The sequence below is a fragment of the Sphaeramia orbicularis genome, chromosome 19 (genome assembly GCF_902148855.1).
Source record: "Sphaeramia orbicularis chromosome 19, fSphaOr1.1, whole genome shotgun sequence".
NCBI lineage: Eukaryota > Metazoa > Chordata > Actinopteri > Kurtiformes > Apogonidae > Sphaeramia > Sphaeramia orbicularis.
This window is the reverse complement of record NC_043975.1, coordinates 27,315,914-27,370,464: the sequence shown is the minus strand read 5'-3', so window position 1 is coordinate 27,370,464 and position 54,551 is coordinate 27,315,914. Positions and strand designations below refer to the sequence as shown.

At 35.5% G+C, this 54,551-nt stretch overlaps 1 pseudogene; it reads left to right on the top strand.

Moving 5' to 3' along the window:
- Nucleotides 1–2,871: 2,871 nt before the first annotated feature.
- On the top strand, nt 2,872–52,065 carry LOC115410325 (formin-like protein 1; annotated as a pseudogene).
- The last annotated feature ends 2,486 nt before the right edge of the window (nt 52,066–54,551 follow it).

Below are 54,551 nucleotides of genomic sequence, written 5' to 3'. Positions count from 1 at the left end.
AGGTTATTTACATTTTTTAATGAAATTATACTTTTAATGTAAATACATGAAAATATTTACATTTACAAAGGGAAAAGTTTAGAGTTGTCATTATTTATATGTTATTATGAAAGTATTTTACTGAATCCTGCCCACTTGAGATTGAACTGGTCTGAATGTGGAAACTGAACTAAAAGGATTGTTAATATCTTAGTGTAAGTTTTGAATTTCACAAATTCATCCCAGGGGCCAGATTGGACCCTTTGGCGGGCCGGATTTGGCCCCCAGGCCACATGTTTGACACCTGTGCATTAGACCGTGGAGATGAATATATTCAGTTCATATCTCTACATTGGGATCTTTGCACCTTCTGATGTCCTGTTTTCCTCTGCCCTGTGATGAAACTTTTAGCTAATGTTGGAATATTTCAAAGCAGAAATATTACTTATAGCTCCTTTAATGATGTTTCCTCAAATCAACCATTCAGTCTTTTAAAAATCAACATCACTGTTAATTCCTGAATATTCCAGGTCCAAAATGGGGAAACAGAAGAGTCCTACTATGGTATTTTCTTTTTTTGAGCACTAGATGTCAGCCTAATGCAGATGCACTGTTGTTCAGTCTGTGTATGATGGCCTAACATAATTTTAAGCTTACAACTTGTTCCACTCTTACATAACGCGGATATTTTACTTGAAAAAAAAAAAAAAAAAATGGAACCAACAGAGCACACTTACTTCTGACATCTATATAAACTGACACTCAGCCTAAACAGTAACAAAACTCAGTATAAATGACATAAAAAAATATACAAATGACAAAGCATAACTGTTTTAAAGGTGGATTCATGTGTGTTTCAATTTTTAAAGTCATTTAGAGGACAATCAAAATGAAAGGGAAAAAGAAATAATTAGTCATAAAATAAATGTATAACTCTACAGTATATAGCACTGCAAACGTAGACAGTAATTTAAACAGGTTTTACAGTACAGGTAGATGCTCAGTTTGTCCGGTGTGGAAGGCGATCCTCGATCTGCAGTGTCAGATAACAGAGGTGGTCATCACATTTAGGTTTATTCTAATTTAATGTAAACCAAATGAGCAAAGTTCCTCCTGTGAGTGTGTCATGCTTCATTACCTGGCATCTGCTTTATATCGTCGCTATGTGCTGCCGACCAGGTGTGGCCAGACATAAAGGTATCATCATGACACTCGTTATTTATTAACAGCCTCTTCCACCTTCCAGTAACACTCGAGTCATTCTGTAGCCAACAACCTCCTTACTAGCACAGGCGTCTTTTAGTAAAACCTTACATCATTCCTGCACCGCAACTTATGACTCTGATTAGGCGTATGATCCTCTTTTTACAATTAGTGCTTTGCGTTACAATCGTGGTTTGTTTGGATGCAGGGTATTATGAGTTTTTGGTGACGTAATAACCTGGTATGAATAAGGCTTTGATCGCAGACGGATCTGGTTATGTGAGCTGCCAAGGTTTTACTGTTTGTTGTCTCTGCAAAGGCAAATCAGCCTTCAACAGAATGTACAACAACTACTGCTGCATTCATTTCACTGTGAAAAGGACTCAACTATCAGCCCTGCTTTTTCATGTTTGACCAACAGAAAACTCAATAATATTCCGTTCTAACTGACATGTTTACATAATTAACCCATAAAGACCCAAAAAGCAACTGGCAACCTAAGTCATCTACTGATCTGAAATGTTTAATACCTGTTGATCCACTAATCCTATCAATACATGTTTACAATATATATTTATCTCTACCATTTCTTGGTTGGTTGACATGCTTGTTTTTATTCTGTATATATTTTTACACTTTTTTTTCTTTTAAACTGTTCTGCAATACGCACCACAAGAGAGGTGTCTCTTTTAATTTTGTTGTACATATGTATAATGACAATAAAGGCATTCTATTCTATTCTATTCTATTCTATTCTATTCTATTCTATTCTATGTAAATAATTGGTGTAAAATGCAGTTTGTCATCTTTTCATGGTCATCAGGTATGACCCATTTGGACGTCATCTTCTGCAATAATAATTCACCAGTAAAATCCATTGAGTTTGATCAATGACAGTGGATGGACACACTTGTTTTTACGTTCAGTTATTGATATTTTTGCCCTTTTTTCAGTTTTCTCTGATTCTGACATAATCACCCCAAACTTTAATCTGAGCTTGTATGAACATCTACACGATCAGTACATTAAATATAGGAAAATACATGATTTTCACAGAAAAAAATGCAAAATACAGAGGATAATATTAGAATAAATGGTGATAAATAATTTAAGAAAGGTGAAATCATGTGGGAACTGACAGGTCTTCATGGGTTAATACAATAACATATCAATAACATATAATTTAAGCTTTTAACATGTGTATTAAACATGGGATACCATCATTATCATAGTCTTCTTCTGAGTCATAGCTCAGTTTCTGCTTCCTGTTTCTCTGGTTTTACCCCCTCCACTCCTCCATCCAGTATTTACATTTATGCATTTGGTAGATACTTTTTTCCAAAGTGACTTACAGGGGAAAAAACAAAATAAAAGAATAAAATACAAGAATAGATTAAAGACATAAAAACAGATGTACAATTAAAAACAGTGTCGTACAGAAAAATAAAAAAAGCAAAATAATAGACTAAAATACAAGATTAGATTAAAAAGACACAAAAACAGCTGCACAATTAAAAACAGCGACATAAAAATACCAAGTAAAACAACAGAATAAACATAATAATACACTTAAAATGGAAGTGCTGTTGACTGGACATGGAGGCATTAGGACCCAGATGGCTCCGCTCTGTCTGCTCTCCTCTCTTGCTTTGGAGCACTAATGCCACTGCTGCCTTCTCTCTGTGTGTGTGTGTCCCTGTTTCGGATAGACAGAGTTGCTGCCTGCTGGATCTCTGCTTTTTTTTTTTTTCCCTCTCTCTACCTTTTCCTCTGGATATGGAGATCAAATGCCCAGTGACTCTCAGCATCCAACGCAGATATCAGCAGATGGAAGACTTCTATAGGCTCCATGCAAGCTTAACAAAGTCTCCTTACCTAAGACCACTGCAGCTTCTGGACTAGGGGGCTTTGTCTTTATAGAGTTTCCCCCCCCCTTAACCTTGTAGAAGAAAGATATATGTGATAAGTTTAATGTTCAATCCTCTGTGCTTATTACAGCCTTGTCTTGTGCACCAGCTTTAGGCTCTGAAATCTGTCTCCTCCCCTTTTCTCTTTCACTCATTCAGCTGTCACTCTGTCTGTCACTCGCCCTCTGAGGATATCCCTTTCTCTCTTTCTAGGGTTTCATAAAGCATCAGGATCTATGTGAGGCCTGGCTCTTTCAAAGACTGGGGTGAACTTCATCCTGCTGTTGTTTGAGAGAATGGATGACTGACATGTGCTACTTTAAAATGAACCAAAAGACTGGGGTCATGGAAGGAAATAAAGGTCACAGGCCAGTGCAGTGCAGAGTCTTACACTCTGTATTTTTGAAGAAGTAGTCAGAATTTGACCACAGGGTTTTTTTTTTTTTGTTTTTTTTTTTTTGCTAAGGTTGATTTTCAGACTTTTACTTTGTGTGTGAGCATTGTTTTGGATCGGATACACAGTCATGGGGAATGCAGCAGGAGGCTTGGAGCTACCTCAGGGGAAGGATGGTAAGACACCTTCGGCCCCCCCGGGCTCTACCGGCCCTCAGAAACAATCAACAGGAGTCAAACTCCCCATCCCACCTGAGGATGAACTGGAAGAGCGCTTCAGTGCTTTACTGGTAAGTTGTGATGTGAACAACTTTGTGTGGCAGCTTAAGCCACATGTTTACTTTGACAAAGACACACAGAAGCTAAAACAATACAAAGAAACAAAAGAATTTTGAATATGTTGGAAATGTGCACGTCCTCAGGACAGGCTTATCGCAGTGCAAGGTACACAATGCCACTATGGAAAGATACATAAGAGGTCCTTTATACTAGGGCTTACTGCAGCATTACACTCACTCTGTGGTCCGGAGAAGGAAGAATTATGACTTAAGTCAGATTTGTTTACATGCTTCTTATTGCACTTTGACAAAGTTGACAAAGAGAAAAGCTCAAAAGTGAAAGGTAAAACAGACTAGTATGGACCTTATCCACAGGACATATCTTAAAATTACTGAAGTGAATAAGAAAAAGCACTAGTAAAACATTTTAGTGCAATGCAACACATTTCACTCCCAGACACTGAAATATCCCTGGAAATGCAGCGACAAAATGAACCCCAGTGTTTCTGTGGCAGTTCATTTATGTTTGCATTGTGATTCAAGAGGTTCATCTACCTTTTTCTGGTCCAACCCCAGTTTTAGGCCTTTCTTTTAACCCATAGAGACCCGAACATCCACCATCTACCAAAATTATCTAGTGATATCAACTGTTTAATTCTTGTTGATCCATGTAAATAATTGGTGTAAAATAGTTCGTCATCTTTTCATGGTCATCACATTTGACCCATTGGGACATTCAGAGGCTCTGTAGTTGCCATGGAAACACTATCATCTTCTACAGCATTGATTCACCAGTAAAACCCAAGGAGTTGGATCAATGACAGTGGATGGAGACACTGGGTTTATGTTCAGATAATGATAGATTTTGATGAAACAGTAACTTTTTCTTCAGTTTTCTCTAATATTGATAGTATAACCCTCAACTTTACTCTGAGCTTTTATGAATATCTTTATGATTAGTAAGTTAAATGTCGGAAAATACCAGATTTTCACAAAAAAAAAAGCACAAAATACAGAAGATAATATTACAATAAATAAGTGATAAACCACTTAAGGATGGTTAAATATAGAGAAAAATTCATTTTGGAACTGCCACAAATGTCACACTGGGTCCTTATGGGTTAAATAGTCCAGTTTTTCATGTTTTGTATCTGGACATCAATGTGTCACACAATAAGAAATCAAGCGATAATTACTGCAACAAATGGATTGACCCCCATGATGGGATAGGCTCCAGCCCCCCCCACAACCCTCCAAAATATTAACTGGTTACAGAAGATTAAGCCATAATCAAGGGTTCATTGTTACTGTTTACAAACAATAGATCAGAGAAGTTGTTGGATCCTGCTTGAAAAGTTATCTTTTATCTGGTTTAGTGACTGGACGGCAGATTTCATACCTCACATGTTCCATGAATAGTTGGATTTATTTATTTATTTTGGCATGAGAGGAAGCCTGAAAAGAAGTATTCCCTTGATTGGGTGCAATTTTTTTGTATCATGTGATTTTTAAGTTTCATATTTTGCTATAATTCTATTCTATTCTATTCTATTCTATTCTATTTTTTTTGTTTATTTGATGAGAACAGTGCATATTAATGACCACTCAGTACAAATAAAAAAAACATTACCATGTGTAAATTTGCCAAATTTAGCTGGGAGCTATTTTCTATCCATAGTCCTCAGACTAAACATACAAACAAGACAATACAGTGTATACAACAAACTACTATATACAAGTGTACATCATACAATACATTACTAATACAATAAATATAGTATAAAACCGCCAAGAAAAATAACTAGGCTACTGAGATGGAAATGAAATGCTGATCAGACATCACAGGTGTTCACAGGTTTGATTTTTTTTCTTTTAGCTCTTTTTTTAACCCATAAAAACCCAAACGTCCACTGTCGAACAAAAGCATCTATTGATCTAAACTGTTGATCCACTAATCCTATCACCACATGTAAATAATTGGTGTAAAATGCAGTTTCTCATCTTTTCATGGCCATCAGATATGACCCATTTGGACGTTCAGAGGCTCCATAGTGAACATGGAGACACCATGATCTTCTACAACATTGATTCACCAGTAAAACCCATGGAGTTGGATCAATGGCTGTGAATGGACGCACTGGGTTTATGTTCAGATAATGATATATTTTAATGAAAAAGTCACCTTTTCTTCAGTTTTTTTCTCTTTTGATCCAATAACTTTTGAATTTACCATGTGCTTCTATGAAACTTGTCCCTAAAAACAGGACATGGGGGCTAAAAATTCAAACCTACTATCCTAGATTAATGTTATGAAGCAAGTTTGGAAGCACTTTGAGTCTATTTTAAAAATAAATACTTACTGAGATAAAAAAGAAAGTATTTTTCAGATAAAACACATTTTTATATTATTTTATATTCTATTTAATACAAAAATCTGCATGTAACACAGTCTAAAGGACACAAAAATTACGCGCTACTATTTTTTTGAATATCCTTTTATTCTCTCACAGGTATATTTTGGGAATTGAACTAATTATGCAAGGTAGAGTGTTTCACAAAAATGACCGCTGTTGCAAAATCATTCGTGATTCATATGCATTTAAGTGGGCAGGTTCTGCATGTAACGCAAGTGGACACAATGGGTTACATACAAAACCTGGAATGAGACTGAGATTCATGAAAAACCCACATGTCTGGATTAGAAAAACCACCAGGATCATCAAATTTAACACAGTGTCTTTATTTATAGCAGTATATAAGACAATTTACAGCCATGTTTTCCAAATCAAATGCACTGACACCTAGGTAGCTTTTACTGTCCCAATTTTGGTCCTATTTTTGGCCCCAATATTTTATTAAAAATTCATTAATTTTGGGAAAGCTCAGAGCAAGAGTATAATTTTTTTTGAATTATTTGAGGTCATCATTAGGTACATCCTGGGGGGGAATATGTCTAAATTTATCTTTTATGCCAGGTACCAACATTTACCCAGTTTCATAGAAGCACCCAGTTTGCAAATTTGCAAAGTCTTTTCCTCAACACCGACTACCAACATGTTGCTTTAAACACCACTCAGAGTCGAAGTCATGGTGACAGAATCATTAAATCTAATGGTTCTAACATTCCTGAACTATAATTCGATTTTTACTCCATTGCTTCCTTGACTGAGCAGTTCCTTGTATTCAGTTAGAAAATACGTGGGCAGTCTTACGTTGAAGACATGCCTACGCGGTGACAGGCAGAAAAAATATACCAAAAAACAAGCCAGTGACAGATTTGAGCCTGACAATGAGTGCAGCTATGTTCAGTATGTGGCCAGGCAACTTGCAGTATGATTAACTGCATTCCTTCTCCTTTTCTGAGTGTTATCATTGATGTCTGTGAGGTACATAATAATATGTGACGGCATGTTGGGCTGATCTGTATTGCGACAGTAAGAAACATAAACAGACCTGAAGCTTATTATCAGCAAGCATCATTACAGACAAAAACTCCAGCTCCTCACCCTGCTGGAGGGAAACGGTAATCACTTAAAGCTCTGAGAGATAAATTTTCTCTGCAATGAGGAAAAAATCAATGTGTGTTAGAATACAACAGTCCATAGGAAACCTTTTGAAGGAAAATATTTCCGTTAAGTTTGTGGACATATACATACATTGGACCAAACTACTCTTAAAAGATGACTATATGTCTATGTTTAATTTAAAAAAAAAAAAAAAGTATCCGGTTTAGAGTCACTGTTAGATGGAGGTCATGCTGTGTTATTTCCATGATATAAACCGTGCAGTGGAGCTTTTGATCACACGTGGATTCATTTATAGTTTTAAAGAAAACACAGAATAACATGCTTTACATGAAATATTTGCATATTATTTTGCCTACTTTTGTTTTTGTATTGATTTGAATGCACTTGTGTACACAGGGTAAATGTAACCTGCATTACAGAGAAAAGACTTGTGTGTGTGTGTGTGTGTGTAGGTGTGTGTGTGTGTGTGTGTGTGTGTGTCATTGTGTGACCACTGACAACAGCATATGTCTTGTGCCAACTGCTGCTGGTTTTGCTTGAGCCTGTGTGAGGCAGCCCTGATGTGTGTATGTGTGTGTGTATATATGTGTATGTGTGTGTATGTGTGTGTATGCGGGTGAATAAACACGTCTTTCTTGTGTCCAAATGAGAAAAACAGGTGCCCCTCAGCAGCAGTTTATAATAGATCTGAAAACATTTCTGCTCTCCTTCTCCTGCGCTCAGTTCGTGGGTGTTAACTGTGCTTTTTGCTACATCACCGTCGTATCACACCAAATATAGATCACATCTCCCTCCAACCCAACCGCCCCCTCCCAGCTTTCCTCCACATCTTCTGCTGAGTGTGCATTACAAATCTCCTGCTAAGTGAAGAAGATACTCCGTCTGCATACAAACCAGTTGGCTGCCTTGTGTGAAGTCGAATGTCACTGCAGTGTTTGCAAACTTAAAAGCATCAGAGGTAAAGACACAGAAATTTGCGCAGTGTGTGTGATCCAGATAATGAGGCATTCAAAGACTCAGCTTTCACTCAGTCATGTCCAAATTTACGTTGAACACTTATGCCTCAGTGTTTTACATAACACTTTGCATATTTCCCCAACAGGGAATCCAGCAGTGGGTGGTACTGTAAATATACATGTGTGGATTTGTGTGGAGTATACACAGACAGAAAATATGAAAAGAACAAACATAATATCACCTGTTTACAACTATGCACTTAAGATACATCAATAAGTTTCTATTTCATCTCTTTGCAGTCGATGCACTGCTGGTACATGCCTTCATGACCTCTTACATTCCATTAAATTCACTCAAAAAATGCAGCAAATACATTTTTATATGTGAAAGATGAGTTGAACCCATAAGGACCCCATGTGACATTTGTCTCTGTTCCCAAATGGGTGCTTCTATGAAACTGGTCCCTAAAACCAGGACATGGCGGCTAAAAATTCAAATCAGATGTAGACTAATGTTGTGAAGCAAGTTTGGAAGCACTTTGGGTCTATTTTACAGATAAATATTTACTGGGATAAAAGAGAAGCTATTTTTCAGATAAAACACATTTTTATATTTTTTTTTAAATATTATTTTTATACAAAAATCTGCATGTAACAGTAATAAGGACACGAAAATTTCATAGTACTATTTTTTGGAATATCTTTTTATTCTCTCACGGGTACATTTTGGGAATCAAACTAATTATGCAAGGCAGTGTTTCACAAAAATGTAGCAAAATCAGTCATGATTTATTTGTGTTTAAATGGCCAAATTCTGCATGTAACGCAAGTGGACACCCTTAACTCTAACTCTAACTGGTCAAGGCAGACGTCCATCCTCCAGGAGTCAGGGTCTGTTTGAGTTTTCTGCCTGTTAAGAGGAAGTTTGTCCTTCCACTGTCTCCAGTCACAAGTGTTTGCTCCTGGAAAATTCTGTTGGGTTTCTGTAAATTGGGATGAGCGTCTGGTTCCAACTGGCTCTATATGTAAAGTGCCATGAGATGTCTTTTTACAAATAAAAATTTTATTCTATCTAATCTAATCTAAAATAATCTAATCTAATCTAATCTAATCTGATCTAACCTAATCGGTTTGATCAGGAAATAAATAAATAAAATCAGTAATTAATAATTAATATTATTTTGAGCAGCAGGGATTCAAAATGAATTACCATAATACAAAAGGAAACTTAATTTAATTAAAATATAGGTTCAAACAAATAAGGAAGATTAAAAATAATGATTAAATAAGGGAGAAGAAGTCAGACTAAATAATGTAGAATGCTAAATTTTTCTCCTCTATTTCCACTTTTTTTCAGTTTTAATATCTAAAAGAATGAGGACGCATTTAGGGGTTTTTGTGTCACTGCTGCACATGGTTGAAAATTCTAATTCATCTGCTACTTTTTTTTTTCATGGGAGTCAGGGAAGTAACACCATGCACCACTGAGGAAAACAGAAATACTCCATTTATTACTGCTGCCATCAACGCACAATGTTACCACGCATGTTTTCCACTCACTCTCCTTTTTTTTTTTTTCCTAATTTTAGATCGTGGGTCTTGTAAAGCTCGTGTCTGTCAAGTTACTCCAGATAAACAGCTTTGGCTCATTCATTTTAATCAGTAGAACTAACTGTAGTTTGTGGATTCTAAGTGGTATTCAGTGGATTTCAAAACTAAAGAAACAGAGATAAATGTGTGTTGTCACAGAAAGTGTACCAATATGAGTGTGACAGAACTTGCCACATGATTTCACACTTCGCACTTTTTGTATGAAATGGTCCACAAAGAACACAGAGCCATCTGTGAGCGAGAGCTGAGAACAAGGGCTCATTACACAATCAGGATGTTAAACTCGATGACTTCAAGCTCATGCGTCCCTCAGTGGTTGTATTTTACATTTTTGTTAGTAGGAAATACAGCGTTCTGACCAAATGAGACCAAGTGCTAATGTTTATGCCTTTTTTTCATTTCATAAAAGACATCTGAAAGAACATTTCTATTCATATTGTTGTGTACTGAAGCTGAAAACAACTAATAAAAAGGTGATGGACTGAGAAGTGTCCTTCACACACAAGTCTCAACGTAAGAAAATATCCATGTCCTGCAGTAAAGTAGACATGTTAGGGGATATTTATTATTATATATTTAGTTATCCTGGAAAATTGCATTGTATGTGCAATTTTTCAGCTGAAAACATATCATTTTTTAAATACATATTTCTACTTTTTTTTTTTTTCATCATGAGCTTACATCTAAACGTGTGAAAATATTATATTTTGCACATAGGTTTGGATATAATGAGTTGCAGTTTAAGTTGCAGTAATAAATTCTGTAGGAAAATGTTTGTAAGTTTGTTTGTTTTGTTAAATATTTATGTTAAATGATCCAAATGACCCAGTGCTACTTTTATGGCAGTTCCCAAATGAATTTTTCTCTATTTTTAACCTTTCTTAACTGATTTATCACCATTTATTCTCAATTATGTTCTGTATTTTGCATTTTTAAGTATAAATCAGGTATTTTCCTATATCTGATCATGTAGATGTTCATAAAAGCTCAGATTAAAGTTCAATTCATCAATCAATTTATTACAAAATTATTACAAACGATAAAGATCAACAATTCATTTACAACATACATTTTGTAATAGGACACCCCAGAGGCAGTCCTCAGCTTATAAATGGGGGCCCTCAAACGTGTAATAAGAGACACCAGTTACATTATAATTTTTAATAATTCAAATGTTCTAAATAACTACAAATACATTTTAAAAATATTTGCCTATCTACCTAACAATGATTCATTTCCTTTTCCTGAGGCCTATTGTAATCAGCATGTTCCAGTATTCTCACATAATGTAACAGTCAGAAATGGGGCTTTATCCACAGAAATAAAGAGTTTACATGATTTGTATATCAGCCATGTGGGGTTTAGGGTCAGGTATATTTTAAGTAGCTCTGTTTAGGCTTACTTTTTTTTGTTTTGGTTCATTAGGCCATATAGTTGAGGGTTATTATATCAGAAATAGAGAAAACTAAAGAACTGTGACTTTTTTAGTAAAATCTATCATTAACTGAACATAAACCAAGTGTCTCCATCCACTGTCGTTTATCAAACTTCATGGGTTTTACTGGTGAATCAATGCTGTAGAAGATGACGGTGTTTCCACGGTAACTACAGGGCCTCTGAACGTCCAAATGGGTCATATCTGATGACCACGAAAAGATGACAAACTGTATTTTACACCGATTATTTACATGTATTGATAGGATTAGTGGATCAACAGGTATTAAACAGTTTACATCAGTAGATGGTTTTGGTCAGTGGTGGATGTTTGGGTCTTTATGGGTTAATATGGAATACAAGCACTTGTTTATCTTAGTTTATACAGTCTGACTGATGCAGCTGCAGAACCAAACAGGGCTTATTGACCCACCAGCTTCATCCATCCAACTTGATTTATCAGATCCACATTCAGCCACCCAACACCATTGATTTTCTCTTCTGTTCAGTATGTTCTGTGCCCTTTTTCAGAATGTCACGCGTCTGATGATGTGTTGCTTTCTACATGTACAGCTCTGGGAAAAAAATTAGAGACCACTGCAAAATTATCAATTTCTCTGATTTTACCATTTATAGGCATGTGTTTGAGTAAAATGAACATTTGTGTTTTATTCTCTAAACTACTGACAACATTTCTCCCAAATTTCAAATATAATATTGTTATTTAGAGCATGTATTTGCAGAACACAACACGTGGTCAAAATAACAAAAAGATGCAGTGTTTTCAGACTTCATATAATGCAAAGAAAACCAGTTCTTATTCATTTCTAAACAACACAATACTAATGTTGTAACTTGGGAAAATCAGACATTAGTATTTGGTGGAATAACCCTGATTTTCAGTGACAGCTTTCACATGTCTTGTCTCTTCTCCATTGCTGTTGGATGACTTTATGCAGCTCCTGGCAGAGAAATTCAAGAAGCTCAGACATGTTCCATGGCTTGTGACCGTCCATGTTCCTCCAGAAGTTTTCAAAGTGGGTTCAGGTCTGGAGATTGGGCTGGCTATGACAGGGTCTTCATCTAGTGGTCCGTCATCCACACCTTTACTGACCTAGCTGAGGCCAGGAGCATTGTCCTGATAGAAGAACCAGTCCTCAGAGTTTGGGAACATTGTCAGAGCAGAAGTCCAGTAGTTTTCAATAGTTACTTTTGGATTCCAATTACTTTTGCGATACTACTAGCACTGTTTTTGTCTATTGTAAGAAGATAGTGTTAGTTTTTCAACTTCTCCTTCTTAAATAAGACATGGATCAGGTGTTTATTCAGTAGAATAAGGTGTGATTGTGTTGGAATTTAACAGACACAAGAATAGAATGGCTGTTACACATGCAGACATGCTGATTTCTTTTTTTTCTTTTTTTTTCACTTAAGTTTTTATTGAAATTTTATAAACACAATCACCAAAAACAACAACAAAAAAAAAAGAACAAACAAACCTAGCTTGGGTACACTACACGACACTACATTCACATTATTCAGTCCTTCCACCATTTTTATTCCATTTTTTGTCCATTTGTGTTTCTTGCAGTCACAGTTTGTGAGTTATTTTTTCCATTGTATATATTCCTTCAATAATTGTGATCCACTGGTCCTTTGTTGGTGGTTCTGTCTTTCCCCAGTTCTTCGTAATAGTTTTTTGCAAGCCACTAAAAATACCTTAACCAATATGTCGTTTCCCACTACACTTCAGACATGCTGAATTCAGAGGAAATTGCAGTGGTCTCTTAATTTTTTCCAGAGCTGTATTTAGATCACTTTGGTCCATGTTTGTTAGCAACTTTTTACATCTGAAATTGTTAGCATTATGAGAATAAACTAAAACTAACCAGAAATAACGCATGTAATGGTGACAGGAAATCAGCCGCAGATGATTAGAGATTATTATTAAAGCTTTGGCTGTTATTACCCAAGTTTATAAAAGAACAAGACTCAAATTCCCACATGGCTTATTGTATTTCTGTCTCAGCTCTGAGCTTTGTAGCAAATCACCACTACTAAGTAACCCCTGAACATTCCTCCACGGACTCAGTCGGCGTTGATGACTCCATGCTTTGGCTGACCTTATGATGTACGCTTGAGTCACTTTCGGTAACTACGACGACAGCGGGAGAGGTGCAGTCGATTATAAAACAGAAACAGATAAGATATGGGGAGGATGAAGAGAGAATTTTAGCTGTGTGTCACCCTTGAGTGGGAGTCTCCTGTCGACTAGCCCAGTTCTCTGTTATTAATAGTGCAGCTGATGTGTCTGTCTGTGTGCTGGAATCTGTGCGTCATATGGGACACCACTTGTGCATTAATGGATGTTAAAAGTGGTGTGTATATGCCTGTGTTTGGCTGTTTTTCTAAAGGTATATGAAGGACAGTCACTGATTACAGTAGAAATACTATATACAGCATAAGCCCTAAAACACTAAAATCTACATTCACAGAATTAAGTAAGGGTTATCAGCAAAATAAAAGTAAATAAAGTAGTCATCATACAGTCTGTCTGTGTTTTATACAGTATATCATGTGTAAGTTGCATTTTAGTGCTGTAGATGTGTAAGGTTGAGATTATTTTAACTACATCATATTGTTGTGTAGTTTAACCTACATGTAATCTGACTAATTCAAGTATATTTAGTTCAAGGAGGAACATTTTCCCAGACCAGCCACTTGTAACCTGAATCAAATGTACAGTATTATTGTAAAAAGTATAATATCTGCATCTGAAATGTAGTAGAGAGGAAGTATAATGTGGCATATCACGGAAATACGCAAGATAAGAAACCTCAAAGTTGGTCTTAACCCATAAAGAGCCAGTGTGACTTTTGTGATGGTTCAGAAATGATTTTTTTTTCTTTCTATTTGATATTTCTTAAGTGATTTATTACCCTTTATCATAATATTATCCTCTGTATTTTGCTTTTATCAGGGAAAATCATGTATTTTTCTTTATTTAATTTTAGATTTTCATAAATGCTCATATTAAAGTTGAGGCGTTTTGTATCAGAACCAGAGAAAACTGAAGAAAAACTGACTTTTTTCAGCAAAATATAGCATTAACTGAACATGAACCAAGTGTCTCCATCCACTGTTATTAATCAAACTCCATGGGTTTTACTGGTGAATCAATGTTGTAGAAGATGATAGTGTTTCCACGTTCACTATGGATTCTCTGAATGTCCAAATGGGTCATATATGATGACCATGAAAAGACGACAAACTGTATTTTATATCAATTATTTACATGATTAGTGGATCAACAGGTATTTAACAATTTATATCAGTTGATGATTTTGATTGCCAGTGAATGTTTGGGTCTTAAGGGTTAACAGTAGTAGTTACATTCCACCACTGATACACAAGTAAATACAGTATATCATATTCACAGGTACTATATATGATCTCGAATGTGCAAATGAAGTCATGTATATGTATACGTTTTGTTTTTTTTTCAATGACTTCTTACTACCTGTTTTATTTCTAAGGACTAAGTAAGATTACTTTGTCTTGTGGCATATTCGAAATAAACTAAACTAAAGAAAAAAAAAAAAGATAAAAAAAAAAGATAAATATACAATATAAGTGCAAAATACAGCGTGTCCCAAAAAAATTGACATTATTTGACATGTCCATATCGGAGTGAAAACTGAGTCAGGAGAAATGAGACTTAATAGGATTTATTTTGGACATAAAATGTTTTATTCTACAAATTTCAAACAAAACATTCTGGGGGGTGGTAATTTTATAATGTTCCAAAGTCATTACAAATGTTCAATGTGTGCGAGAATAAAAGGAGAATCACTGAGGATCTGGAGAATGTTACACACAACATGCTGCAGCGAGTGTGGCAGGAACTCCACTACCAATTTTGAACATTTGTAATAACTTTGGGACATTATAAAATTACCATCCCCCACAATTTTTCATTCGAAATTTGTAGAATAAAAAATTTCATGTCCAAAAAAAAATCCTATTGAGTATCATGTCTTCTGACCATGTAGTCACTCTGATATGGACATCTCAAATGATGTAATTTTTTTTGGGGGGGACACCCTGTTTATTAATACACCTGTTTTCATGGCATATTTTATAATCACCTCACTGTTTTATAAAGTGTGCAATCCTAACAAAAGGTACAGTCATGTAACTAAAATTGTCAGCTCTAAAATGTTACAGAAAACACATTTATGTCGAATGTTTGATGAATCATTAACCGCATAAAGCCTTATCTTGCAAAAACCTGACAGCCAGACTTTTGGGTCGGTGGTTTTGACAAAGTGCAGAATCAGCCTGTTTTATGAAACAAAACCTCACTTAAAGCAGCATTCTGTTGATAGTTTACTAGCTTATAAACGTGTCAGCAACAGCAACATCTCCATGTAATATAAGCAACACAGTGGTTGATGTGTTGTGACAACGGACTCACAAAGGTCATTATCACACAACTTCTAATGACTGAGACCACTGACTCATATTACCCAGCAGTGACTGACTAGTACAGGACTAGTGAGTCGAATAATATGATAATGTCCTGGAGTGACAATGACATCATTAACCCTGGAGCCATACATTATTGAGGAGGCTCCATAGGGTGTGTTGTGTTATTGTTTCATGGTTGGTCTGTTTCTAACAAGATGATATCACTTGTATTTATGAATCATGCAGCATGACACTAAAAAAGTTGAAGAAGGAATGTTAGGATGCATTATTTATTCTGCTGTTTTAGTTTAGTTATGTTGTTTTAATCGTGCATGGTTTACTGATTTTACGTTGTAACTAAAACAAAGTAACTCTGCGATATAAATAAAGTTTATTATTATTTTTGCATTTAAGGACACCATTTATTTTATTTATGGTAATCATTACTGAGACAGAAATCTTCATCCATCTTCTTCGTTTTGTGTTTTTTCTGCCTCCAGAACACAATGAACCTCCCTCCAGATAAAGTGAAGATCCTCAGTCAATATGATAATGAAAAGAAGTGGGATCTGATCTGTGACCAGGTGGGTCCGCATCCACAAGAATAATATTACTGAAAAGAGTTTTTAATCAGTTAAGTTACAGTGTTTGAAGCATTTAAATATAGCACAGATTGTTGTGGTTTATGTCATTTGTAGTGGGTGAGTAAATAGTCACATTGTGTGGATAGTAACACAGGAAACCATCACAGTCCTCACAAACGCTCACATACACTCATTAATAATGGACATCACCAAGGCAACCAGTGAGCTGTCCATAACTTCCTGTACTGGTTCATCAGAGAGTGATACCTGCTGTTGTCATAATGTGGCTCACTCTGTTTCCTCTTTGGAACTAATGTAGACACTGATGAAAGGTCATCACTGAACTGTGTGTGTGCATGTGTGTGTGTGTGTGTGTGTGTGTGTAGGTGTAGGTGTGTGAATATGACTACCATGCACTGTGTCTAACTATGACATCTGTGTATAATAGACAATGATCACAGTAATCACCCAAAATTCTGCACATATTTTGCTTTTGTTTGTGTGTGTGTGTGTTTGTGTGTGTGTGTGTGTGTGTGTGTGTGTGTGTGTGTGTGTGTGTGTGTGTGTGTGTGTGTGTGTGTGATCTTCAGGAAAGGTTTCAAGTAAAGAATCCACCGTCCACGTATTTAGACAAGCTCAGAAGTTATCTGGATCATGCAGGGGTCAGTCGAAAGGTAAAGCTCACTAAACACATTCCACATTTCTGTTAGTGATTAACCTAAAATCCTCTTATCGGCATATTTTTGAAAAATACAGCTGATAAAATTGATGATGAAATTCTTAAGCTTAAAAATTCTTAGCTTTCCACAATGAGATTTGCATTGAACACCACCGGCCTTTGTCCATAACTTCTTTTCAAAGGCACAAATGGACAGAAACCTAATACGTTTACAGAATCTACAAATAAAGTAATCATTTGTAAACTCATAACTGCTTTTTTTTTATTTTTAATTTTACTTCAGTTTAAGCGTCGAGTTCAGGAATCCACTCAGGTTCTGAGGGAGCTGGAGATCTCCCTGAGGACCAATCATATAGGGTAAGTCTGTCCACTATATACTGTATATATTCACTGTGAAAAACTAGGTGTTTTAGGTCAAATGGGTGGTACAAGAAATATGGTAATAATACATTTTAATAAAATAAAATATCCCAACACAGTACAATCTGATAGACCTGCTCACATTCAGATTCAGAATATGATACTATACTATGCTATGGTATGCTATGGTATACTATATGTTGTCCTATGCTATGCTATGCAATGCTATGCTATGCTATACCGTACTATGCTATGCTACGCTACGCTATGCTATGCTACACTATAGGTTGTGCTATGGTATGCTATGGTATACTATATGTTGTCCTATGCTATGCTATGCAATGCTATGCTATGCTGTGCTATACTATATGTTGTGCTATGCTATACTATGCCATGCTATGTATACCCTACTATGCTTTGCAATACTATACTATTACTATACTATACTATGCAATGCTATACTATACTACGCTATACTATACTATGCAATGCTATGCTATGCTATACTATATTATAATATACTATGCTATGCGATGCTATTCTACACTATACTACACTACACTACGCCATGCTATACGATACTATACTATATATACATATACCTCTAAACATATACCTAAATATACATATTAAAACACTTCATTAGAACACTACTGAACAAGTAATGCGTACAATATGCACCAGACAAATATTATCAATATGATAAGTTAAAGGAATATGCATGAATACCACAGATGTGTGTGTAAGGATGTGCATATTTGTGTAACATACTGTTGTGTGTAACTCTGTGGTTATAAGAAGACATTATACAGTCTGGTGGACACAGGCAGGAAGGATTTCTTGTGTGGTCCAGTGGTAAATTTGCATGTTATCAGTCTCTAACTGCACATGCTCCTTTAACTACAGGTGTATAGTCATATATGTACAGTGAAGCTCTAATCGGCTGTAGATAAGTGTTGTTTCTATATTCCTTTTTCTTCTGCCTTCATTAGCTGGGCTCAGGAGTTCCTGAATGAAGAGAACCAGGGTTTAGATGTTCTTGTGGATTATCTGTCCTATGCCCACAGCGCTGCCATGTAACTATAACACCTCCTTCCTCAAAAAATCCTGTTGTGACAATGTACGTAGACGACATCAGTCATGAGGGCTGACCTTGTCTCTGTCTCAGGTATGACGTGGACAGTCTGGACAATGGTGCGCTGCCCACAGACAAAAGCAAAACTGTGGAGAGGTCAGTGGAAGATCTGAGCAAAAGTGCCAGCAATTCACCTACTCATAGTGCCTCGAAGGCTAGTAAGGCCTTCACAGTCAGGTGAGAAGGGGTGTGGTGTCGTCAGTAGAAATGTCAAAGATCTGTTCACAACTGTCACTGTTTAGTCTGAACTGTGGATCAGCAAATAACAGCAAACATAATTACATACAATAGTACATTTACACCTTTATAAGCTTCAAAACCAAACTATTCAAGGAAGAAATGTTGCAGTTTCAGAATCAAATGTCATTCTTGTATTTCAGAGCTGTGTCCAGTGGTGAAAACGACAGAAATACTGCCTTTTTTTTTTTATATATATCACTTTGTCACTTTCTTTGCATCTCAAACTTTTTTCTTACTGGTACTCAGCCTTGGTGTTAGTTTTTATATCCTTGGGAAACTATCAGAGTGACTCACTACTAGTGGTCACATACATTAACAGTGACACGTCGGCCCATGGCTGTGAATAAATTCAGTGTATATTTCTGCAACACTCTGCATTGGCATCTCTTGCATAATCTGACAACATTTTATTCTCAACACTGTTATTATTATTATTATTAGTAGTAGTAGTAGTAGTAGTAGTAGTAGTATTTTCAGGTAATATTTGTATATTTTAATGTTTTAGACTCAGGAATGCATTTATGTCCTCTGTAGGGGACAAGACTTTCACAGCTTTCCAAAAAACAAAAACAAACAGACATTCCATAAAATAAAAATAAACATTTAAACAATGTATTTGGAAAATACTGTTGCATTATGCTGCCTCTAATCAAGACTTAATGTAAAAAAAGGCAGTAAATAATACATAAATACTACATACACAGAAGCCCTTTAACAACAGAAATAGCATAAGCTTAACTTAAATGTTTTCAGCAAAATGTACTAAAAGAATAAAAAGTCAAAGTAGTCAATGTACAATCTGTGTTTTATATTTGACATTTTCAGATTCATATTAAAGCTGAATTCATGTGTATGTTGCGTTTTAGTGCTGCAGACTTTTAAGGTTGAGATCATTTAGAATTTATTTAGTTCAAGAAGGAGAAATATTTCAGCCAAACAGACCAAGCAGTTGTAACATGAAAAGTAACTGAAGTAATGTAGTGGTGCAAAAAAAGTACAATGTTTTCTCTTGAGATGTAGTTGAGAATAAGTATAATGTAACATATTATGGAAATGCTTAAGATAAGAAACCTTAAATTTGGTTTTAACAGTAGTAGTTACAGTACACTACTGATACACAGTAAATACATCATATCATACATACATAATATATGAGAAAAATACCTGTTTTTAAAGCATATTTTATAATTAGCTGACTGTTTTATAAAGTGTATTATCCTAAAAAACTGTTCATTTGTGTAACTCGAATAAAAGACAGATATGTCGTTTTCTGTCAGCTCTAAAATATTACAGAAAACACATTTATGGAGATGGTTTGACAAAAAGTGGACATATGTGTTTACACAGTTTGTAATCCGTCCCATCCAAAGACTAAAACTAACAAACATTATTCCCCCAGACAGATGACACACTTTTATTTGACACCCAAAAACAGTTGGATCAATACAGGAGGCAGAACACAAAACAACATGACATGACATTGTACACAACAAAGCAGTGGTTTATATAAGTCTCACAATCTTTCAGTGTGTCTATAAAAATAATTTGCATTTGTAAAACCTGTGAATACAATAAATCAATCAAATATCTGGCACCTCAAAACCTACATACAAATGGAAATTATATATTATTCACGTTCATATTTATAGATACATAGTGATAATTAGCTTGACTGTCTTTTTTTTTTTTTTTTTTTAAATTATTATTCTTTATTTATTTAATCCAGAACTGTTTGTCTGCAGCTCTGCTTTAATCCATAAAGGCCCAGTGCTGCTTTAGTGGCAAATGATTTGTTCTCTCTATTTCACCTTCCATTTATTGTAATATTATCCTCTGTTTTTTGCCTTTTTTCAGTAAAAATCAGGTATTTTCTTCTATTTAATTCATTCATCATGTCGATGTTTATAAAAGCTCAGATTAAAGTTGAGGGTTATCATATCAAAAACAGAGAAAACTGAAGGAAAAGTCACTTTTTCAGCCAATGTATTAATAAATGAACATAAAAATGAGTGTCTCCATCCACTGCCATTGATCAAACTCCATGGGTTTTACTGGTGAATTAATGCTGTAGAAGATGACGGCATTTCCACATTCACTACGGAACCCCTAAACGTCCAAATGGGTCATACCTGATGACCATGAAAAGACGACAAACTGTATTTTACACCAATTATTTACATGTATTGATAGGATTAGTGAATCAGCAGGTGTTAAACAGTTTAGTTCAGTAGATGGTTTTGGTCAGTGGTGGATGTTTGGGTCTTTATGGGTTAAAATGGCAACAGCCAGGTGATAATTGAATCAAAGCTGACACGAGTACATTGCAGTTGTCAGTTTACGTTCAGCCCGTGCACACAGATAATCTCAGCAGCATGAGCGAAAATGTACTTTTGTGTAGATGTCACAATACATGCAGCATGTGAAGAACCACAGGCACACACAGCTGTGGTCCCAGGCATCTAATCAGTCTCATCTGAAGCGACAGCGTTCCTGTCTAATAGATACGTCTGCGTACATGTTCAGTAACGTGACTGCATGTCTTTAACTCTAAATGTGAGAGATGCCTGAGTGAAGAGAATCTTAACATACCTTTCATACAGTGACAGGGAGTGTCTCGTCATTTAGATCAAGTTGATTGTTTTATCTATGTGGATCTTTTCCGTCATTTCTATCAGCTCTTTGATGAATACACTATTGGTGCTACATATAAACCCCCCCCAAAAAACACAACCATCACTTCACATTTCAAAGTAAGATTTATTAGAATGCAGTTTTCAATACATATTTAACTGGTGGAGTTCTTGTAGTATTCGTTCTGTGCATTTGTTTCTTGTTTAGTTAATTTTACATGAAGTATTAAATTTTTTATTTAGAGGAAATGACTAGTTTTAGTATTAGTTTGAGTTTTCAGGTAGTATGAGTAAAGACTTGATTTGGTGAAAAGGCTCGGATGAAAGGATGAATGACATGTGATTTACAAAAGTGTAGTTTATTAAATGATCCAAAAGCCGTATTATTGTATAATATGAACCATCGAACACTTGAAATGCTTTAGATGGCTTAATAATTGACACCAATTGGAAATTTTGCAAACTATTGGCACAAGTTGCAGCTGAAAACTAATTTAAGGTTTCTAAACTGGACATAGTGATGCTCTCAAAAGGTAAAATAATGACATAGATCAGTTAATAATGTTCTGGTTTCTAATGAAGTGAAGGAGTTCCAACTCAGGGGACACAGAACTATATATATATATATATATATATATATATATATATATATATATATACACACACACACACATACATATTGTACATACTATAATATTATTTTACAATATATATATATATTACATACAGTATGTTACATAATAAGCTACTTATTATTAGTATTGGTATTCGTACTACTACTACTTTGCCACTTCTTTCTACTAGTACTTTCCAATGTGCAATTGCAATTTTTCATTACTGTTTTTTATAGTTTTTTTTTTATAGTTATTGTATTGCTTTTTTAATTGCTTTTTTCTTGTTTTATTTCTTGTGTGTGTATTTGGTGTTGTGCTGCTTTTGGAACTTCAATTTCCTGAGGGCTCTGCCCAAAGGATCAATAGAGTTCTATCTAATCTCTAAACTAATCTATTTCACTTTAGCATCTTTGTTCATTGTTACTTTTATTTCCGTTAACAGTGTTATTTTTACTTTTAGTTTTCCTTTAGTACAATAACCCTGGTAGGGAGAACACTGTTGTAACAACAGCACCTCTCACCTGGCAGATTCAACTCTCTCCAAAACAGGAAAGCCCTGAGGAACTCTCGTGTCGTGGGCCAGAAAGATGACGTTCACCTGTGCATCATGTGTTTACGTGCCATCATGAACTATCAGGTATTCACCCCTGCCTACTCATAGTCTAGATTTCCAACTCCTAATGAGTTTTTATTGGTCTTTAAACGACGCCGGTTGCAAATTACAGTCTGCATTGTAGCTTCCTGTCACCTCCTTGCTATCACCTGTCTTGTGCTTCAGTCTAAGCTTTAAGCTCCAACTCTCTCCAGAGGCAACAGCTCGGATCGTTGTCAAGTGATTGACAGCTTTAAGTGAATGTGTGTTTGTCTTGTCAGTCGGGGTTCAACCTGGTGATGACTCACCCTCACTGTGTCAATGAGATCACACTCAGCCTCAACAACAGAAACCCGAGGTGAGGACCATCTACCATCTGAACCTGTGTGGATATAAACAAGTTTATCTCAAAGCTGTAGGTGTTGGCATCGGTCAGACCACCTACAACAAACATGAGAAGATACAGATTTCATTTTGAGGGAAAATATTGAATGATCTTTTTCAACATAAACTTAAGATCTTAAATGTTTGATTAATTTGATTCATGTTATTTCCTCTGTGTAATACATAAGCCATAACTCAAAGTATGAAACCTGTTGACATGGATACATTTATGGTATGCATGCTGCACAACACACACAACACTGGGGAATATTAGTGGCTGAAATGTCAGTTCTATGATTATGTACATAGGCCCTCTGAAAGATAAGATTATATGAACAAGTTCCTTCTAATACTGGTAGGGACATGTTCCTACCGCCCCTATGCAAATTTGTTTTATTGGATGTTGACCATGTTTTCCCTCGTATATTTCCTTGTCAGAACCAAAGCGTTGGTGCTGGAGCTGCTGGCTGCTGTTTGTCTGGTGAGAGGAGGCCATGACATCATCCTCTCTGCATTTGACAACTTTAAAGAGGTTAGATGACTCACAGCCCTCTGTTTAACTCATGTTATGTAAAGCAAACGCTACAAAATAATTTGCACCTTTGTGGATTCTGACTTGTTTACTGACACCTTTAACCAAGCACATGAAAGCAGTTCAAGACATCTAACTCACAGTCACAGGTCACTTTAAATCAATGTTATGTTTCACATAACGGTGGTATCATTGCACCCACATACCGCTGTTTAGCAGTAAAGCAGGTGAAGGGAACCCCAGACCCACCTGCCCCCTTCAGCTGCTCTCCAGTTGTCCTGTTGCCAGACTAAACTGACTGCAGAGGCGTAAATATATGTGAAACACTTGCCAAGTTGCCTGTGACCTCTCCTTGGACTTCACTCATCTTTGCCTGACAAAGCAACAACTGTTGCCAACTAATCACCTCTGGTGGCTTTAACAACACAGACAGAACACACTCTAAACCTGAACTAAGAAGACCTATTATTAGTAAATGTCAAGGATGTCAGAAACCTGCCCTGCAACAGGCTGATGCCCCACCGTGAGGAAGGAATTTCTTTTTGAAGCCAGTCAGCTACAGCAATTTTTGGATTCAGACACTGAACACTAATATAATTTCAGAGCGGTAGCCTAAAGCTACAGTACATGACAGCATTATTGGCTGTTCAGCACTGGCATCATTTAAAAAGCATTGTGAAGCAATTATTTAATCACAGTAAATTGCTGCTGGTTTATTTGTAATATTTGCTGATAACTGATTTTCATGTGATCCATTTGAATTTAATTGTGCACATCACTATAAACTGGAAAATAGGAATTTATGAGACAGATTTGCAAAATATACAACTAATAGGAAACTCTCTTCCTGAATAAACCTGCTACTATTCAGTTACGTGCTGCTTTACAGTAAAATATCCTGAAAACTGCAAAGGTAAAATCACTTACCCTGGTTTAAACCTATGAAAGAGCAAGGGTAATATTTCAGTTGCTCATAGATGTGACAGTGTGTGAAATCATTATGATCAGTATTTCAGGAGAGCCATATAAATCAGCAGTAGAAAGAAACTGCTGCAATAATGCTGCAATTTTACAGCAGTGTGATTAAATGTCATGTAACTGGGCTCAAATAAACAGAAAGAGAAATAAAAGGAGACCAAAGTGACAAATTAAAAAGCTGTCACTTAGTAAAAGCAAAATCCTTTGACCAGCGTGGCATCAGTTACCACAGCAGCTACTTGAGTATCACAGTGAGTGTTTTGGTGTCGCAGCAGCACGAGGCATGTGTGGGCGATCATCAGATGAAGGTGGTGGTGGTGGGAGGGGTGGGGGGGGATGCAGAGCGACAGAGTGCTCGTGGTTGTAAAGTAACGCATGTGGGCGCAGAGCCAGGAGCTGGCTTATATGTCCCTCAGTATCCGAACGTGGGCATTGTTTTGGGTTGTGTGGGCTGTCAGGTTGGGGTTTTGCATTATTTAGTGGACATGAGTGGACAAAAGGGGGAGGTAGAGCACAAGACACCGCAAACATGGACAGGCTGCTGCTAATGGATCAGACAGCCTGGAGTTTGCTGTGTTGCTAGTTCGGAGTCATCCATATATTTCCCTTTTTTCCATGACTATGCAAACACACTAACATGCAGTTTGCAGTGCAGTGCAAGGACAACACTGAAGCCTTGTTTGTGTGGAGCAGAAATGATCCTGCGCCATACAATACTAGTTCGTCCCCAAACTCTGCTGAATAACATCCACACAACATTTCCATCATATACAGCTTAAGTGGATTACCTCTGTGATGAAATACAGCTCTGTTGTCTGGTGCAGAGGTATGGAAAAATAATCCTATTACAGTTTGATATAAGGCTTCAGAAAAGTGCTGCAATACCACTAAATTAATATAGATATCTCACTGAAATATCAAAACGAAGCAGAGGAAGTGGGAAGATACAGAAGTGATGCAAAGAGATGGGCCTTGATAATGGTTGAGGCTGTTTTAGTGGTTTTCATGTTCAGTGTGAGCATACTGCCCCCATGTGTGAATGTACAGAGAAGGCAGAATCCAAAGGAAGATGAAAGTTTCATCAGCACATTTCAAAGAGCACATCTCCCAGGGCTTCACCTAGATTTAGCTTGACAACAAAACACAAGAAAAAGAATGAAAAATATCTATCTATCTATCTATCTATCTATCTATCTATCTATCTATCTATCTATCTATCTATCTATCTATCTATCTATCTATCTATCTATCTATCTATCTATCTATCTATCTATCTATCTATCTATCTATCTATCTATCTATCTTGTTTTCTTCAATTTCTTGTTCATTTTAATGCCTGGTACAACTAAAGGTACATTTGTTTGGACAAATATAATGATAACAACAAAAATAGCTTGTAACAGTTTAATTTCAGAGCTGATATCTAGCCATTTTCCATGGTTTTCTTGATAATAACCAAAATCATTTAAGTTCTTACATCAATAGCTATAATAATAACAATAATAATAATAATAACAATAATAACAATAATAATAATGACTTTATTTATATAGCACCCTTAAAAACTGAGTTTACAAAGTGCTTTGACAGACAAAGCAAAAGTGCACAACAGCAGAATTAAAACCTAGGAAACAACACATCACAATAAAAGAGAGAAGTACAGCAAACACGAAACCATGACTAACTCTGAATGTATTGTAGTGGAGAGGGCAGAAATAACATAACATGATGCTGTCAGATCAATGCAAAATGAAGGAATGGAATAAAACATCAGGTTTGTCAATATAAATGAATAACCAAAACAGGGTCATATTAAATATTCAGCATTAAAAACATTAAAAAGAGACAACATCACATAAAGGCAAGTCTATAAAAATGCATTTTAAGAAGTGATTTAAAAGATGACACTATGGCATTGTACTGCCAAAAACAGTGCTTTTAGAAATTCCATGTTTTCTTTTCTGTCGTTTTAGTCACATAATACACACAGGAGGTAGTGCTTGATTGCATAACCATTGTTTTTGATGACTTTTGATGGTCTATTATTTTTTTCTGCGACTGTATATCTCTGTATATCTATCTAAGGCCTCTATTGTTGTTGTTATTTTCAGGTGTGTGGAGAGAAGAGTAGATTTGAGAAGCTCATGGAGTATTTCTGCAATGAAGACAGCAACATTGACTTCATGGTAAAGCCAAGTCTTAAAATAATAATAACTACAAATGGCATGTATGAATAATGTGTTGCATATGGAGTAAATCTGTGGGACTTTTCCCTTAATTTCCCACTAATTATCCATGAATGAAGTCAATATTATATGACAAAAATAGTAATAATTTGTATTACTGACAGGGTGAAATGTTTTGGCTTAAACAGTTATTTATGTGTACGTTAATGCACTTTTTTTTTTCAGTAACACCATCAATATTAGAGCTGCATTTGATGTGAGTCTTAAAAGGATATTTTATTGTTACAACACAGCAGGGAGACTTAGAATTCTGCTGTGCTGAGGAGGAAAATTATGCAAAGTCAAGGTTAATTACTCAGCAGAAGAGTTGGCATCCAGAAAGAAGAAATGAACAAAATGACAATTTCTTTTTAATTATGCAGTTTGTATAATTATGTCCAACAGGAAAAAAAAATGCAGTGAATGAAATATGACAAGAGCCAAGTGATATGTTTTCATTGTTAGGTTAGTTGGCTGAGCTGTGCATGTTACAAACAGCTATGTATGTGCAAAAAAAGAAAAGGAAAAAAGCAGTAAATATATAACATTTACAAGCTTATGTGAGTACATGAGTAAATTTAAGCTTATTAAAACATGAAACACTGTGTTATGTAAATGTTATTGAATTGCATGTACAGTGAAAGCAATACAACCTGAAGCTACTATAAATGTTAATGTAATATGAATGGAAAATGGCATAATCTGTAATCTTCATGGTTTATTTTCAACATCACCATCACATGTTTTAATTTCTGTGTGTCCCTTACAGTGATCCATACCCAGGTGAAAACAGGGAATTAGGTTTACTGTATGCAGATGCATTATAATACATTAACCCTTTCATGCATGAATTATGAGAACCTTAATCTAGATTCTTTTTTTTCCCTTAGTGTTTTTATTCCTCTTTAGGCATGAAAATAAAACAATGTGATTGAAAAAGTTTTATGAACCTATTTTTCATGGAGTTACAAAAAGTCCACTCAGCTGGACACCATGCATTTTAATTTTATTTTTTTAAATTTAACCTTTATTTAACCAGGTAAGTTAGTTGAGAACTGATTCTCATTTACAATAACAACCTGGCCAAGAGGCAGCACACAAACAGAATGAGTAGCAGCACAGGTTTGCATGGACAAACAACAGAACAGATTAAAAATGACATTTTTGAAGCAAAGAAACATGCATTTACTGACATACTGTGTGAAAACTGAATTAAAAACATTTTGAATGCTGCTAATCTGATGTTTTCTCACATTTTAACACACTATAATACTAGTTATTACTCACTCAGATAATATGCAAAAAACCAAAAACACGTTTTGTTTTAACAAAAAACTGTTAATTACGGTCTAATAACAATTAGCAACTGGTTTACACTAAAATATTTTACTGCAGATCAGGCTTTGTAAGAACAGGAAAGTTACAGTAATGGCATGAATTGCAGTTTATGGGATGATGCATGAGTGTCCACAGTGTTGGCTGATATGGAACTAAAACAACAAAACCATGAATACACAAGAGAACAGCTGTAGAATAGCTGTACACTGCAGTGACCACTATGCATGAAAGGGTTAAAAACAGTAGCAATGAGAAAAAAAATTCTAAATACAGATGATAATATTATAGTAAAGGATGATGAATCACTTAAGAAATGTTAAATAGAGAGAAAAATTCATTTGGGAGCTGCCACAAAAGTACAACTGAGTCTTTATGGTTAAAAAGGAAGTACAGCTTGGTTTCAAATTGAGATTAATTTTGCTTTAAAAAAAAAAAAAGAAGAAAAGAAAAGAAAAACAGTAGCAATGGTGTGTGAAAGTGAAATAAATACTTACACTGTTTGTCCACCAGGTGGCGTGTATGCAGTTCATTAACATAGTGGTCCATTCAGTGGAAAACATGAACTTCAGAGTGCACCTGCAGTATGAATTCACCCATCATGGTTTGGATAATTACCTCGAGGCAAGTTCTTTAATCACAACCTGGTGTTGTTTTAATACATGAATGTAATAATTGACTTTTTTTTTTGTTAGATCACAAGTGTTCATTAACGTTATCCTTCATCAGCACATGTACATATTTATTCTCCATCCCCTGTGCAGACGCTGAAGTTCACAGAGAGTGACCGCCTGCTGGTGCAGATCCAGGCTTATCTGGATAATGTGTTTGATGTCGGAGCTCTGCTGGAGGATGCAGAGACCAAGAACGCTCTGCTGGAGCACATGGAAGAACTGCAGGAGCACAATAATCAGGTAAATACCCACAAATCACAGCACACAGAGATATGGAGTTGTAAATAGATTCACTATACACAAGCCCTGTACATTTGTATATGTAGCTGAACACCAGGCTGCAGGAAAGTGAGAGGGAGGCCGTGGAGAAAGTGTCGGAGCTGGAGAAGAAACTGATACAGACCACGAAAGAAGTGGAGCTACTAAAGGTACATGACACCGTTTTACTTTGTTTTTTCTCTTCTACGATGTTAAAGTATATACAGGGGTTGGACAAAATAATGGAAACACCTTAAAAAATCAACAAAATATAATTTAATATGGTGTAGGTCCGCCTTTTGCGGCAATTACAGCCTCAATTCTCCGAGGTATTGATTCATACAACTTGTGAATTGTTTCCAAAGGAATTTTAAGCCATTCTTCAGTTAGAATACCCTCCAACTCTTTTAGAGACGATGGCGGTGGAAATCGACGTCTTACTTGAATCTCTAAAACTGACCATAAATGCTCAATAATGTTGAGGTCTGGGGACTGTGCCGGCCATACGAGATGCTCAACTTCATTAGAATGTTCCTCATGCCATTCTTTAACAATTCTAGCTGTATGGATTGGGGCATTATCATCTTGAGGTGAAGGTGTTTCCATTATTTTGTCCAACCCCTGTATGAAATATGCAGTTGAGGAGGTTACTTCTAAAAATGTAATATAGTTACAGAAATAAGGCATGAAAGTATAAATATGGTATTAGAATTTCTTCAGTTAACCCATAAAGACCCAAACATCCAACCATGACCAAAACCATCTACTGATCTAAACTGTTGATCCACTAATCCTATCAATCCATCTAAACAATTGGTGTAAAATACAGTTCGTCATCTTTTCATGGTCATCAGATATGACCCATTTGGACGTTCAGAGGCTCTGTAGTGAACATAGAAACACTGTCATCTTTTACAACATTAAGTCACCATTAAAACCAATGGAGTTGAATCAACGACAGTGGATGGAGACACTTAGTTTATGTTCAGTCATTGACATATTTCACTGAAAAATTCACCTTTTCTTCAGTTTTTTCTGTTTTGATACAATAACCTTAGAATTTACTCTGAGCTTTTATGAACATCTACATGATCAATCAATTAAACGTAGGAAAATACATAATGTTCACAGGGGAAAATGCAAAATTCAGAGGATAATAGTCTAATAAATGGTGATAAATCACTTAGGAAAGGTCAAATTGAGAGAAAAATTCATTTGGGAGCTGGCACAAAAGTCACATTGGTTACTAATGGGTTAATTACAGTATATATTTACATTGACTTAATATTATATTTCTTCGTATTTAATATTTATTTATTTGCACATCACAAACAACAAGAAGAAAAAGAGGAAAATTATCAAGCAAGTAATACCATTGTGCAGGAGAGGATAAAAGCCAAAAAGGCTTATATAAATACCTCCCGGAAATAAACAATACACAAAAAAGAAATAAAAAATAAAAATATGATATAAGTGAAACAATAATTAAAAGTAAAAATAAAAATTACAAATCAAGTGATATAAAGCCTTACATTTTTTCATAAATTAAATTCTTAAATACTCCGATTATGTAAATTCCTCGATTACTTTTCTGAAAATGTTTTAGACTGGACTATTTAACCCATAAGGACCCAGTGTGACATTTGTGGCAGTTCCCAAATGAATTTTTCTCTGTATTCAACCATCCTTAAGTGGTTTATCACCATTTATTATAATATTATCTTCTGCATCTTGTGCTTTTTTCAATAAAAATCAGGTATTTTCCAACATTTAATTTACTAATCATGTAGATGTTCATGAAAGCTCAGAGTAAAGTTGAGGCTTATTATATCAAAAATATTGAAAACTGACTTTTTCAGCAAAATTTATCATTAACTGAACATAAACCCAGTGTCTCCATCCATTGTCACTGATCCAACTCCATGGGTTTTACTGGTGAATCAATGTTGTAGAAGATGACGGTGTTTCCATGTTCACTACGGAGCCTCTGAACGATCAAATGTGTCGTATCTGATGACCATGAAAAGATGACAAACTGCATTTTACACCAATTATTTACATGCATTGATCGAATGAATTGAACAACAGTTATTAAACACTTCAGATCAGTAGATGGTTTCAGTCACCAGTGGCTGTTTGGGTCTTTATGGGTTAATATACACAACAAAACCCAACGCTCAATACTGTCAGACGTTTCATCACAGGGATGTAAATCACAAAAAACAAACACATGCTGAGCAGAAACAGCACGGCAAGATGCTGTTCACACTTAATTGACTTTTATCTGAAAAACCCATCATATTTATTGTTTTGATTCCTTAGAGCAATGCACACTGATTTGATTGGCACTAAACAGAACCAATCAAACATGAAGTGTAAAATGTGAGCGAATGTTGCCAAATGGGTGGAGCCTGTGTAGATATAGAGACATCTCCTTGTAAGACATCCCTCTCTTGATGCTGTTGTATTAAAATTTACCCCTATGGATTCGCTGAGCTGTTGTCTGGAGATCAGCCAAAAGAAGGCAGTCCTGCACCATGACAAGATGTAAAAGAATGAAGGTTATGTTACTGTACATGGAGATAGTTTAGTGGACAGAATCAGTCACCCACGTTTTTGATTTTACTCCAAGTGATTTTTCTATTGTAACTGGGTGCTATTGCTTTTATTTTTGCAATGTAATAATATAGGTGCTTCTATGAAACTGGTCTCTAAAAACAGGACATGGGGGCTAAAAATTCAAACCAGATGTAGACTAATGTTATGGAGCAAGTTTGGAAGCACTTTGGGTCTATTTTAAAAATAAATACTTACTGAGATAAAGAGAAACTATTTTTCAGATACATATTATTTTACATTATATTTAATATAAAAATCTAATAAATAAACATTTTTATTCTCTCACAGGTACATTTTGGAATTGAATTAATTATGCAAGGCAGAGTGTTTCACAAAAATGACCACTGTTGTAAAATTGTTAGCGATTTATATGTGTTTAAATGGGCAGGTTCTGCATGCGACGCTAGTGGACACAATGGGTTACACGCAAAACCTGGAATAAGACTGAGATTCATGAAAAAACCCACATGTCTGGATTACAAAAACCACTAGGATCATCAAATTTAACACAGTGTCTTTATTTATAGCGCTACGAGGGCCGTTCAATAAGTTCATGGCCTCACCCAGAACAGAACAACACAGACTGATAATTTATATTTTATTTTTCAACATAATCTCTATTTACAGCAATGCACTTGGTCCATCGATGTTCAAGCATCACTATCCCATCACGAAAGAATGTAACATCCGATATTATAACAACCAGTATTTCTGGGTGAGGCCATGAACTTATTGAACAGCCCTCGTATATAAGACCATTTCAAGCCATGTTTTCCAGATCAAATGCACTGACACCTAGGTAGCTTTTCCTGCCCCAGTTTTGGTCCTATTTTTGTCCCCAATATTTTATTAAAAATTCATAAATTTTAGGATGGCTCAGAGCAAAATTTTTTTTTTTTTTTTTTTTTGCATTTATCTGAAGTCATCATAAGGTACATCCTAGGGAGAAATATGTCTAAATTTCTCTTATATTATTGGGTCTAAAAAGCTGGAAAAGGGCCAGATACCAAAATGAACCCAGTTTCATAGAAGCACCCATATATGTACTAACAATATGTCTGCTACAAGAACTCTATGACTCATATTCAATGCAATCATCAGAGCCTTATGAGAATATGTTGCTTTTGTTCATAACACTATATTTGCACACAGCTGCTTCACGTACACATGTGTCTGTGTTGTAGGAAAGTCTACGGGAATCCTCTTCTCAAGTGACTTTGCTCCAGCAGCGGGAACAAGAGAGAGAGCTGGAACGTGAGAGGGAGAGGGAAATCGAGAGAGACAAAGACCGTTCCACCCAGGCCCTGAGGGAGCTGGAGGTCAAAGTCCAGGCTCTGGCGGAACAGGGGTTGGTCCGAATGGAGCGCTCCTCCTCAGGACACCTGGACATTCAAGTGGTCCAACATGAAACACAGAAAGGTCAGTGTGTTTCACGTCACATGCCGATAGGTTTTTACCCCTCAGCCACCTTGCAGCCGAAGGCGTATTGTCCGTCTGTCTGTTTGTTCAATGACATAATCCACATTATCTGAAGAATGTGTTGAGATATCTGCACCAAATTTATTCTGTGGATGCATCTTAGCATGGAGCAGAAATAGGTGACCTTCTTTGAAATAAATACACTTATTGAAAAAGAAAATAGGTGACCTTGACCTACTTTTTCAAGGTCCAATGGCCTTGTGCTGTTCTAATATCTGAGTACTTTCAAATATAAATATGTATGTAATGAGTTTGACACGAAGAAAATCTAATCTAACTTATAGGGCAGTAACTTTCAACAGAATCTTACACTATATTTGGCTGAGGGGGATTAAAAGTGTGCAGCGTGTTATGTTATTTCTAGGTTTTATAGACCCAAACATCCACCAGCAACCCAAACCATTTACTGATATAAAAAGTTGATCCACTAATTCTATCAATACATTTAAATAATTGGTGTTAAATGCAGTTTGTCATCTTTTAATGCTCATCAGATATGACCCATTTGGACGTTCAGAGATTAATTAGTGAACATCGATTCACCAGTAAAACCCATGGAGTTGGATCAATGATGCTTGATTTATGTTCAGTTAATGATGTATGTTAGTGAAAAAGTCACTTTTTCTTCAGTTTTCTCTGTTTTTCATATGATAACCCTGAACATTAACTTGAATTTTAATGAACATCTAGATCACAGGTGTCAAACTCTGGTCCTCGAGGGCCGGCATCCTGCATGTTTTAGATGTTTCCCTCTTCAAACACACCTGGTTCCATTAATGATCACCTCATCAACATGCTCTGCAGAAGCCTGATAATGATAGAATGGCTTCCAGGTGTGATGGGAGAGGGAAATATCTAAAACATGTAGGATACCGGCCCTCGAGGACCTGAGTTTGACACCCCTGATCTAGATGATCAGTGAATTAACCCTGTAAAGCCTGAACCATTAATCATTGACAGAAAATTCCAGTCTTTGAAACCAGAGCCTTTATTGGTCCTTCTGAACAACCAAAACATTTTTTTTTTTTTTTCAAATATCAAATTCCATGTATGAGTTTCAATTTTGTACCATATTGATACATCGGGTCTCAGTGCTCGAATATTATTATTTTTGAACAAACAAAAACATAATATAACACAAACAGGTCTAATAAATTGGTAATTCCTTTTCAAAATTGGCAAAGTTCTGCCTCCTTCCTCAGTAATGACAATCTGTAGTGTCACTGGAAAGGCCTCTGGTGAATGAATTCCTCCCCCCTGGATTATCATGTATTGCATGTATCTAATTGTATACATCAGGTTTTTTCCAAGAAAAAAAGTATTCACACTGATCATGTAGAGGGCTTCAAAATTCATGTATCAAATATGATACGTTTGGCATTATAGAGTTGGGTATAGGAAAATTCCATGATATATACTTAAAAATGCAAAATACAGAGCATGATATGAAAATAAATGGTGAGAAAAATAGGGAAAAATTCATTTGGGAAGTACCACAAATATAACACTGGCTCTTTATGGGTTAATGTTGGTCCTCTAACAGCTGAAGACGAAACAGACGCAGAAACGACCACAAGGCCACTCCCCACATCATCTCAGAAGGAGGTTCACAGACAGCAGAACTACACGTGCCTCCTCCTCCTCCTCCTCCTCCTCCTCCTCCACCTCCACCTCACCCGCAGCCCCAACTGGAGCACCTCCTCCTCCACCTCCGCCACCCCCGCCTGCAGCTCCACCCCCCCTACTGCCTTCAGGAGGTGGTGGAACTGAGGGAGGTCCAGGTGAGCATCCCTCAAACACTCTTAATACTGTTGTATTTCTAGTGATTAAATATAAAGGAAATAAATCCTGAAAACACAGAGAAACCAGTTGAGACACACACCAGTAGAATATTTTTCACTCAGTTCAAATGTACACTGAGTTTGTCAATCATTTATCAACTCATTCATTCTTTATTAAACTTGGAAAATATATTAAAGTTGAGACCTTATCTGGAACCAAACCAGACTTAGTAAAATATTAAAACCTTGACCTAAACAGTCATGGTTGACTAAAAGCATCCACTAATCCTATCAATACATTTTAATAATTCAGGTAAAATGCTGCTTGTTAGCTTTTTGTCGACATTAGATATGACCCATTTGGACGTTCAGAGGCTCTGTAGTGAACATAGAAACACTGTCATCTTCTGCAACATTGATTTGATTCATCAATAAAACCCATATAATTTGACAAATGGTTATTGTAGACCACAGGTGTCAAACATGCGGCCCGGGGGCCAAATCCGGCCCCCCAAAGGGTCCAAACCGGCGCCGCGGGATGAATTTGTGAAAAATTGCAAAAATTACACTGAAGATATTAACAATCAGTGGTGTCAAAATCATTTTCATTCAAGTTCCACATACAGACACATACAGTCCAATTAGATTTCAAATGGCTCAGACCAGTAAATGTTATCATAATAACCTATAAATAATGGACAGCCCCAAGTTTTCTCTTTGTTTTTTGGTGTAAAAAAAAGTAAAAGTACATGAAAATATTTACATTACCAAACTATACTTTTACAAAAAATGTGAATCACTGAACAAATGAACAACGGAAATGTCTTAAGAAAAGTAAATGCATTTTACCAATATTCTGCCTGTTACTAAATGTTTTGTGCGATTGTAATGCACATGTGTAAATGATAAACTGATTAAACTGAGGTATAATATTGTTAAAATTGCTTTTTGTTTTTCTTAAGACAATTCGAGTTGTTCATGTTATTCAGATTTTTAAGGAACTTTGTAGACGTAAACATGATCACAATAGAATTTACTTTTTTTTTTTTTTTTTTTTTTTTTTTTACTGTTATTATTTTTACTGGTCTGGCCCACTTGAGATCAATTGGGCTGAATGTGGCCCCCTAAACTGAAATGGAGTTTGACACCCCTGTGTAGACGCTTCTTTTTACATCCAGTTAATGACCTATTTTACCGGAAAAGTCAGTTTTTCTTCTTTTCTTCATTTGTCTCATGTTCAGATATAATAATCTTGGCATTTACATTTAGCTTTTATGAACATCTGCATGGCCAGTAAATTAGGTATAGGAAAATATGTAGTTCTGGGTCTTCAAGGGTTGAAAACAAGTGCAATGATAAGAATAGAATACAAGCAAATCAGCTAAAATCAAGTTCAACTCAAAGTGAAATGTGATTTTAAAAAAATTAGTGTTTAAACTCTTTCTTCAATATGCCAAGTTGCAGGTGTGCAGTGATTTTCCAGTCTCAGGAAAAAAAAAAAAAAAAAAAACAGCCTGCACCTGCAACATAATACCATCATTTGAGCCTTTTCATTTCAGATTAATGACCAGGAAGAAACTATTGCAGCTAACCCTTTAATTTATCAATGTACACAGTGGCTTTCAGCTCCTTTTGTTTCTGTCCTATGTCTAGTTTGCTTGCAGCGCAATTCCAATCTTTGATTTTACTCCACATTGCAAAAACTGAACGATTCCCAAAATAAAAGTCTCCCACTTAAATCAGAATGTTCATGTTGTTATTTTCTGTAATCATCTTCCAAAACCATTAAAACCATCATCAGCCTCTTCCTTCCTGCCTTAATGGAACAGAAGTATTAATGTCTTTCACAAGTAAAATCCCCATTCAGACTCACACGTATTTAATCATCAGTCACATTAATGAGGCTGAAAACAAATAAATGTCTTTTCATCTTTTCATACAGTCGGTAAGAAGAAGAAGCCAATTCAGACCAAGTACCTTACCGACTGCGCTGTTCAACTGGAGGCCCTCAAATCCAACCAGGTGGCAGGAACCATCTTCAATGAACTGGACGATGAACACGTGTTAGAGGTCTGAACCACTAAACACCTCAGTTTTCATGAAATCGCACTTTTTTTTCATCCCCTCCAATGTTCTTTTCTGTCCCATATGTTTCATGCTCGATACTCTGAGTCACCTGGATATAAGCCCCTCCCTTTGGGCCTCACCATTTCAATGCCATAACCCCTAAAAATACAACAGTGCAGGAATGGATCAATATTCTGCTTTTAATAAATTTCATGATTTTGTGCAAGATTGAGGACAAAGGTGCAAGCCAAATGTGACATTTTAATAATATTTTTAATACTAGTAATAGACTTTTTTAAACACTGATACAAATAATATGTAGTTTAACTTTTTGGATGGAAGTAAATTTCACTTATGCTTCTTCCTCATCATCTGTGTTGCTGTTAGCGGTGCTGTCCTTCAATTCTCCTTTCACTTCCACACTTCTCCCGACATAAAATTGTCACCTACACACAGTCCTGGCTCTGCAAAATGAAATGATACATTTTATAATATATCCCTAATAGTGCTCAAATAACATCATGACTAGACCTGACCAGCATCCAATGACTAATGTAGGTTATTTTGGTTTCTCTATGGATCATTATGTAGATTATATTAATACTTATCATAATAAAATAAATAGTGTGTGGAATAACACATTCTGACTGGATTTTATTCTTTTTCATCAAAAATAAATCAAACTAATGCAATAAACAAATTGTTCATTAGTACCATTGAAGCAAACCTTCTTTTATGGCAGTGGGTTCTCAGTCTTTTTCTGTCAGGCCCCCCTTTGGAGGACGAAAAATCTCCAGGCCCCCCTCAACCCCCAACAACATTGTAACAGTGGTGCAATTAAACTTTTATTGAAAGAAACATTAATATTGTAACAATATTTTTTGCTTTTCCTTGAATAATTTTTTTGTTTCAAATATTAAAAATCACTTCGATTTTTGCTTGAATAACACAAATAAACTCAAGCAGACTGCTCCCTGAGACTATTTTTCCAAATAAAACAGGAAATGTGCAATTATCTTAAAACTATAACAATAAAGTTACTTTTTTGTAGAACAACAAACACATTTTGGTAACAAAGATGAACATTTTGAACAATATCAGTGGCTGCAATGAGCCCGTTTACATGCACATCTCAGAACATTAAAGTGCAAACTGTACAAACTGTGCAAAAACAGAAACATCGCACATTTTTCATTTCCTGTAAAATCTGTGACCGTTCTCTAAACCTAAACTCTTTGTCCTAATCTAGTGACAGATCACCCATGGCGGTAGATTTGTTTGTTGTATGTCCCTAAATGAGTCCAGGGTGCTCCAACGTTTAAACATTAGTTCCATCTGCTACACGTTCTAACTTGAAGAAAAAAAACACCCAGGAGTGATCCCATGCCCCCCCTTGGCAAGCCTTTGCACCCCCCTGGGGGGCCCGCCCCACAGTTTGAGAAACACTGTTTATGGTAATAGGTTTATAGTTTTCATAAATCTGTTTTCCTAGGCCCTGTCCCCTGTCCTTCTCAACCTTTGTCTGTGCATTTTTATTCTAATTCCTTTAACCCTTTCATGCATAGTGGTCACTACAGTGGACAGCTGTTCAAAGGCGTTCTCTTGTATATTTATAGATTTTGTTGTTTTAGTTCCTATTAGCAACACAGGACACTTATGCAACATCCATACACTGTAATTCATACCATTACTGTAAGTTTGCTGTTCTAGATAAACTGATCTGCAGTTACACGTTTGACATTTAAAAAAAAAAAAAAATGCTAATTGTTATTAGACTGTAATTAACAGTTTTAGGTTTTTTTTTTTTTTTTAAACATAAAGGCTGGTAAAATGTGAGAAAACATTAGAATAGCAGCATTAAACTTGTTTTATTCATAATTTTCACACAGATATCAGTAAATACGTGTTTCTTTGCTTCTAAATTGAACGAATGGGTGTCCAGTTGAGTGGACATTTTTGTCACTCATGAAAAATAGGTTCATATTTTTTTTTTTTTTTTCATGCGTGTAAAAAGGAATAAAACACTCAGGGAAAAAAATCTTCATTAATGTTCTCATAATCATGCATGAAAGGGTTTAATGTTGCTTTCTATATCCAAATATCTAATATACTATGTCTCTACACAATGCTACTTCTGTTGCTATCTCTTATTTATACAGGAGTTAAACCATGGTTGCTTTTGAGGAGCAGTTTAAGACCAAGGCCCAGTCCCCTCCTGTAGAACTCGGTACCCTGAAGATGAAACTGGCCCAGAAGACTCCCAGTAAAGTGTGTCTAATGGAGCCAAACCGAGCCAAAAACCTGGCTATCACTCTACGCAAGGAGGGAATGGCTGCTTCAGATATCTGCTGCGCCATTGAGACGTAGGTGCTAAATATCAAATCTATCTTAAATGTTGAGTATTTTATCTGAATAAGTGTAAAAAAAAAATACCTGAAATACCCTGAAATGTCTCCACAGGTATAACCAGAAAGCTCTGAGCCTGGATTTCCTGGAGCTCCTGGAGCGTTTCATTCCGACTGAGTATGAAATGAAGCTCATCCACAACTATGAATGTGAGGGCAGGCCCCTGGATGAGCTCAGCGAGGAGGACCGCTTCATGGTGCGCTTCAGCAAGATCCCCCGTCTGGCCCAACGTATCAGCACACTCACCTTCATGGGCAATTTCCCTGAGAGTGTCCACCTAATAGAGCCTGTGAGTTCACAATAGATGGGTTTTAGTGGGTTTTTATACCATCACATGAATTTCATTTTATAGTCAAGGTTGTTGCACCCAGTCTTTAAAATCATACACCTGGACCGCCCTCAGACTGAAGCATTGAGTTCTTTTATTTAGGAGTGGGTTTGGTATATTTAAGAAAAGATACTGACTTTTATTGTGCTTTTCACAGCAACTTAATGCCATCATTGCTGCTTCGATGTCGATAAAATCCAGCAAATTAAAGAAGATCCTTGAGGTGAGTATTGGATCAAGTTTTAATGCAGTGACGACCATGCAGTTATAAGCTTTGAGTCAAATACTATATACTGTATTTTGATTAAAAGGGGCTATTTGCAGGGTTATGCAAACTGTAATGCATTACAGATTACTTGTTACTGTTATTAAAAAGTAATTCCTTACCTTACAATATTACTATCTCAGAAATGTAATGTGTTACATGACTCCTGTATTACTTTTTAGTTACTTTAACCAAAATAACGACAGAAGTAGAAATTAACATTTGAAAATGACAAAATGTACGTCAGAGCATTTATATCAAGTAGAGGGTGATATGGTGTAGCATAATGACTGTGTTCTATCCAGGTTCTAAACCAGTGGTTCCCAACCTTTTTGGCTCGTGATCCCATTTTAAAGTCACAAATTTCTGGCGACCCCTGACATTCAAAATGGAGACATTTTTTTTGGGCTAAAATTAATTGTTTTTGATCATGTAATAGTTTGCTTTACTATGTCGCAAATAAACGTTAATTTTAGAGGACATTTAGTCTATATAATGTAATTTTTATTAGTAAGTTTTAATTTTATTTTTGTTTTTATAAATTATTAGAAATTTCAGGCGACCCCAGACATTCAAAACCCCAGACGTTTTATTTGCTAATATTAATTGTTTTTTGATCGTGTAATAGTTTGCTATACTATGTAGCAAATAAACGTTAATTTTAGACAACAGTTAGATACATAATGTAAATTTTATTTGTAAGTTTTGTTTTATTTTTTTTATAATTATTAGAAATTTCAGGCGACCCCAGACATTCAAAACGAAGACATTTTATTTGCTAAAATTAATTTGTTTTTGATCGTGTAATAGTTTGCTTTACTATGTTGCAAATAAACGTTAATTTTAGAGGACATGTAGGCTATATAATATAATTTTTTTTTAGTAAGTTGTAATTTTTTAACAATTACTAGAAATTTCAGGCGACCCCATTTGAAGGTGGAAAAACACTGTACTAAACATATAGGAGTGAAGGCTAAGGCAATGCAAGAAAAGATGACAGACAAACTGAATATCTGTTGCTTTGCTTATCACTCTCATCCTCTGTTCTGTTTTCTTCTCTATAAGTGGAGTAGTCTCGTGGCACAGTTCCAGATGATTTTTTTAATCGCCAGTGCTATTTCTCAACGTCCTATAGTTCTTTTGGTTTTGGACAAATGCTGTATTGACTATTAGGCTTTTCTTGTCCTTACCTACTGTCACCCATTGGCTGACCCCAAACAGGAAATAGCCTAGAACCTTCCTTATACTTTCTTAATTTGTTAAGGTCTTGCTGTTTTTTTTTTTTTTTTTTTTTTTTTTTTTCATTAAAGCAATTAAATTATGACCAAAAAGTGTGTTGTAACACAAACACTATTGAACACGTACAGACTAAAATATCCCTGAAAACTGATTAGTCATGCCGTTCACTACTGCGTTACAACCAAAAGTAATCCATTACTGTAATGCATTACTTTTGTAACGGGGTACTCCCAACACTGATTCTATGTAGTATTAATATTCCAAACTCTCAACAGCAGGGGGAGGTCACATATTTGAACACACTTAAGACCAAAACCACTAATAAATCAACACATTGTCTCCCCAGATTGTATCACTCACTGAATAAAGTATAAAATTTGTTATTTACACACATCTGTATCATGGTATCATGAAATTTTCTTCTTTAAACAGCTCATTATTTTTTGTGGCAGCTGATTAAAAAACACTGTGTCTTATAATCTCCCTGTTCTCCATCAGCTGATAGTTTACATTATAGCTCTGTCAGTTTAGCTGTTTTTAGATAGAAAACAGACACAGTAAAACCACAAATCACCTGTTTCTGTTCGGTTTATGCTGTCAGTAGCTGCTCTAAAGATGTGTTTGGAATCTGACAAACAAGGTCAGAACTGTCGCAATTTAATCTGAACTGTGGATCAACGAACAGAAATTTAGCAAAGATAATAACATCCCATAATAACGTCATACATTCATCAGCCTCATAATCAAACTCACCAATGTAGAAGAAACACTGTGATTTCTGCATCAAACTCTATTATTTTCATTTAGAGCTGAGTCCAGTTAGTTTTACTCACCATAGGAGACTGGCAAAGTGACTCACTACTCCCTCTAGTGGTCACATAAGTCCATCGATATCAATATAATCAGTTCATATCTGCAATCCAATACTTCTGCATCTTTGGCATGAGTTCATTCTGAACACTCCATGATCATTTTTGGTAATTTCTTTATATATGAAAGTAGAAATACTACAAACAGTCCCTTTAAGAATTAATCCACTGTGACTTTCTCTAGTTTAAATTATTGTTTTTTCACAGGATTTTGTAAAACAATGATTCCCGACATGATATTCTGCAGCTGCCAGGAGACACTTGAAAACACGATCTGACAGAAATATAATTCCATTTGCTTTTATTGAGAGCTTTTAACAGTATACTGAAATTTAGAGTGCATCAAAACTAGTTATCCACTGAGCTCAGAAGTAATGAAGTGTAATATATACAGTAGGGCTGAACCAGACAGAAACAGCTGGGATTCATTGCTGTTCAACTTTTGCACATGTGATAAAATATTGTGCCTCTAATTCACAGATTATCTTAGCATTTGGAAACTACATGAACAGCAGCAAACGAGGAGCAGCGTACGGCTTCCGTTTGCAGAGCTTAGATATGGTAAGTGAAATGGGTATTTAACGTCACTAAAGGATTCTGTCCCTTCTGTTCTATTTCCCATTGTCTATCGTTATTAGTGTCGTCTTTGTTTTTATTATTTTTTCTTTGTTTCTCCTCCAAGCTGTTAGACACCAAATCTACAGACCGTAAACAGACTTTGCTGCACTTCATCGTCAGCATCATTCAGGACAAATACCCAGAGGTTCAGGCCTTCTACACAGAGCTGCACTTCCTGGACAAGGCGGCGCTGGGTAAATATATAATGTACTTACAGAGCATGAACACAGCAAGTCACTTATTTAGGCAGCTGTGGCCTAGAAGGCAGGAAAAGGGTGACCGAAGGGTTGCTGGTTTGATTCCTCGGACCACCAGAGAGTTGTTGGCTGATGTGCCTTAAACCTTTATAGGGCAATCATAGAAATACTCTGAAATTAAAATTTCAACCATAGGGTATTATTGAAGGATATAACAAGACTTTATTACTTTTGTGAAATTTTTCAAAATTTATATTGTCATGTAGAAAATAAAGATCAATGAGGTTGCCATATTTGGTTCCTTGCCCATATGTGGCGAAAATAAGTAAATCAAGAAGTATATATATATATATATATATATATATATATATATATATATATATATATATATATATATATAGATATAGATATAGATAGATAGTAGATAGATAGATAGATAGATAGATAGACCAACATAAGTGCTGATCCAGACACCTGTCCACACACACACTTTTTTTATTTTTCTTAGAATCATAGTTTATAATTTTTATATTTTTATGCTCTTTTTTGCATGCCATTTTTAAATGCCAGTTTGTTTGGCTGTTTTAATTTCCTAGTTAAATTTTTTTCATTTCAGTTTTTACACTTTTATACTTATCCTAAATTCTCTTGGCATTGAGCGTGGACAGCAAAGTAAGATTTTTATTGTACAGGGAAACCTGTTTCTTTGCCGTACACATGACAATAAAATACTTTGAATCCTTGAATCCTTTGAATCCTATGATACATGTATGATCCAGTGATGGGTTAAATGCAGAAGACTAATTTCAATGTGTGGTGCATGTATAAGTGTGTGAACTCTACTGACAAATAATATTCTCTTACATTACAAACTGGATACACTTAGCACCAAACCATGTGTTTAATCACTTTACTCACAAATAGTATATTTAATTCAAGCACCTATGAGGACCCATGTGCATAAATTGATTATAATATTCATTATTATTATTGTAATCACCAGGAAGTGAGAATCAGTGTGTTTTTATTCATGTACATCAGTAAAATGCCCATATATCTACAGTGGGAGTGGGTCCACTGTATAGAGCTGATCATGATGCACTACCATGTTTCTGCAGAAGCCCAGAACAGAAAATCAAACAAAACCTCTAATGAAGGATGACTTTCCTTTATTAATGCCCACCCTGGACAGTTTTAGGCTTCATTTGTTATAATCTGCATCTTCACTACTATCCTCACCAAACCGTGCACCTGTAATGTGCAGCTAAGGTCATGACATAAGATAGATGTTTTGTCTTGTTTTCTGTCTAGTGTCTTTAGACAGCATTCTGCAGGATGTACGAGCTCTGGAGCGAGGCATGGAAGTGACCAAGAGGGAGTTCTCTATAGACAAAGAAACCCAGTTCTTCAGAAGTTTGTGAACAACAACAATAAGCTGCTGGATTCAGTCATAGCAGATGGCAAGACTGCACAGGTCTGCAAGAAGTATATATCCTCTATGAGAGAAAACTAGTAAAAAGAGAAAACTACTACTGTTCATTTAAACTGTTCCATTGGCTTTTGTAATTACTGAACAATTTGTTTCTATGCATCTCTTTTTATCTTAGTTTTTTGTTTCTTTACAAAAAAGCATTGCTGTACTTAGTCATAAACCTGCTATTTATAAAAATAAAAGTAATGCTTGCCTTTTTTGTCTGTTTTACAGGACGTTTATGACTCTGCTGTGGAATATTTCGGCGAGAACTCAAAATCCACTCCACCGTCGATGTTCTTTCCTGTTTTTGTCAGATTTATCAAAGCGTACAAGGTCAGATAACACTAATTTTATAGATTTTTGAATGAATGAGCTGACAGAGCAGATAGCTGCCACAGTGATAATGGAAAACACCATGTACTGTTTACACACAGCCCCTTTGAGACTCCCACTATGAGCTCGTATTGTACCTTTAGTCGACTTCACGTGTAAAAAAGAATGTCATTATATACTTCTGCAGTTTTTTATTCAAACGGTGTGTTTCCTGCAGCAAGCGGAGCAGGAGAATGATCAGAGGAGGAGGCATGGCCTGAACTGTGACGCTCCAACAACTCCACCTAAACCTGAAATACATGGAAACAAGGTAACGTAGAGAAGGGGCGGAGCTTGGAGGATACGGTCTGTTGTAATACACTGTTGAGTTGCATTATGGTAAATGTAGGATGTTTTGTAAATTTTGTTTTTTTCCCAACTTATTACCTCCGCCAAGGAGGTTATGTTTTTGCCGCGTTGGTTTGTCTGTCTGTCTGTCTGTCTGTCTGTCTGTGTGCAAGATAATTCAAAAAGTTATGGATGGATTTGGATGAAAATTTCAGGAAGTGTTGATACTGACACAAGGAACAAATGATAAAATTTTGGTGGTGATGGAGGGGGGGCACCGATCTGCCTTGGCGGAGGTCTACGCTCTCTGAGTGCTTTTCTAGTTTTTTGAGTTTTTTTTCAGTCACAGGTTGCATGTATACAACACACCTTTGTAATAAAAAGATATGAAGTCAGTAACCTAAGCGACAGTAATATATAAAGCAAAATAAAACCTCAACAAAGAACAAAACAGACAACAAGCAAACAGTCCCTCGACATTAAAAATTACAATTATATGGTCCTATGTAGGTTAATCAGTGTAAACATGGTCCATCTCAGCATTTAAGGAGCCTCATTACACACATAATCTCAGGCTCTTATATGTTCAGGAGGAAATTTGGTTCAGTTCATTCCAGTCCAGCCACATATGTGAATACAAATGACAAAAAATAATCAATCAGGGATAGCAGGGAAATTTAGATCTCTAGCATATGAAAGAAAAGGAGTCCACATGGTGTGAAATTTAGTCTTGAAGCCCTTAAGTGTATATTGTACCTTCTCTAGATGTATGGACTTTGATGCTTCTGTAACTTGTCTGGGGTTCAAAAGCTTTAATTTGAACCGTTTTATGCTGTTTTAATGGTCTGTCAGCTCCTACCAGTTGTTAAATGTTCACCAACTTTGACCCATTTTTGATATTTTAGGTTTCTGTTGTATCCAAGCTGCCTCAGATGGATCTGATAGCGGAGTTGAAGAGGAGGCAGGTGTCTCCTCTGGTGAGGGAGGGGAAGGATGGAGCCATCGAGGACATCATCACAGGTACACAAATCTGTGAATGTGGGAGTGTATGAAAAAGTACTGACCGCATCCTCACTGGAATAAGCAATCCAATCAGTCATGTACAACTACTGATGAATATTCCATTAAAGTAAATCTGATGTCATAGTATGGAAAGGTTAGGCACAAAATGTGGATACATTCTGAAAAATCTGATAGCTCCTGTTAGTGTTTATTAATATATGTTATGTTAGATGTTTAAGGTTGGTAGCTTAATCTACAGCGATGCATTATATTAACCCATAAAGACCCAGTGTTACTTTTATGGTAGTTCCTAAATGAATTTTTCTCTATATTTAACCTGAAGTTATTTATCACCATTTATAACAATATTATCTTCTTTATTTTGCATTTTAATTTCAGTGAAAATCAGGTGTTTTCCTATATTTAATTCACTGATCATGTAGATGTTCATAAAAGCTCAGATTAAAGTTGAGGGTTATTATATCAAAAACAGAGAAAACTGATGAAAAAGTGACTTTTAGCGAAGATATCAATAACTGAACACTTAAACAATACATGTCATGAAAAAAAAGAAAAAGAAAGAAAAGAAGCAAAAAAAAAAACAATACATGCTTCCATCCACTGTCATTGATCCAACTCCTTGGGTTTTACTGATGAATCAGTGTTGTAGAAGATGACAGTGTTTACACATTCACTACGAATATCCAAATGGGTCATATCAGACGACCATGAAAAGATGACAAACTGCATTTTACACCAATCATTTACATGTATTAATAGGATTAGTGGATCAACAGACATTAAACAATTACATCAATAAATGGTTTGTTCGAAAGTGGATGCTTGGGTCTTTGTGGGTTAAATAAGATCTCTATATGTACAGGGTGACCCAAAAAAAACGGGAATTTTTGAAGTGCTAATTGGCAGACATGAGTTCCCGTTTTTTTGTGTCACCCTGTATACAGTGATACTATGAGAAGTAATGTTGTAGTTTACATGGGCTCAGAAACAGAACAGCCCATTTTTCTTTTTAACAATGCGTTTTCCATTAAATCAGGTGTTTTTAAAGTATGCTGAGCTCTCAGCCTGTCAAGGAATTCCCTAGTTTATCACAAAAAATCAAATAAACACATATGAGGTTATGAGGAGATGAAAGGAAATGCAGCTAAAAGTGTAAAGTTTACCTCTGAGATGTAGTGGAGAAGGTATAAAATATTGATAGAAACAAATCTCATTTATTCTTCATTCTTCATTACATTTATAGTTGATAGAACCTAGTTGTCAATCAAGGGAGGTCCAATCCAAGTGCAACAAGTGGTGCCAGGCACAACAAACCCCGCCCTTCGCACATATTGTAGCTTATTTTAGCATCAGTCCAGCTGATGTCATCATGTCTGTGCATGTGCTGATGTCAGCATATCAATTACCTCTATATATGTGCCAAGTTTGAAGTAAATTGAGATGAAATTGATGTTTTTGTAGACGTGAAATATTGCCCATTATAAGTAAATGGGAGAAGAAAAAATATTTTAAAAATTCATTAAAAATATGACCTTTGACCTACTTTTCCCAAAATGTAACCATATCTATCCTGGTTCACTGGCAATCTATAAACCTAATTTTATATGAATTCAACCTATAGTTTTGCTGCTAAAGAGATTTTAAATTTCACCCATTATAAGTAAATGGGTAAAAAGAAGATTTTTAAAAATTCATAAAAAATTTGAACTTTGACCTACTGTTCCCAGAATGTTAGTTCAGGCGCCACATGCAGCCCAGTTTTATCTCCAGTGGGTCAGATTAGTAAAATAATAGAATAATAGCAAATAAATAATGACAGCTCCACATTTTTTTTTGGTTTAAAACAACATTTACAAAGTATCCTTTCACAATAAAATGTGAACCCATAAATAACTTGAAATGTGTTCAGAAAAATAAGTGTAATTTGAACAATATTATTCCCCTTACTGAACGTTTTATGCCTTTGTAAAACTATTGCCATCTGTACATTGTAATGCACAATGTAAATGATAATCTGAGACCTACGATTGCTAAAATTAAAATAAATCTCAGGTTGTAAATGGTTGTTCAGGTTATTCCCATTTTTTTGTGAAAGGATAGTTTGTAAGTGTAAATATTTTCATCCTGTTTTGTTTTTTTTTCACAGTAAAACACAGAAACATTTGGAGTTGTCATTATTTATGGGTTATTCTTCTATGATTTTACCGGTTCGGACCCTCTGAGGTCATACTGGACTGTATGTGTCCCTGGCTTAGGCTGGTTCTACTTCTGCTAAATGACTGACCTTGCACAGATATTGCAGGGATTCTCCTCACACATTTACATAAAGCCCATGTTCAATATGCAGCACGTGTTTAATCCGTCCTTCACTCTTTCTTAATCTCATATATGTGCTCTACTTAACATTTCATCCTGTTTACTCTTTTATAGACCAGTCAGCTCTGTGTCCCAATCCAACATCTACTTTCTTCTTTATGGCTCATCTGACTTTGACTTGTCCTTGCTTTACTTTCACTCCTTTGTCCCTCTTCTTCTTCTTCTTCTTCTCCTCTTCTTCCTCTCGTCTCCTGTTCCTCCGGCTGGCGTTTTCAGCTCTAAAGTCCGTGCCCTTCACGGCTCGCTCTGGCAAGCGCTCGTCTCGTCTCCTCTGCGACTCCGTCTTCAGTGACGACAGCGCTCCTTAGATCCTTCGGTACTGCGCATGTGTGTCTACCTCTCTCTATTTTACTCATCATGATGTTGCTTTATTTTAAAACCGGGAAGAAATGGTGGTTAAAGAGCTTTCCTTTTTTCATGCACTTGCCAGATGGATTACAGTGACATTAGAAGATAATGTTCCAATTATTAAAAACAGGACCCTTCTAATCTACCTGGGTCTGCAGCACTTTCATTTCTATACACCATACGTCTTATATATAGACATTTAGAAAACCATTTATTAAGGCCTTAGTCCATATCTATATTTTCCTTCAGTAATGTCACAATCTGCTTTTTCAGGTTGATGTACATGACTTACAATGTTCATTCTCACTTGATAAATACACTATTTTTTTTAACATTTATTTTATTCAAAAAAGGAAAAACAATATATAATGCATTAAAGATACAATGTCTTGAATTGTTTTTCTTAGTTTAACCAACCAAATCCCCTCCCTCCCACCCTTCCCACATACATACAAACTGCCACTAAACATGAAACAAAACAAAAACAAAAAAACAACCAAAAAAAAAAAAAAAAAAAAAGGGGGGGGGGGGGGGGGCACACAATAAAACAATAATATAAATCATGATATGGGTAAATTGAATAAGGGACACTTTCATGCATTCTTTCTAGCTTACAGGGTTTATGATGCCATGGGAGGATGTTGAGCCTATCAAATACAAACTTAAGGGGTCCTGTAACTTATGGAATTTTCCAATAATGTTCCAATAAATACAGTATTTGAATAAAAGAATAACACGTTGAACATATTTCATCGCCAACACAGAACACTAATAACAAATTCCATAACAAAATATCATATTGTGCAAATATAATTGCGATAAACATTTTTTTTTTTTCTTTAGGGCTAGTTTGTTTTGTTTTCAGAGCCCGCTTTTGCTTAATTTTTATTCATAATCGATCTTTTTATGACTGTTTTCAGTGTTCTAGCTCTAGATTTCTGAAATATTTATGTTCTGACCATGAATAATCATGTTAAACCATATGTGACTGGTTGTATCTGACATATTCAACTCTCACTTGGGAAGAAAAATCAGCCTCAGAAATCAAAAGAGACAGTGATTTGACAACTATTGTGATAATTATTGACAACAAATAATAAGATGTAAGTGTGATGTATTGTAATATTTTTGACCATGTATTTATGTACTAAAACAAACAAGTAGAAGATTTCATATCAGCTTTACTCCAAATTGAACAAATGTTAAACTACTAATGATTTTGTGCATATTTAAATTGTAGTTCATGTACACTTTCTCACTATCAATACACAATATTTAGTTTATTGAAGGAAAGCTGTTCATGTAGTTAATGGTCTTGTAGTCATACAGAACAAGTGGTGCCAGGCACAACAAACCCCGCCCCTTGCACGTATTGTAGCTTATTTTGGCATCGATCCACTTTCATCCATATTCAATATTTGTTAATATAAAAATTATATAGTGCCAAATTTGAGGTAAATTGAAACAAAATTGATGTTTTTATAGACATTTGAAATTTCACCAATCACAAGTAAATGGGGGAAAAAATATTTAAAAATATAGCAAAAAATTTCAAAAAGAAGCTTTTACTTAGATATTTTGCAGAGTTATGTCTAAAATTAATCTCTATATGTCTGCAATGTTTTAATAAATTGAGTCAAAATTGATGCTTTTATAGTGATTTGAAATTTGGCCCATTATAAGTAAATGGGGAAAAAAAAAGATTTTAAAAATTCATAATTTTTTTTACTTTGACCTACTTTTCCTAAAATGTAATCACATTTATTCTGGGTCACCAGCAATCTATAAACTCAATTTGGTATGAATTCAAACAATAGTTGTGTTAAAGTGTTAACAAACAAACAAACAAATAAACCATGTCCACACTAATCCAGTTATTTTTTCTGAATGGGCTTTTCCTCTGTCGACATGACCTTCATAGTACAAAATATCTGCATTACTGTGGAAGAAGCTTTAATATAAAATATTACAGTACAGACGACAACGTTGGCTTGTATTAGAAGTTGCTAAATTTACAGTTATGGTCCACGGAATGTATTAGAATGTTATGGTCTCAATCATTCCATCCACAAAGAACTAACCTTTTCATTTTGGCTTATTTGAACATATATGGTGCCTCTAGTCTAGACTGCATTGTACCTGTACTATACAGGTCATCAAAATGGTAAAACAATTAGATGATTACACCCTCTGGGATTTGCACATACTAGTATATTAGTGCTCAGTTTGAGGAAATGGAAGATCACAGGTTGGAACAAAGTCAAATACTCACAAACTGGCTGCACTATGACTGGAGGGCATCAGGAGGGTTTTTTTGTTTTTTTTCTAAAAGGTACATGTGGTTTCTAAATTTGGCACACACAAAAGAGTTTAGACTTTGCAGCATAGCATGTTTAGTATTGGATCTTCTGAAGTGTCCTGGATAGTCATCTTTGAATAACTAGTACAAGGTCTTCACTGGAAAAAATGCCCCTTTAAAAACAAATTTAAAAATAATAATTAATACAAGATATTTTTGCTTGAATTGAGCAAAAAAATCTGCCAATGAAACAAGTGAAAATTATCTTGGTAAAATTTCTTGAAATAAGATTTTCAAGATCTATTGTGTAAAATAGGTTTTTATATCTCACTGAAAAGTTACTATTTAGGTGATTATGTCTTCTTTTAAGTCACTTAAGTTATCTATTCCTTTGGCAAATTAAAAAAAAAAAGAGTACTTAAAGTTTAAACTATTCAGAAATGTTGAATCGAGATGGTTGATGTGTTTTGTTGTTGATTTTTTTTTTTTTTGTTATTATTATGGTGTGAATACTCGATGCTGTACACATTTGAGTTGATGTAAGCAGTGTATTAGTTGAAAAGGATAGGCAAAAAAATAAGCTTTTGCTTCTAGCCTATTCCTTTTTTGGTTTTTATGTTTATTACGACTGATACAATGATTGATGTAAACCAAAATAAATTCATTCATAAGTGTGATGACATATTTTAATTAGAAATGAGAAAAATACATTTGGTAAGATTTAGATTTTTTTCAGTGTTCAGACTAAAAAGCAGCAAACCAAGTCCTCTTTTACCCACTAAACCACTACTGACTTCTAATCTGCAGCTCAGTATTGCTTTAAATGTTTAAATCTGCTGCTCAGATAGAAGGGGTTTCATCAAATACCCTTTTCAACCCTGTGTTAGTATTTGTTTTAATATTCTGTTCCTTGTTCTCAACCACAGACCTCAGAAACCAGCCCTACAGACGGGCAGACGCCGGCCGGCGCAGTGCCAAGTGGAAACCAGGACAACAGCTCCATGTGTCCTCAGACATCTCCCTCTAAATCTCTATAAACTGGACTGAACGCTTCAACCTCACAAGCACAATAGGTGGGATGTTAAGCTCGCCGTTGCAGAGATCAGTATCTCTTGCATGTTGCGGAATGCAGAGGCGAACATGCATGTTTTTACTGGATAAAACAGACGAACCTGCTGCACAAAGACATGAAAACAGCATGTCAGCACGAATGTAAACCCATACACAATATACTATGTTCACACACACTCACTCTTACACACACTTTGGCCTGGAGTACAACTTTACCACTTGATCACTGTAGAAATGTTACATGAAGTGCTCGACATAATTTGGATCACACGGTACGAGTGAGTATTGGATTTACTTGATGTTAATGACACTGGATGTCAAATGCGCTAATTAAGACGATTATGTGGAATAAGAAATGATGTACTTTATTAACGCCACTCAGAGATCACGGCCTCGGCTAAGTGTGGATTAAAACGATGTGATAGACCACTCATGAATCATCAATTTGATAGTTTTTTTGATTATTGCAAATGATTGAACACAAGGAAAAAAAAAAATTAAGCACTATTGTCCATCTTTCTTAAGTACCACTCAATCATTATGCTTAAGATATGAAATATATTTAAATTATTTTTAATACCGAAGTTTAAGAATTAGTAACTTCTTTGCTTCTGCATTTCAATAAATAAAACATTTTATACTGTTCTAACGTCAGTGTGTTTGTAATTTCAGTTCATGTCTTACAGTGCAGTCTTAACCCATAAAGAGCCGGTGCTACTTCTGAGGCAGTTCCCAAATGAATATAAGTGGTTTATCAACATTTATTCTAATATTATTCTCTCTATTTTGCATTTTTCAGTGACAGTTAGGTATTTTCCTATACTTAATTAGTTGATCATGTAGATGTTCATTAAAGCTCAGATTAAAGTTGAGGGTTATTATATCAGGGTTTAATTAAAAAGCATTAAAAATCATTAAATAGATTTTATAAAAATCAAGGCCTTAAATGGAATTAAAAAACATTAATTCGATGTCCAGAGGCATTAAAAATTTTATACACTTGATGGAAAATAAAGCATTGTTTTTCACAATTTATTTTGGTTATATAAACATTTAATAATTTTGATTGGAAGTATAGTGTGATGATTGACAGGTGGAACCCTTTAACTGTCTATTGTTTATGGCCGATGCACGAACTCACACCACCGGATGTATGGAATGCAATGTGCTGTGAGCGTGCTCATGCTGTGGCGAAAGAGTGGAGGGAATATTAGCAAATGTCGGAAAAATGGGAAAATGCAAGTTTCAGCAGAAGTGATTGGAGGAGGAACTGTTCAGAACCTGGTAAAAGCCTGTCGACGGTAAACTGTCATAAAACTGTATCTGCAGTTGGACATAAATTTGTTTAAAGTGGCGTTAAAGAGGGCATTAAAAAGCATTAAATTAGATTTGCTGAAACTCTGTATATCAAAAACAGAAAACAGAAGAAAAAGATCATGCAGCCACATTCTTAAAATGAAAAAGCATTTTTGCTAATGCATTTGAATTTTGGAATTTTAGATTTCAAACTGAATTTTGGTAACTACTTGCTGGGGCAGATTTTTAAAATTAAATCTCAAATGTATTTTACTTTTTCATTTTAATTAAGTTACAGAATGAGCAATCTTGAATAAGAAAATGAAAAGATTGGATAATTATTAATAATTGTATTTATGAGTCAAATAATGCAGCCATATTCTTAAAATGAAAAAGCATTTCTGCAAATGCATTTAATTTAGATTATGGTAACTAATCACTTCCATAAAAAAGTGACTTTTTCAGTCAAATTTATCATTAACTGAACATAAACCCATTGATCCAATTCCGTGGGTTTTACTGGTGAATCAGTGTTGTAGAAGATGACAGTGCTTCCATGGTAACTACGGAGCCAAAAATGCATCATATCTGATGACCATGAAAAGATGACGAACTGGATTTTATACCAATTATTTACATGTATCCTACTATAATGGACGTTCTATGTCTAGTGCGTTTGTCCGACGTGTGTCCCGATGTTGCAGCACGGGAGGGCGTATGGGTGCAATGCCGCTGTTGCACCATGGGAGGGCGCTATGTTACAATGGCACCATGGGTACAATGCCGCTAGTTGATAAAATTAGTGGATCAACAGATATTTAACTGTTTATATCAGTAAATGATTTGGTTTCCAGTGGATGTTTGAGTTAAGAAACTAGGATAAAAATTAATTTGTAAAATGCTGCAATTGCAGTTTAATTGTAAGGCACAGATGTTAGTTTGTTGAAAGGAGCGAAACATTACTTTTGCTAAAATAATTGCAACAGATGTAGTCGAGCACATACACCATTACACATAATGAGAGACAAATGCAACGCAGCAGCACTTTTGTATTCATAAGATCCACAAGATTGAATCAAGTAGAACAGCTGCTCAGGTACAGAAGAACAGGCAAAAGGCAGAAACAGACAAAACCAAAAAAAAAAAAAAAAAGAAGCA